This window comes from Astatotilapia calliptera, chromosome 7 (assembly GCF_900246225.1).
Source record: "Astatotilapia calliptera chromosome 7, fAstCal1.2, whole genome shotgun sequence".
Classification (NCBI taxonomy): domain Eukaryota; kingdom Metazoa; phylum Chordata; class Actinopteri; order Cichliformes; family Cichlidae; genus Astatotilapia; species Astatotilapia calliptera.
The window spans coordinates 14065437-14136647 of NC_039308.1; the positions used below are offsets into that span (position 1 = coordinate 14065437).

Consider the following 71211-nt stretch of genomic DNA (forward strand, 5'->3'; position numbering starts at 1 on the left):
ACATACAAGATCTGGGCTATCAACACCTACGCCCTGCCCGTGATCAGGTACCCTGCTGGGATAATAATCTGGCCAAAGGAGGAGATAGAAGCCACTGACATCAAGACAATGAACCTCCTGACCATCCATGGAGGGTTTCACTCCAAATCCAGCACCCTGGGGCTGTACGCTAAGGAAGGAGACCGGGGACTGGTGAGCGTCAGTACCACAGTCCAGAATGAGACAACAAACATCAACAAATATGTCAGGAAGATGGCCCCAACATGTGTTCAGTGAATACCTCACACAGCAGAAACCCAAGAAAGAGGAGGAAGAGGACGAACCATCATGGAAGGACAGGCCCCTGCACATTTTGTACCTCCGGCAGATAAGAGGAGGTGGCTGATATCCAGAAACCCTACCAGTGGCTGGACAAAGCTGGACTGAATGACAGAGCACAGAGGCACTAATCATGGCAGCACAGGAACAAGCTCTGAGCAGAAGATCCATAGAGGCTGGGGTCTATTACACGAGGCAAGACACCAGCTGCAGGCTTTGTAAAGATGCCCCTGAGACAATCCAGCACATAACAGCAGCGTGCAAGATGTTAGCAGGCAGAGCATACATGGAACGTCTTAACCAAGTGGCCGTCATAGTATACAGGAACGTCTCTACTGAGTATGGCCTGGAAGTCTCGAAGTCAAAGATCGAGCTAAGATCCTGTAGGATTTCCAGATACAGACGGACAGAATGGTGGTGGCTAACCAACTGGACATAGTAGTGGTAGACAAGCAGAAGAAGACGGTCGTAGCGATAAACCATACCATAACCATAACCATACCAACTGAGAGCAACATCAGAAAGAAGGAACACGAGAAGCTGGAGAAGTACCAAGGGCTCATAGAAGAGCTCGATAAGATGTGTAGGGTTAAGGTAACAGTGGTCCCAGTGGTAATCAGAGCACTAGGTGCAGTGATTCCCAAGCTAGGCAAGTGGCTCCAGCAGATCCCAGGAAAGTGCACCACGCAGCAAAAAACAATTTTTTAACTCAAGTTAGTCTCATTATTTTATTTGTTCTTGTGTTCTAAGCGGTCGATTCATTCAGAATTCAAGGCAGCACTTTACCTCGGCTTCAAGATCCTTTTGCACCAGCATGTGGTAATTTCAGAGTTGCAAGAGTTGTTTTTCTTGCAATACAATGACTCAACACTGGTTGACGCGATCAATTCCCCTGACAAAAATCCCCAAGCATTCCTTCCGCGCTAGCCAGATCTGGACAAGATCGAGACAAGAGGCAATAAGGTGTTGTACTATGTGAAAGGTGATAGAGACACGTTTTTCACTGATACAGTTTCATAAAAGAAAACAAAAGAAAAAATGGGTGCTCTGCTTACAGAAGGTAAATAGGTTGTCGCAAAGACAAGTGAAAGAAAAATCTATGATATGCCAGATTACATGGAAGCTATTTTAAGAAGACATGAACAAAGGTGTTCTGTGCTGGCTTGCCTTTTTAATGTTCCTCGGGCACAAAGTTTAAAATCACAACTTGACTGAATTAAGATTCAGCAACAGTGGAGCGCATTTCGATAGCAATGGCATAGATTTTGTGTGTGTAAAATAGCAAAAAGCATAAAAGGTACCACCTAGCCTTTTAATTTCTTTTTTTTTTAAAGGTATGGAGGTGATTAATTACCTGATTTCTTCTTTTCTTTCGGTGACAAATAAACTTTTCTGAAACACTGATTAGAGAACAAATTGTTTACAAACACATCTGAATCTGCTTAAGGACATTACCCATTTTATAGCAAGGAGGAAACGTTGCTTAATCAGTCATGGAGTGTATGGCAAGTGAAGAAGAAATACTCCACCTTAGCACAAATCTAAAATCTTCCTTATGTCAGTTTTGAACATCTCTGCAGTCTTATGATTGTGCAATAAGAAACCTTATAAGGTTCAGTTCCCACAGAGGGAACAAACTCAGGTTTGACCTGCTTGTAAGTGGAGCCTGAATTTGCTCGCTTTGCTGGTTTCTGTTTGTCAGTCTGTGTTAACTGAAGAGAGACTCAGCTTTTTTCTATAGTTTCTTATTACACAAGCAAGGTAACTGGTTTATCTAGATCAATTCTAGATATCCAAATATCCTTGGGCAAGATACTAACCCCATGTTTGCCTACTGGTGGTGGTCAGAGGGCCCGGTGGCGCCAGTGTCCGGCAGCCTCGCCTCTGTCAGTGCGCCCCAGGGCAGCTGTGGCTACAATGTAGCTCGCCATCGCCAGTGTGTGAATGTGTGTGTGAATGGGTGAATGACTGAATGTAGTGTGAAGCACTTTGGGGTCCTTAGGGACTAGAAAAGCGCTATACAAATGCAGGCCATTTACCAATTCTGTATCCTGTACTGCAAAGTAAATTCAGTATATTCAGGAAACCTAGGGTTAGCTGGCTTCCCTTATCATGACTTCTTCAGTCTCAAGCATCACTGAGTGACAATGGGCCATGAGGTCAGTTTCATGATCATTAATATGCAAATTATCATTACCACTGATCAATGATCATGAGTACCAAAGCTGGTAGTTTAATAGTAGTCCCATCTACTTCTGTCCTGCAAGAAGTTATTAACTTAAACCAGTGGTTCTCAAAGTGGGTGGCGCAGCCCACTGGTGGGGTAAAGAGTTCTGACAGGTGGGGCGCAAGTTACCTGGCAGAAAGGTCATGCGGAACTAATGTTTAAAATCGGAATCACTTTTATGGTGGAAAAAAGAAATTTGTGGCAGTTACGTTAATAATATGCTTTGTGTGTAAGTCGACAGCCGTAATAAAGAAGTGTACTGAAAAGTGAAAACATGTGGTCGGGTCTGTCACGCATCATTTACAGTGGTGCAGAAACCTAGGATTGGGGCACTAAAGACCCGCCCACATGTTCGGACTTTTCAGTACACTTCTTTATTGCAGCTGTCGACTTACACACGCGGTTGCACCTTTGCGGCTACAGCCTAAACGCATCATCAACAACAACAACAGGACCTAGTTTATTCTATTTTAAACTCTCACTAAATTAAATATATTTTTTAAATCTCTGTTCATGAGTTTCTAGATTTCTTTTTTTTTTTATAAGACTAAAACTTACTTTATTTTTCCATGTCTGGCAATGTTCACATTCTGTTTAACTTGTTCAGTTTTTGCAGAAGTGGTGCAGTCTAATGAAGCAGTCTAGTGACAAAAGTTACAAATAGTTGTTTGAAAGATGTTTGTTTAAAACAAAAATTACTGAAGGATTCATTGTGAATGAATGTATCTAAATAAAGTTGCAGCCAGGCTTTTCTGTCATTATTTTGTTTAGATGGGGCGTGAAAATATTTCTTCGTGCCATGTGGGGAATGATGTAAAAAGTTTGAGAACCACTGACTTAAACAGTGTGTGTACTTTTTTTTTCCAGAATTGGCTGCAGCAACTGTAGTACTTTTAAATTGTTGATATTTATTGGCTCTTCTTGTGGAGAAATGCAGGCTTAGATCTGTTGATTGTAACTGGTTATGTGTCGCCAACAACGCCTATTACTCACGGGTGTGGTAGCATGTAGATTAGTGGTTCTGGTTTTGTTTCATTATGCAAATATACTTTTCATGAGGTTGGGGAAACCTGCAGTGAGAAGAATCTGAAAAAGTCACTTGGATGAGTGAAATGTGAAATGTTTCTCGCACTGAAAATACTACATTCAAATGAAGAGAATCAGCTTTCCTTGCCTGGATGACTTAGCATGCATGATGAGGCTAAAACAGTTTTACACATCATAAGGAAACATTTAAGCAACACTTTCATTTAATAGTATCTGATCTATTTCTATTCTAATAGGAGAACCTATTAACTTACACAGTGCATGTTCTTTTTTCTAGAATTGGCTATAGCAAATGTAGTACTTTTATATTGCTAATTTATTGGCTATTGTGGAGAAATGCATGCCTGGACCTGTACATGTTTGCAATTGGTCATGTGTCGCCAACAGCTCCTATTACATACGTGTGCACACCTCCTACTTTATTAGAGCAAGCCTAAATTCCAGTTGAGTTACCAGCTAACCAACATCTTACTCACTGTTGTGTCCGTATTAACTGCATTTACAGTTGAACGATTGTTCTGTGGAATCATTCTTTTAGATCTGCCAGATAATGATCTCTGGAGTATCTCCAACTGACCTTCTTTTTCTTTTACCTATCTTGACATGCCCTGGCAAAAAAATTAAAAAATGAATTTACAGGTTGTGTTTTTAAGGGAAGCCACTGTTAATTAAATTAATGGTGTAATCATAATCTACTGTTCTTGCTGGAACAAGACAATATGAATATGTCCGCAGAATCATGCAGCTGAAGCAATATCTCTTGAAAAAATGCCAGTTGTTGGCTTTAAAGATAAATGTCATCTTTTTTTCTTGAATTCTTGTCCAATTTGTCTTTTTATAAACAAGTTCTAATAGCTGTCAGACACCAAGGACCTTATACAACGGAGGAGATGTGAGACATCTAATATTTAAGGCTCTTTCTGTCATGGTCCCTGTGCCTCCCAGGCCAGCCCAGTGTGGCCACAAGTGTTTGTTGTTTTACTCTCTCTCTGCTCCCCTCGCCTTGCTCTCTCTCTCTCTCTCTCTCCTACCTGTCTGCCTGGGCGGAGCTCTGATTGGGCCCCCGCCCTTGGCCCACGCAGTGTTGCCAACTTAGCGACTTTGTCGCTATATTTAGCGAGTTTTCAGACTCCTTAGTAACTTTTTCTCTAAAAAAAGTTGCTAAAAAAAGACGTGAAAGCGCATATCGCTTTTACTCTCAACAAGCAGCGGGTGCTGCAACGCAGTCAGTTCTTCTTTTACTCTTTCACTCTTATGCTGTTTTGTGGATCACAAGGTTTAAAACTACTTATAAACACACACACACAAAGTAACTCCACCAGAGTGCCTATTTCGGGTCACTTGTGCCGGTCCAAGCCCGGGTAAAGGAGGCTTGGCTTTTTGTGACATTGTGACATTAAAAAAAAAAAAATTGCTAAAAGAAATTTAATTTGTAGTTCTAAATAAACTCTAAATGCATTTAGGACGTTTTTTACTCACTTTATGTCTCTTCCACGATGTTATTTCTCTCTCCAACAACATAGGTTACAATTAGATTAGCATGACCAATTATGCAAATTAGGCGATGACGTCATTTAGCAACTTCTAGCGACTTTTAGGACAACCAATAGCGATTTTCCTTACTGAGGAGTTGGCAACACTGGGCCCACGCACCTGCAGCTGATCTCCGGTGATTTGCAGCTCTTCTTAAGGCAGGGGCCCTGGTGTCCCCCCCCCCCCTTCACGTGTACATATCGCACCAGTGTGATTAATAAAGTATTGTTGAACCGTGCTTTCTCAGTCTGCGCCTGAGTCCGTTCCACCACCGTGACACTTTCAAGATAGAGTCGGACATTAATTGCTTGAAACTGAAATAAAAAGTAGCAGACAAAATAATCCACAGAAATTAATGTACATAAAAGGTTTATTAATCTCTTTGGGATAGGCATAATAAGGCTGCTGCAATTATAGCAAGGATTATGGCCCAGACTGGATTCACAGCAGCACCACCTACATGACTAAAAAGAAAAGCAAGCCTTGCTATGTCATCACCATCTTGAAATACCTCCAGGCCCTCATTTGCAAAGCTATTTTGAATGTGTTAGAATGTTAACTTTAATTTCAGTGGTCAATGAGGCATAAAAACAACATGTATGGAGTCTATACAATTAAAATATTGTGGCGGGGTGTGGTTTACGGTGCTGCTGCAGGGGAGATGGACGCACCTGCACGTGTTCTGCAATCTCACCTCGCTGGATAGCTGCAACCACGAATTGTGTGTAAAGCAAGCGAGTGTAAAATAAAGATGCTGAAAAGCATGCAAACATTGTCAGATCTGCTGTAGTATTGTTACAAATATATATATATATATATATATATATATATATATATATATATATATATATATATATTTAATATATAGATAGATAGATAGATAGATAGATAGATAGATAGATAGATAGATAGATAGATAGATAGATAGATAGATAGATAGATAAAGGACCTCAGATGTACACAAACTCCTACATACATGCATACACCTGCAATTTGCCTGTTTTGTGTGAGTACACTGTTGAGTACACTGTTGACAAATCCCTAGTCTGTGAAGCACAATTTCAACAAATAATATTCTGAAGAGGAACTCAAGAGGATTAAAACTTTCACCCATATTCCTTCTTCCAGTATTGCATCGTTATTTCATTTATGCTTTGTGAAAGTGCAGTGTTTTGATAAGGGCAGTCACCACACCCCAACGCTGAACAACACACAAAGACTGAGAGGCGTCATTGCAGACAGATGATATAATGCTGCATTCCTCTGCGCAAATTCTGAGAAGACATTCGTTATACCTTGTGGTATTCATGCTACATACTTGATTTTAAAGCTCCACCCTTGAGTCCAATGGTCAATATCCATATTTTACATTCACCTACATCTTTAGTTTCTTTAGGACTTTTTTTTTTTTTGTTACATCTTTAGGACTTTTTTTTAAAATCATTTGGTAAGTTTCAATACCTGTCAGCTTTGAACTGAGAATGAAATAACTGTCCCCGAATTGAAACAAATGCTTTTTTCTATTTCAAATAAGATTCATTTAAAAAAAAAAAAAATCTCGTAAATACTTCGTACTTTGAAAATATTTATGTGAAACATATTCTGAATCATATCCAACACCTGCTATTGATCAATTTATCATGTTCGCACTTACTTTAATACTCCCACAGAGTAAATCGAAGCCCGAGGGAATTTCTTTTTTTTTGTCAACTCAACCGGTTTAGACTACTTCTCCAAATTTCACAACACCAAATATAAAATGATGTGTTGAAATAGTATTTGGAAACCCTCCAGGAGTGTCTGATGTTCACTTATGTAGGCATACTGAAAAAAAAAAAGGAAAGGGCACTTTTTAAATTTCAGGACAGCATTGAGTCAGTTCTAGTGATGTGTCGGTCGCGAACGAAATGGCTCTTAGAGCCGGATCTTTGACGTGAACGACGTGAGCTGACTCCTTATCGCAAGCCGTGGGGTTTTTTTTCTCTCGCACTGTTTTTCGCTTCACTCCGCATGCGAGCCTTGTGTTTTGCGCTGGGAAGAGGGGGGAGAGCCAGGGACAACAACGTCACATTAGAAAGGTATAGTAATCATCCACAACTATTTTCAGTTGCAGATGATAAAGGATTCAGAAAGTTTAGTCATGCAGGCCCATATGACAGAGAATATGCATCATCTTTTAGTTTTCATATTTTAATTTATATTTAATTGTGTTGTGGTTTGCAGTGTTTTGTGTTGTTTCACTTTAAATTTGTTTAAAAGGAAAAAGCTGAACATTTATAAATAAAAGTATATTTACTGTGCCCCCTAGAGACAAAGCACATACAAACACGTATGAACTCCGAAGGACGTACAAACTCCGAAGCACGTACAAACTCTAAAACACGTAAAAACTCAGAAGCACATAAAAACTCAAAACACGTACAAAACACAACAGAAGTGCTCCACGATGCTAGGGGCAGTGTTGAGCTTTTGTTACCTGGTGGCTACTAGTGATGGGATTTCCGGCTCTTTTTAGAGATCCGGCTCTTTCGGTTCGGCTCACTAAAAAGAGCCGGCTCTTTCGGCTCCGAACCGGCTCTTCAGGTTGTTTTGTTGCTTTAATTAATTTATTATTAACAATAATATAAAATTATGCACAAAAGGAATTACTAACGTAAAAACAAGTGGTTTTATTTATATATGTTTATATATAAATATATGCGGTGGCCCCTAGAGACAAAACACGTACAAACTCCAAAACACATTTCTAGCATGAACTGAACTTCCAAAGCAGAGCTACTAGATCACTTAAATTACACAATTGAAAGCATGTGTGTATTGTTTGTGTATTTATACACAGGCACTCATATATATATTCAAATAATTTAAAAAAAAGTTCATTTACCTGTTATTACCACACACCAAATCCGGTCGTTGGTACTTGCTGGCTTGTGTAGCCACAAGATAACAAAGGCTCAACACTGCGCCCAGCATCCTGGAGCACTTCTGTTGTCTTTTGTACGTGTTTTGAGTTTTTATGTGCTTCTGAGTTTTTATATGCTTCTGAGTTTTTACGTGTTTTTGGAGTTTGTACGTGTTTTGGAGTTTTTACGTGTTTTTACGTGTTTTGGAGTTTGTACATGCTTCAGAGTTCGTACGTGATTTGAAGTTTGTATGTGCTTTGTCTCTAGGGGCCACCGTAAATATACTTTTATTTATTCACTCCACATAAAATGTAATAAATAAATCATATAATACAAAAATCAACTATTCACATTTCAACTTTTAACTATTTAAATTTTCAGCTTTTTCCTTTCACAAATTTAAAGTGAAAAGAACACAAAACACTGCAAACCACAACACAATTAAATATAAATTATAATATGAAAACTAAAAGAACATGCATATTCTCTGTCATATGGACCTGCATGAATAAACTTTCTCAATCCTTTATCATCTGCAACCGAAAATAGTTGTGGATGATTACTATACCTTTCTAATGTTGTTGTCCCTGCCTCTCTTTCTCTCTCTCTGGCTCTGTTCCTGTGCTACTGAGTGTAACTACCGCCCCTCCCCCCTCTGCCCAGCATAAAGCACAAGGCTCGCGTGCAGAGTGAAGCGGAAAAAAAGTGCGAGAGAGAGGCTGAGAGAAAGAAAAAAAAAAAAAAAACCCCACGTGACGGCTCGCGATAAGGAGCCGGCTCGCGTCGTTCACGTCAAAGAGCCGGCTCTAAGAGCCATTTCGTTCGCGAACGACCCATCACTAGTGGCTACACAAGCCAGCAAGTACCAGCAACCGGATTTGGTGTGTGGTAGTAACAGGTAAATTAACTTTTTTTTTTTAAATTATTTGAATATATATGAGTGCTTGTGTATAAATACACAAACAATACACATGCTTTCAACTGTGTAATTTAAGTGATCTAGTAGCTCTGTTTTGGAAGTTCAGTTCATGCTAGAAATGTGTTTTGGAGTTTGTACGTGCTTTGTCTCTAGGGGCCACTGCATATATTTATATATAAACATATATAAATAAAACCACTTTTTTTTACATTATTAGTTGCTTTTGTGCATAATTTTATATTATTGTTAATAATAAATAAATTAAAGCAACAAAACAACCTGAAGAGCCGGTTCGGAGCCGAAAGAGCCGGCTCTTTTTAGTGAGCCAAGCCGAAAGAGCCGGTTCAACTTCTGAAACACTGATCTGGCCAGTTAAGTAATAGAGGGGTTGTTAATCAGTTTCAGTTGCTTTGGTGTTAATGAAATTCACAACAGGTGCGCTAGAGGGGCAACAATGTGACAGTTATGTGAGAGAATGATCTGTTAAATTCAAATGTAATACTATGGAAAAAATATATAAAATGATCGAAAATTAATGAGAATAATCAATAATTAAAGGAGTATTTGAATTATAATTTTGCTGAAAATTTCATGTCATCTAGGTCTGATTCAATAATTCAGAGGTAACAAGTGAAAATATAATTAATAGGAATAAAAAATAAAAAAAACCCATATAAAACATTGCACGGCTAATTATATATATTTTAAAAAATAAAAAAAATAAATGTAGAGGTAGGAATTGCAATTAATATTAATCTCAAAGTGTTCACAACATTCCTGAACAGAAATAGGCCTCTGCACCTGGGGTGAGGGTGTGGCCATGAAAACAATGTGACATGTCATTGGATGTTGGTACACATAATAACATGACGCTAAGCATCGGCCAATGAATGTGAACTATAACAACCACAAGGTCGCGGGTATGGCTGTACTGTAGGAAAAAATCCTAATGTAAAAGTATTTTACTGTGAATTTTACAGTTTTGTTCTGTTCTTCTAGAATATCATCAAGTTACGTAAATAGACTGTGATTTCACATTTCAAATGTAAATTAACGTTAAATCACTGTAATGTAAAAAAACATAATTTTCATGATTATTAAATGTTTCTGTCTGTACATATGCATATTTAGATACAGATTCACAAATGTATCACGATTTCACAAATATCTGTCCATTATTTGAAAGATTGAACTGTTGAATTCAAATGTAATGCCATGGAAAAGTATATAACATGATTCCTATAAGCTTGTGTTACATCACATAAGTACAGTGGGGCAAAAAAGTATTTAGTCAGCCACCGATTGTGCAAGTTCCCCCACTTAAAATGATGACAGAGGTCAGTAATTTGCACCAGAGGTACACATCAACTGTGAGAGACAGAATGTGAAAAAAAAAATCCATGAATCCACATGGTAGGATTTGTAAAGAATTTATTCGTAAATTAGGGTGGAAAATAAGTATTTGGTCAATAACAAAAATGCAACTCAATACTTTGTAACATAACCTTTGTTGGCAATAACAGAGGTCAAACGTTTACTATAGGTCTTTACCAGGTTTGCACACACAGTAGCTGGTATTTTGGCCCATTCCTCCATGCAGATCTTCTCGAGAGCAGTGATGTTTTGGGGCTGTCGCCGAGCAACACGGACTTTCAACTCCCGCCACAGATTTTCTATGGGGTTGAGGTCTGGAGACTGGCTAGGCCACTCCAGGACTTTCAAATGCTTCTTACGGAGCCACTCCTTTGTTGCCCGGGCGGTGTGTTTTGGATCATTGTCATGTTGGAAGACCCAGCCTCGTTTCATCTTCAAAGTTCTCACTGATGGAAGGAGGTTTTGGCTCAAAATCTCACGATACATGGCCCCATTCATTCTGTCCTTAACACGGATCAGTCGTCCTGTCCCCTTGGCAGAAAAACAGCCCCATAGCATGATGTTTCCACCCCCATGCTTCACAGTAGGTATGGTGTTCTTGGGATGCAACTCAGTATTCTTCTTCCTCCAAACACGACGAGTTGAGTTTATACCAAAAAGTTCTACTTTGGTTTCATCTGACCACATGACATTCTCCCAATCCTCTGCTGTATCATCCATGTGCTCTCTGGCAAACTTCAGACGGGCCTGGACATGCACTGGCTTCAGCAGCGGAACACGTCTGGCACTGCGGGATTTGATTCCCTGCCGTTGTAGTGTGTTACTGATGGTGACCTTTGTTACTTTGGTCCCAGCTGTCTGCAGGTCATTCACCAGGTCCCCCCGTGTGGTTCTGGGATCTTTGCTCACCGTTCTCATGATCATTTTGACCCCACGGGATGAGATCTTGCGTGGAGCCCCAGATCGAGGGAGATTATCAGTGGTCTTGTATGTCTTCCATTTTCTGATGATTGCTCCCACAGTTGATTTTTTCACACCAAGCTGCTTGCCTATTGTAGATTCACTTTTCCCAGTCTGGTGCAGGTCTACAATACTTTTCCTGGTGTCCTTCGAAAGCTCTTTGGTCTTGGCCATGGCGGAGTTTGGAGTCTGACTGTTTGCGGCTGTGGACAGGTGTCTTTTATACAGATGATGAGTTCAAACAGGTGCCATTCATACAGGTAACGAGTGGGGGACAGAAAAGCTTCTTACAGAAGACGTTACAGGTCTGTGAGAGCCAGAGATTTTCCTTGTTTGAGGTGACCAAATACTTATTTTCCACCCTAATTTACAAATAAATTCTTTACAAATCCTACCATGTGAATTCATGGATTTTTTTTTCACATTCTGTCTCTCACAGTTGAAGTGTACCTCTGGTGCAAATTACTGACCTCTGTCATCATTTTAAGTGGGGGAACTTGCACAATCGGTGGCTGACTAAATACTTTTTTGCCCCACTCTATTATTATCATTGCTATTTAGGGCGATCGTGGCTCAAGAGTTGGCAGTTCGCCTTGTGATCAGAAGGTTGCCAGTTCGAGGCCCGGCTCGGACACTCTCGGTATTGTGTCCGTGGTCAAGACTCTTCGCCTACTGGTGATGGCCAGAGGGGCCAATGGTGCGATATGGCAGCCTCGCCTCTGTCAGTCTGTCCCAGGGCATGCAATCCATTATTATTTAAACCAACTGTTAACTGTATATTTCTGTACATTTACATATTATGATTCATATTGCCACATTCATTGACATTGTTTTTAGGTTATTTTTATTGTTTGGTCACGTTAAAATGTTCCTAATTTAATGCCTAAAAGCACTTGGAAAAGGCAGAATCCCATGTAAAATTAGCGCAACAAACTGTATTGTCATTACTGGAAATAACCGTATTTTTATGAGAAAGTTATTTTCTGTGATTTTACAGTAGTATTTTGGCGACCCAGCTCCCGGAATATTACCGTTTTTTTTAAGATATTTTTTTTAACAGTGTAGCATGAAGCGATGCCTGGACCCTACAGAGGTTGCAGAGGTAGTCCAACTCCTCCAAGATGCCACATCAATATGTTGTATTACAGGGTTTGTAAGAGAGCTGGACAAGGACTGTAGAGGGTACTTAACCCATCTGCTCCTTTGTGCAAGAGGGAACAGGATGAGCTCTGTCAGAGCAAAAAAAAAAATATCTGATGAGCAGAACGGTGGGGTGAATCTCTCTGACAAAACAATCAAAAAGAGTCTTCATGAGGGTGGCCTGGGAGCCCATTTCTTCTGCCGGGCACTGTGCTCACTGCTGGGCACCATGAAGTCTAGCTGGCATTTACCACAGAATACCAGAATTGGCAGGTTCACCACTGGTGCCCTGTAGTGGTGTGCGGTTCGATTCTTCCGATACCAGCAATTTATGTTCTAGAATCGATTCTCATATTATAATATCGATATTTTAGTACTCTGGAGTAAATTTGTAGTTTTTCCATTAAAATGAACGCAGTGGAAAGAAACTATATCATTCGGATCGTCTAATTTGGAAGGAACTACTTCCTCTTACGCCTTTCATAGTCATATGCGAAATACAGCTGTATAAATGTGTCACAGCCCCTGGCGTGCACACTTACAACAATGGCTGAGCGCAAACAAAGTCATGTTTTGCCTCCACAAACAGCCAAGACGCAGTTTGTGATATATGTGGCAAGACAGTGAGGTGTTGTGGCAACACCACTGACCTCGTCAAACACCTCGGAGTAAATCATATCACAGAATATGATGAGCTTATGTTGAGGCGAACTGAAGAGGATGAGAAGGGCAGGTGCTGCTAGGGCGAGACAGACGTCTCTCACGGAGTTCATAGTGCTGCAGGCTGGCAACATGTTCAAATAGCTCACAACTTCAGGTTTTTTTTTTATTTCTATATGATTATTCTGCATTATTAAGCAATAAAAACAAGTTGTCTGATGTCCTCTAATCATTATGAAGCAATATGGTTATGTTATTATTACAATTACATAATACAATTATATATTGTATTATGTAATATAATGAAACATTAAGTTTTTGTACAGAGTATCGGTATCGGATCAGTATCGCCGATACCACCCTGAATTTTACTTGGTATCGGATCGGAAAGGAAATCAGTGTATCGCACATCACTAGTGCCCTGTGCTTTTCACAGATGAGTGCAGGTTCTCCCTGAGCACATGTGACAGACCTGAAAGGGTCTGGTGAAGTCATGGAGAACGTTATGCTGTCTGTAACATTGTTCAGGATGACCGGGTTGGTGGTGTGATCTGTGATTGTCTAGAGATTGTTTGGCTTTGTAAGCATTTTTTATTTGGAGATTATGTCTCCATTATGGGCATAACGCACAGAGCTGATTTCAAGTTGAAATCCTTGAAGCCATTGTCAGTCTTTTCGTTGGGGCAGTGGGTGCTTTAAATTTACACCACTAATGAGCCCCCACACTCATCTGGCCTATATCCAACACATCTGGGACACTATGTTTCGGTCCATCTGATGTTGCACCTCAGATTGTCCAGGACCTCAGTGATGTCCTGGACAGACCTGGGAGGAGATCCCATGGGACACCATCATCGTCTCATTAGGAGCATGCACAAACACTATCAAACATGCATACAAGGCACGTGGGGGCTAGAAAAACTACTGAGTACTATTTTGAGTTGCTGCAGTGATATTTTTGCAAAACAGACTAGCCTGCTGCATCCTTTTTTTTTTTGGTTTTTTACTTTAAATTATTAATTTAATTTCTTTACATTTTTTTGAGCAGTGTGTTATTGTTCAGGGACCTTTTTATAATTTCCAATAATTTCCACTGGTTTCCTCATTATTCTACCAATCTGTGAGGCATTTGACAGGAGTACACGGTTTTCGGGCGCATGCTGAAGAGCAAGTTGAACTGGTTTGACGATAGAAATCTCAGCACAAAGACGTTAGAGTAAACACCCTCACTCCTAGTTTCTCACATTGTCACACAGGCACTGGAGATAAGTTCATGACTGACACGACAACAGACTAGCAGCAGCGATCTTTGTTTGTTTCAAATCATCTGGAGAGAGTACAAACCACTATAATCGAGTAGTAGCAGACAGCTTTTTCTCTGGTGTATTTGGCCAATGAAATAATCTTACCTATCCTTGTTCTCTTAATGGAAACACAGGTGAGTAACAATATTTCTGATAGAATCCTACAAATAGTCACCCTATAACTGCATTTAAAAAATCGTTTTAAAAAGTATTCATCATTTAGTATTTTTCAGTCTCTAGTCACCTTTGTGGTAGAGCCGTTGTGTATTTGTCAGAGAAAACAAGCAATGCGACGATATAGTAGGAGAGCACTGGCAACCCTTTAGATCGCATATTAATGGGACAAAAATAGCAAATCTGAGGGGACGAGTTTTATTTTACTGAGTTAAGTGCAAACATAATTAACCTCTGATATATAATCAGAAATTGGAATGTATTTGGGGATCATTAGTCCTGATGATTCGGCATTGTCACTCAGGAACCTCACATAGAGGTGTTTATCATATTTCACATAAATAACACACAAATATAAAAAGTTCACAGCATAAAATATTTTCTCCTGTTAACTGCATTTCCAGGAACAAGTGAACATGGCACACAATGAATTCAAAGAGGAGCAAACCAAAGAACTGGTGGAGGAGATCACAGAGGAACACTTTCTCAAAAATCTCTACCTTTTTATGAAGAAGAGAGAAACACCAATAGAAAGGATCCCACATCTGGGCTTCAAACAAAGTAAATATTATCTATTACAGCACATTTGGATTCACAGCTCAAGAATGTGTTAATTCACTGTTGTTTAATGTGAGAAAAAATAATGTATAAACACTTTAGAAAGTATGTTATATTCTCATTAGAAATATTTTTAATATTTCAAAAAGGAAATGTGTCTGTACAACATGTTTTGATAGAGAACCTACCAATAAATCAGTAGTAGCGACAAGAGTAAAGGAAACATCTGTAAAACTATGCTTGATTTGCAATTTGCTTCTCTTTCCTAATGTTTGTAGATGTAACTTTGGGTTAAATTTTGAGCTAGTAATCAAGATATAAATATTTGTTAAATTATTCATCAGGTCATTGAACAAAGATGAATTATTACAATTATCGAATCCAGTTTCTTTAAAATTCATCCATCATAAATGCCTTTTCTTTAAATGCTATGAAGATGCCATGAAGAACATGTTCTTCTTGCTACAGTTTCTTCATTCTGTTTTAAAAACAAGTGCTAAAGCAAACCACTGCTATTAGCTTCAGCTCCGAGAAACTGTGATATTTAGTTCTCAGTTATTAAATGTTTTGTGAAAGTAATTTTTTTTTAAAGGGTTTCTAGTGAAATTAATATTCCTAAATTTGCAACTGTGTCAATTTTATTTTAACATGTATGTCTCTCCTTTTTTCAGTTGATTTATTTGTGATGTTCAAAACTGTCAATGACTTGGGCGGCTACCACCAGGTAATAATCGAATAATCTCGTTATTATGAGAATAATTTTGATGATCATGTTGGCTATTATTATTATCATTAATAATAATAATAATAATAATAATAATAATAGTAATATTGTCATTGTAATAGTAAGTTAGTATTATAGTATAGTAATATTATATTAAAGGTATTTTCAATTAAGCTTGCAGTAAAAATAATATTGCTAAGATGTCAAAACTCACAGTCACACTTTTGTATTACTCTAGGTGACTGCTCAGCAATTGTGGAAACAGGTTTACAATACACTTGGTGGAAACCCTCGAAGTACAAGCGCAGCCACCTGCACCCGCAGACACTACGAGAAGTAAGTTCAAATTATGCCTGTCCGTCCATCTGGCTGTGAATGGGTGTTATATTGTCTTTATCTGATCCTTTTTTTTTATTTGTGTAGGCTGCTGCTGCCCTATGAATGCCACGTGAAAGGCATTTCCATCAGGTCCATGATGCCTCATCATCAGCTAAAGCCATTCCACTTTGTTGCCGGCTACAGTAAAGAAGAAGACGACGGTGTCCAGAGACCAGCGAAACGCAGGCTGGTATCCATACCAGTGTATCAGGTTGGTATTGGTTTTTACTGACATACACACACAAAAAATTATAACAAAATTGATTTATTGCTTTGCATTGATTAAAATTATAGAAATATTATTTATTATATTAAATGAAAAAGTATTCCATATTGAACAATTTACTCTTGTTGCTATTTAGAAAACCTTTCATTGTTAGTTAAATATTTTATCTTTAAAACACAATAAATAAATCATTACATTGAAGGAAATTTATGGGGGTTTTGTTTTGTTTTTTTGAAGAATGGGTTACATAGGAAGTTAAGAACCTCATGGATTGTACTGAAAATATGTAACAGGTGCCAAAGCCTTGTTAAAGTGAAGGCATAAAGAAAATAATGAACAACTATCAGGCTAACAGCAACACTGTGTAATTTTTATCAAGCAGGAATGAGAGTGGAATTACTTTCTTATGTAGCTCCATAACTACTCTTCAAACACCTGATGAACTGTTGTGTTTTTCTCCAGCAGAACCCTCATAACCTCCAGACAGACCAACACGGAAATCTCTTCCCTCTATCTGTCCACTACCCTCCCTACTATCAGTCAAGCCCCACAGTTCTGCCTCCCTACATCCCTATGCCCCCCTCAATATTGGCCACACAACACCCACCTGCTCCCAAGCCCCAATTCCCTTACAGTCAACCTTGTGTAAACTCAACAGAGAGGGTGAAGGAACCATTAGAGCACTTGCGTTACCTGGCTGAGCGGTACAAGACCTCATCCGGACTGGCTGAGCCCCTGAACCTCAGCGTTAAATCATCAGGCCGGGACATCAGCAACAACCCTGTTTCATCATTTGCTCCACCTTCAGCCAGCAAGAACCCAAAGTTTTTGAACAAACCATCCACACTATATGCCCATCATCATACTGGGGCTCTGACAAATGAAGGCTCTGAGACACAAGATGGGGAGTCAAGTGATGGAGTTGCACCCTCTCCTTATACCATGAAAGCACAGGAGGAACAAGTTATTGATGTCGATATTACGGCACCCTCAAGCAGCCCCATACATGACTCTGCTCTGCCACTGGGAACAGAGGCTGCTGCAGTGGCACAAAAACCCTGTTCTCCAAACACAGACCTTGCAGTCACGCCAAAAGAAGAGACAAAAGTGATTCCAGAAGTGATGGGGCTCAATCTTAGCCAAATACTGTCCAGTCTCCCTCAAGAGAAGGATGGCAAAATGGAAATTGAGTTACCCCTGTCAGTGTTTCATAAATTGCTCAAGATGTGCAAGTCCTCAGCAATGATGCATGAAAGTAAGGTTCCTCAGCCTACTCAGGAAGGACACCCTGCAGAAAGGAATTGGCCTAACGCAAACACTTTCCCTACCAAACTGACATTTCACACAAATCCCCAACGCCAGAGTTCTGCTGACGATCTAACATTCAGAAATGTGCCAAACCTCAGTCACAACAATAAAATCCAAAACCAATTCATGAGTTACAAGCCTTTGCCTTCAGGTGCCATTTTGAAAAATGCAGTAAACCAGGATGTCTTGTCAGAAGATCAGCAGGATATTAATAAGTCATACAACTCCAAGTCACCCAATTTCTGGGGTGCCCATAAGAGAGAGACCCAGTCATCCATTGAAGTGGAGAGCGACCCTAGTCCCCCCAGGACTCACCAAGACTTTTCTTATAAATTCTACGCAGGTGTCCAGGGAGGGAAGCAGCAGGCGGAGACGGAGCCTTCAGCTATGCTCATGGTCAATTCCAGCTCTGCTCCTCTCTTTCAGCTCACCACTGAAGAAGTCATGAAGCTGAAAAAAATCATCTCAAACTCATTGTAGAGACCAGTTAAGACAATACCACAAACACACCAACACCATGTTAAAGCTGGCTCATGCTCATATTATAGCTCTATATTTTGAATATACTTCAGGTTAATTTCCAATCAATTTGTATCAGCTGAACACAAAAAAGGAATACAAGCAACCATTCAAATCTGCTTGATTTAAAGATAATCTGCACTATTTTTGTGTTCTGCACTGAAATGTTGATTGCATTTAACACTTCAGTCTCATTGTTGTGCAATCTTGTTTAAAGCACATGAAGTAGATTATTTTTTCTATTTGTTAATAGAGGCTTTGTTTTACACCAGTTATATTGTGAAATTAATCTGTTGAAACAATAAATTCTTTTTGTAAACCTTTCCCATCTGGAGACAGTTTTATTTTTGAAAGATGTGTAAGCTATAACTGCAACGCTCTACACATTTACATGTAGTGAACACTATTTTATCCTTTCATTTTGTGAATCATTTCTCTTAATCCTCTTTTTTCACTTGTTTTTAAAGCATGATGCTATATCTGAACTTCACTATCCAAATGTGACATTTACTTGTTCCTTTTATTTAACATTTTCATAGTTGCAGTAGAATAAAAGACGTGTTTTCACTTTAGTGAAAAGAAGATACGTCAGTTGTCCTTTAGTGAGCATTGTTTTTATTTGTCATGCCTGAATGATACATAGGCAGCTCAGTATCTCTTTTAATTTTTATTTATGTAATTACTACTCTTTGATTGAAAGCGTGGAATTTTAAGGTTTGACAACCACATTGAGAAAGAAGCGACACTCCCACTGCAGTAAACTTAGACGTTAATTTATTACGTGCAAATTGCTAATTAACATCACAAAAGTGCTGCGAAATCTATTATGATTAAATTTTATTTTATTTTATTATTTTTTTTGAACAGTGCTTAACAGTGGGAACAATACTGAGTAGATCAAAGTTGATCCTAATGTTTCCTGGGTTTGTTTTGTTTTTTTCTTTTTATTTCCCCTAAATGCATTTTTGACATTTCAAAATGCTTGAAAAAAGAAAAAACCCAACGGTGCCTGAGAGACATGTGACATGTTCAGACAGGAATTTGACTGTCACTACACAGCACAGTATTGCTTAACCCAGGCCTTTGTATGGGTTAAAATAATCATATAATACTCGTATGTTGTCTATCCATTTATCCATTTTCTTCCAATTACCCAGGGTCAGAGACTAGCCCAGCTGTCATAGGCCAAGAGGCAGAGTACACCCTGGACAGGTTGATCAAAAATAGCTTTTTTCTTATGTAAAAGCTGTTGACAGGAGTACTAGCCCAGGAAACCCTCGAGCCAAATGTAATTTAGTGCTTCCGTGTTACACATATTCTATTTAAAGAGTGGAACGCACTGTGCTTCACATCCTCAAACGTGTGCACTGGCATCAAGAACAAACTAAGTTATCTCAAAAGTTCACTTTCAGATTCATAATTTATAAGGAAATTTGTATTAATTCAAATAAAGCACACAGTGTATTTTTAGCTTTACATTTACAAATTGTTTAAAAGTCCTTTATGATAACGTACAGAGCTCAACAAATTTATTAGACCACCATCCAGTGTAAGGTTCATGTCACAATTGCCATAAATAAACATTACCAAAATAATGTGTATGTATGCTCAAGCTCTGTAATCAAAATTATATTTTTTAATAATGAAATGTAATTGTTTTTGTCATCCATGAATTTTCAAGTTTCTTTTTTCACAAAGCAAGACGAAAACAAAATACTAAAACACAATACTTAACATAAGATAAGATTTTAGCAATTCCTGATCATGACGTGAGGCCTCGAAGGATTCTGTGCATCCTTGGCATCTCCAGATAACAGATTAGATTAGCGCTAATCGCTTATTGCATTCTCACACGTCCTCTTTAGCATTAAGGCACACCCAGTGACAAACTTCTGAGAAACCCTTCTCTGATTCCTACCTGCTTTCTCCACGAATACTAATTACCTTTTTCTCGTTCCACAGGATGTTGACTGGAAGTGTAGAGTTTTATATGCTTCCAAGAGGTGTGGCCAAAACAAGCATAACATCAGTGAAAAATATTTGTAGACAATGCAAGGTGTGCTCTTGATTTACAGTAAAAAGATTTTCCTCCTAGAGTATTTGCCTTATGACTCAGTAGAAATATGCCAGACTACTTCTGCTATTTTCTATAATAGCAGAATGCTATTGTTAATCCACATTAGTACAACTAAAATTTAACGCATGTCTTCCTGTGTAACAATAAAACCAGGTGAAAATATAAATGCACATGTTGCTGCACATGATACTCAAATTAGTGAGACATGATTTTATCCCAGTGGGTGCCTAATAAATGGATATTTTCATGTTTATCACAGTAACTAAAGATAAGGGGCCAAGGTAAATGGAATCAAAATTAGAGTGGAGGATGTGCGGAAGTGCTTCAGGAAGGTGAACGCACGCAAAGCTACAGGTCCGGACGGGATTCCCGGCCGCGTCCTCAGGTCATGCGCGGCTCAGCTGGCTGGAGTGTTCACCCACATCTTCAACCTTTCCCTCTCTCTGTCTGTAGTCCCAGCCTGCTTCAAAATGGCCACCATCGTCCCTGTACCCAAATCCTCCACCATCTCCTCATTGAACGACTGGCGACCTGTAGCCCTGACCCCCATCGTAAGCAAATGCTTCGAGAAGCTGGTCAGGGACCTCATCTGCTCTGCACTACCCGACTCACTGGACCCTCTACAGTTCGCATACCGCCACAACAGGTCCACTGATGATGCAATAGCCCTGACACTACACACTGCCCTGTCACACCTGGAGAAGAGAGACACGTATGTGAGAATGCTGTTTGTAGATTACAGCTCAGCATTCAATACCATCGTTCCCTCGAAGCTGGACAGGAAACTGCAGGATCTAGGACTGAGCAGCTCCCTCTGCAGCTGGATCCTTAGCTTCCTGTCTGACAGACACCAGGTGGTCAGACTGGGCAGCATCACCTCATCCCCCATCACACTGAACACTGGTGCTCCACAGGGGTGTGTACTGAGCCCTCTCCTGTACTCACTCTACACCTACGACTGCACAGCCACTAACAGCTCCAACATCATTGTGAAGTTTGCGGACGACACTACAGTGGTGGGTCTTATCACCAACGGTGATGAGACGGCTTACAGGGAGGAGGTCAGCGCCCTGACCCACTGGTGTCAAGACAACCATCTCACCCTCAACGTCGCAAAGACAAAGGAGTTGATAGTGGACTTCCGGAGGTGCAGAGAAGTACACACCCCCATCACCATCAACGGCGCTGCTGTGGAGAGAGTGAGCAGCTTCCGGTTCCTTGGCGTACACCTGGCTGAGGATCTTACGTGGTCAGTACACACAAACAAAACAGTGAAGAAGGCGCAGCAGCGCCTCTTCTTTCTCAGGAGACTGAAAAGATTCGGCATGAGCCCCCGCATCCTCAGGACCTTCTATCGCTGTGCCATTGAGAGCATCCTCACTGGATGCATCACCACCTGGTATGGCAACAGCACCGCCTACAACTGCAAAGCTCTCCAGCGAGTAGTGCGGTGCTCTGAACGGATAATTGGAGGTGAGCTTCCCTCCCTCCAAGACATCTACAGGAAGCGGTGCCTGAGGAAAGCGGGGAGGATCATCAAGGACTCCAGTCACCCCAGCCATAAACTGTTCAGACTGCTTCCATCAGGAAGGAGGTTCTGCAGCATCCGGTCCCATACCAGCAGACTGAGAGACAGCTTCTTCCACCAGGCCATCAGACTGCTGAACACGTCATAGACACCTCAGCTTCACTACTGGAACTTCAACATTATGCACTCCACACTGTATATAAATGCCACTTGTTTTGCACATATTCAACTCTGTATATTTTATATATTTTATTATTATTATTATTATTATTATTATTATTATTATTATTATTATTATTATTATTTTATTTTATTTTTTTACTATTTAATTTGTAAAAATGTGTATACACACACACACACACACACACACGTAGAAAAATATTTAGTATACACATCCAGAAATGCATACACTATTATATATTGTACATATATTTATTAGTTTCAGGTTGGCCATTCTTGTATTTTGCTCGTTTGTGTTGTTGTGTTTGCACATCTCTGTTGCTTGTGGGGCTCGCACACAAGAATTTCACTCGCATGTGCTGTGCCAGTGTGCCTGCACATGTGATGTGACAATAAAAAGTGATTTGATTTGATTTGATTTGGAATCTCATTATATCACTTTGACTCCAAAGATTGCTAGCTATTGTTGTTGGATAAACAGTTTGGATTCATTCAGGAGTAGCATGAAAAAGTAAGCACAGTTGAGTAATTCTGGTGACCTTCCAAATCATGAAAGACCACCAATTATCATGTCCTTCTCCAACTCCTTGACCGGGCAAGGTAACCAGAATTGGGCTGCTGAGAAGTGTGTTTCGCTCTTTCCCAGTGTACTTGGCAGGGTGATCAATAACTGTAAAAAATGGGACAACACAAAAAAAAGAATCAATCAAAGAAAACAAAACAGTTGCCATCTAATGCACCTTATCTCTGTTGGGTAATATAGGTGTCTGGATGATAAATTGACATGAAAAATCATCCTCCCTCTCCCTCACCCATTAATATTTCCATTATGTACCAAAGCATCACACCCTCTTGGCAGCTGAAGTGATTTCAACAAATGGGTCTTGAAACCACAACTCCAACTGCAAGTTTCTTATCAGATGATCTGCTGGTATGAGGATATGGTTGCTTCACTTACAAGAATAAGCGCAGGTTATTTGCTAGATTACTGTCACAAGGATGTCAGTTTGTCTTGTTTTCCAAGTAAGTCCAAGTGGTTTTTTTTTGTGGTTTTTTTTGTGTGTGTGTGTTTGTCTGTTACATTTTTGGTATAGTTTGTGTGCATGTCATTCTGTTTGTAAGAACGACAGCTCAAAAAGATTTGAACGAATTCTGATCAAACTGATCAAACTTTAAAGGGGTGCAGCGTGGGGTCCGGTTAACAAGCCATTAAAATTTCTACTACATCCACCGAGTTCTTTTAGGTTAACTTGTTGTGTATTTTCAACGCAATGCACAAATTTGCACACAAATCACTAAAGTTGTATATTTGTATTATTGTGATCGTAATGCAGTACAGGTCTCTAAAGTTGTACATTTTGATGAAAAATGACAATAACTTTTCATATTAAAAAGAACATGTTGCCATGGGGTACTTTTTGAGTATAGTTGAAAATTTTTTAATTTTTATGTACATTGCAGTAACAGGTTATAACCACTTAAAAACGTAGCAATTTGAGGGCATGTGCAGTGTTCCTGAATATCTATTTTTCGGGAAAACAAAAATAAACTTATGTTCAAATGTTTCTCATTTAATATGTATTACAAAAATCCAAATTAATTCTTTTAAACAATGACATGAATGTTACATATTTACGATACGCCACAAAATAAGTTAAAGAAATAATAATTCTGCTCAAGTATATTAAAATGGGTTTCAGTGGTGCAAATAAAAAATGCCTGCACTTTGCACATGTTTATACTTTATATAAAGTATCTTTGAAAGAACAAAGAAGAATAGATTAATATATAGAAAATACCATTCTTTTTTGTGTTTTGTTATTTTAAAAAGATACATCTACCTTATACGTCTATTACCTAACTGATTAAATTGTTATGCAACCTCATTAGGTGCAGAATATTTCAGAATTGCAGAATTTGTCTTTGGCCATTTAAAGGCCTCGAGTCCAAAATTGTATTATTTTTTGAGATGTGAGTTTATTTCATAACCTCTCTGCCAAGCATCTTTCTCTTAATGCAAAGTTGGAAATCTGTCAGGTAGTTTTATATTCTCTATCCCACAGCTATGCATGCAGTGTAACAGTCTGACTCACTATGGAATTCTGTTAAAAGAAACACAGTTGAACCACAAACACAAAGTATCTGAAAACTAAACAAAGCCAGCACTGTGAAAGCCTGTCTAGTTGTCTTCTCCGGTTGTTACCTCGCATATATCAACTATCAAACTGTAAAACCTGTTCTCTGAGACATCTTTTGACTGATCTCTGGCCTTAGCTCTGTACACAAATCACCACACTCCTGAACACAGTATGTTCCTTTTGACAAGGTCTATTATGTGCACACTTGAACTTGTAAGTTTTGTTTGCTAAGAAGTTAAATTATCAGCTAGTGTTTGAAAAACAGTCCAGATTACAAAAGACAATGCTTGTATAACTTTAAGAGGTAATCATCTTGCTTAAGCCTGACCTGCATTTCTGTGTTAATTCCTGTCCCTGCTGACGTCGACGAGCGCACGAAAGACCCAATTGTGACCTGTATGCCACTGAATTTTTGCACGCTTTGTCTATGTGCATGTTTGCTGTAAGCTTCAGTACAGTATGAAAATCACACCTTTCATTTTAATTATTCTTACAGTAATATATTATTCCCAACTCGAAGAGTTCAAGAAATCCAAGACAGTTGCCAATCTTCCCAGGAGCAGACATCCCAGCAAATTCACCGCAAGGTCAGACTGTGCAATGCTCAGAACACAAGAGCTACATCTCAGGCTCTACAGGCCTCAGTTAGCATGTTAAATGTTTACGTTAATGACAGTAAAGTGAGACAAAGACTTGTTTGGAAACTTTCTTCTCGTGCATTGCATTTAACCAAAGCGCAGTACAGCTGGAACAATGTCCTTTAGAAAGATGACAGAGAAAGACACAATTGTGGCCTGCTATACACAACTTTGTGCATGCTTTTTATATGACAGAGAATAAACTTGACACTCAAATAGGTTTAATGTGCAACTTGTGACTGTAAGTTTCCACTTACAGTTAGGTATATTGTTAGCTATATTGTAGCCACATCTGCCCCACAAAATATACCTAAGTCCTGGGCCTTGCCTACGGAAAACTTACCACGGTCATAACAAATATTAATTGCAAAGTGTAATGTTTCATTGCTGGTTTCATTGTAGTTACGAGGTAAGCTGTGCTGGAATGTCATAATACAACAAGTGATTATGCGTGTGGTGGTGAGCATTAGGAGTGGATTTACTATTTAATATGACTGAAGAGAAAGCAAATCCTGCTGGCAAATACATACAGGTGTATTTGGCAGGCTTTAAAAAGACTGCACGCACAGAGGTGTAGAAAACCTACCTTTCCTTGTAGTATGTAGAGAGCAAAGAGCTGATATCAGTAGATAAATCTGGAACCTCAGTTTGCTTTCTGGGCGAGGAGGGTGTCGCTGAAAATATTGAAGAAAGAAAAAAAATGGAAGGAACAAAGGAAACAATCATTTGAAATTTTTCAGTTGTAAAACTCTTGGCTGATTATCTTAACTCAATTTCTTACTGGAGATGTTTCAAACTGATAAGTAGTCAACTAGAAGGAATTAAAAGACTGAACAGCATTTTCTTTTTCCTTTTAGAGACATTTTCTTTCTGTGTGACTTGTTTTAGTGATAGGGACGTAGTTTCGAAGAGAATATTTTGTTATTTAAACACACCCGTATTTAAGGTGCTTCATTTATAACATGTTGTCATTTGGTCTGACTGACATGTTTGTCAGCAGGTGTCTGAGATAATGCAGCTATTCACGTCAACAGTATCTGGTTTGTTCTTTTGTGTCATTGTTCCGTAGTATTATTTGTCTTTTACATCCTGCTATTTACTCAAACTCGTTTGTCAAGGTGTTTCTCCAGCTTTTTACAGATGAAGACTGTCTGAATTCCTGTTATGGAGAGACAGACAAAAAAAACTGTTCCCTAGTGCGTACTCTACAGCACATCTCCCTTCTGATTGAGGAAAATAGTGTTTCCCTGGTAATTCGACATGATCTGTAAATCACTTAAAAAAATCACTGGGTTTACACAGGTTGCGTAGTCTCATCGGTCCTTATACCCTTTTAAATCGATCACACTTCTTCTATTTTAGGCAGCCATGTGATCCACCTAATTATGTGTCTGTATATAAAAGATAGAAGTAATCTCACAGTCTGTAAAATGAAGTCAAAGTCTCTTAAACGTGCATGCTTTCTAATTACCAGCACAGGGCGACTTCTCTGGTTGCAAAAAAGAGATGAATGAATAGATTTCTATGTGTAAATGATTCTCTTCTTACTTGATTTAAATCCATTAACACCTTTTATAGTCACAGTCTTATTCAATATAGTATGATCATTTTGTAAATCCCAAAAGGTTGATTAGTTCATCTGGAGAAAGTGTTTTCAGTGGGAGAAACGTATTGTCACTCATCCAAGTGACCAAACTTATAAAGAGTACATTGCACAATGACTGAAACTAGCACCACCGAATGAACAATGTGCTGGGAGGTCAGTTCCTTGATGCAAATTCCTATGACCATTGATTAACAACTACTGATCGAAGTCCATTGATCAAAGACCATTGATCAATGGCCATGAGTACCATTCACAGAGACATTGCTACTAGGAGTGGGTTTCAATAATCTATTTATTGATTAAAATTGATTTTAGCTTTAATAAAGCGATATTGATTCATTAAAATCCTGCATCGATTTTTAAATATACATGTATTTTGCCATAAACAGAAGAATCTCAGGTTAAAGCTCAGAAAACTATTTCAAACACCATCAAACAGCTAAAACAGCAAAACAGAACAGGTAAATGGATTCTGCAAAAAGAGGTAGACACAAAGCGCGGACCCGCCGACGCATCAGAATCAGTGAGATGTCAGCTTTCTCACCCTATGTGCCTTCAAGTGAAATGGACGCGGACACACGCCGTCGGGTCTGAAAGCCGACAGCTCACAGCATTTAGTTGTTTAAGAAGAGGGGAAGTTTTAGGAGTGACAGCGGTGTTTTGAGAAGTGAGAGATTTGCAACGTTTAGTGCAAATCTTGTGTAGTTAGTGTGTAGTATAGTCAATAGTTTTGTTGTGTGTGTGTCAGGGTTTTCGGGAAGAGCCGTGCTGCTCTCTGGCAAGAAGCACCATGCCCTCCCTTTGTTTTAAATGCACTTTACAACAACACGCAGCAACACTACATATGAGTGGGCGGGGCCTCCCTGCTACTGCAGATAAGGAGGTGGTCTGCTTTCCTCCACCCCAGAGAGAAGGGTTGCATCTCCTGGATCCGGGTACGGTTTGCCCCTCTGGGGGCAGGGGTACCCGGAGGACCCCAAAGCGCTTTACACTATATTCAGTCATTCACCCATTCACACACTGATGATGGCAAGCTACATTGTAGCCACAGCTGCCCTGGGGCGCACTTAAAGGTGAAATGTAGCGGGAAAATCAAAAGTAATCAAAAATGGACAATTATACCCTGGACCCCAGAGGGTTAAACTTTTTTTTTAGTAACGCAATAGTTACTTTTCTAGTAATTAATTACTTTTAGAATCTAGTAACTCAGTTACTAACTCAGTTACTTTTTTTGAAGAAGTAACTAGTAACTATAATAAATTACTTTTTCAAAGTAACTTGCCCAACACTGCTTATTACCCACCAGTCTACTGTTGTGTACAGTGCTGTTGGCCGCTGGTTTTTTAAATGACTTCAGACATGAAAGCCTAAGAAATGTAAACTTTTTAAAATTACCACAAATCTATGGAGCCCCACAAGGGACTCCATAGATTGCGTGGTACCAATAGGGTACCACGCATGCGCAAATCTTACGTCACTTTCTCTCTTTGCCACCATTACATCAGTTAGAGAAAGGAACTTTTAATGCTTCACCATACCAAGACATTTGGAAAACTTCATGCTCCCAACTTTATGGGAGCAGTTTGGGGATGGCTCCTTCTTGTTCCAACATGACTGCGCACCAGTGCACAAAGAAAGGTTATAGCTGGAAAAGGGTGGACTGATATTATAATAAACCCTATGGATTAAGAATCATATTCATATGCGTGTAATGACAGACAAGTGAATACTTTTGACAATATAGTGTAGGTGTTATATGCCAGTGGCATTTGGCTTGGGCTGAGCTACTAAGCTTATTTGTTTTGCATCACTCTTATGCAACATCATTGTTTTTTAACCTCAAACAACCCTCTGAATATGCTCTTCACAAATAGTAGCGAACCAAAGTCAGAAATAGATCAGATTGGAGTGGATCCTCAACTCTAGCCAGTCGCAACAAAAATATCAACGCTAGCGATATTAGAGACAAATATTTCACCTGTAAGTTGGCAACAAACCAAACACTGGTAAGGAACAGTGCATACTTAATTCATACATCAGGGTGTAGAAATATAAGTCTAAATGCTTATGGAGTTCAGCATCTGAGGATGTGCAACCAGGTAATACCAGATCAGGCTACTGCTAAATTCCTCTTATGCCATGTGGTCAAACAGATTCAGTAAATGTAGCTTCAATCTGTTTTTGATATTAAGTCAAAGTGAAAAAGTCTGTTTTAAAGTCCATCCATCCATCCATCCATCCATCCATCCATCCATCCATCCATCTTCATCCGCTTTATCCGAGCCTGGGTTGCGGGGGCAGCAGCCTAAGCAAAGAGGCCCAGACCTCCCTCTCCCCAGCCACCTCCTCCAGCTTATCCGGGGGAACACCCAGGCGTTCCCAGGCCAGTCAAGAGATATAATCTCTCCAACGTGTCCTGGGTCTGCCCCGGGGCCTCCTCCCGGTGGGACATGCCTGGAACACCTCACCCAGGAGGCGCCCAGGGGGCATCCTTGTCAGATTCCCGAACCACCTCAGCTGGCTCCTTTCGATGTGGAGCAGCAGCGGCTCTACTCTGAGCCCCTCCCGGATGGCCGAACTTCTCACCCTATCTCTAAGGGAGAGGCCAGCCACCCTTTGGAGGAAGCTCATTTCTGCCGCTTGTATCTGCGATCTCGTTCTTTCGGTCACTACCCACAGCTCGTGGCCATAGGTGAGGGTAGGGACGTAGATCGACCGGTAAGTTGAGAGCTTCGCTTTTACACTCAGCTCCCTCTTCACCACAACGGACCGGTGCAGCGTCCGCATTACTGCAGCTGCAGCCCCAATCCGTCTGTCGATCTCCGGCTCCCTTCTCCCATCACTCGCGAACAAGACCCCGAGATACTTGAACTCCTCCACTTGGGGCAGGAACTCATCCCCGACCCGGAGTGGGCACTCCACCCTTTTCCGGCTGAGAACCATGGCCTCAGATTTGGAGGTGCTGATCCTCATTCCCGCTGCTTCACACTCGGCTGCGAACCGTTCCAGTCCGAGCTGGAGGCCCTCACCCGATGAAGCCAACAGAACCACATCATCCGCAAAAATCAGAGATGAGATTCTGAGGCCACCAAAGCGAAAGCCCTCCGCCACTTGGCTGCGCCTAGAAATCCTGTCCATAAAAATTATGAACAGAACTGGAGACAAAGGGCAGCCCTGGCGGAGACCATCACCCACCGGGAACAAGTCCGACCTATTGCTGTATTGCTGGCAATGCGAACCAAGCTCTTGCAATGGTTGTATAGCGATCGAATGGCCCGTAGCAATGGGCCAGACACCCCATACTCCCGCAACACCTCCCACAGGACAACCCGAGGGACACGGTCGAATGCCTTCTCCAAGTCCACAAAACACATGTAGACTGGTTAGGCAAACTCCCATGCACCCTCAAGTATCCTCGAGAGGATAAAGAGCTGGTCCAGTGTTCCGCGACCAGGACGAAAACCGCATTGTTCCTCCTGTATCCGAGGTTCGTCTAGCGGATGAACTCTCCTTTCCAGAACCCTGGCATAGACTTTCCCAGGGAGGCTGAAGAGTGTGATCCCCCTGTAGTTGGAACACACCCTCCGGTCCCCCTTCTTAAAGATGGGGACCACCACCCCGGTCTGCCAGTCCACAGGTACTGCCCTTGATCTCCAAGCAACATTGCAGAGGCATGTCAACCAGGACAGCCCTACAACGTCCAGAGCCTTCAGGAACTCAGGCGGACCTCATCAACACCAGGGGCTCTGCCACCAAGGAGTTGTTTAACTGCCTCAGTGACCTCACCCCCAGAAATTGGCAGGTCATTCCCCTCATCCCCAGACTCTGCTTCCTCCTCAGAAGACGTGTCAGTGGGATTAAGGAGGTCCTCGAAGTATTCCTTCCACCGCCTGACAATTTTCTCAGTCGACGTCAGCAGCGCTCCGCCAGCACTATACACAGTGCAGGTAGAGCACCGCTTTCCCCTCCTGAGACGCCTGACGGTTTGCCAGAATCTCTTCGAGGCAGTCCGAAAGTCTGTTTCCATGGCCTCTCCGAACTCCTCCCACACCCGAGTTTTTGCTTCAGCCACTGCCCGAGCCGCATTCCTCTTGGCCTGTCGATACCTGTCGGCTGCCTCCGGAGTCCCACAGGCTAACCAAGCCCGATAGGGCTCCTTCTTCATCCTGGTGGCTCCCTTCACCTCTGGTGTCCACCATTTGGTTCGGGGATTACCACCACGGCAGGCACCAACCACCTTGCGGCCGCAGCTCAATGCAGCAACTTCGGCAATGGAGATGCTGAACATGGTCCATTCGGACTCAATGTCCCCAGTCTCCCTCGGAATACTGTTGAAGCTCTGCCGAAGTTGTCGCGGACTGGGGCGTCTGCTAGACGTTCCCAGCACACCCTCACTACGTGTTTAGGTGCACCAGGTCTGTCCAGCGTCCTCCCCCGCCACCTGATCCAACTCACCACCAGGTGGTGATCAGTTGACAGCTCAACCCCTCTCTTTACCCGAGTGTCCAGAACATATGGTCGCAGGTCTGGTGATACGATTACAAAATCGTTCATCGACCTACGGCCTAGAGCGTCCTGGTGCCACGTGCACTTATGGACACGCTTATGTTCGAACAGGGTGTTCGTTATGGCCAAACTGTGATTAGCACAGAAGTCCAATAACAAAGCACCGCTCAGGTTCAGATCAGGGAGGCCGTTCCTCCCAATCACGCCCCTCCAGGTCTCGCTGTCGTTACCCACGTGAGCATTGAAGTCTCCCAGCAGGACAACAGAGTCTCCAGGTGGAGCACCTTCCAGCACCCCCCCCCCCCCCGGGACTCTAAGAAGGCTGGGTACTCCGAACTGCCACTCAGCGCATAAGCGCAGATGACTGTCGGGACCCGTTCCCCGACCCTAAGGCACAGGGAACAAACCCTCTCATCCACCGAGAAAAACCCCAACGTACCGGCAGCAAGCCGAGGGGATATTAGAATACCCACCCCAGCCCGCCGCCTCTCACCAGGGGCAACTCCAGACTGAAACAGAGTCCAGCCCCTCTCCAGGAGACTGATTCCAGAGCCCAAGCCATGCGTAGAGGTGAGCCCGACTATATCTAGCCGGTACCTCTCAACCTCACGCACTAACTCAGGCTCCTTCCCCACCAGAGAGGTGACATTCGATGTCCCTATTGCCAGTCTTGGCAGCCGGGGGTCAGTCCGCCAGGGCCTCCGCTCCTGGCCGCCACCCGGCACACAATGCACCCGACCCCTATGGCGCCTCCTGCGGGTGGTGGGCCTGCGGGAGGATGCGCCCATGTCTCCTCTTCGGGTTGTTTTAAAGTCAATTTAAAATAAACATCCAATGATAAAAAATTAAAGCTGTCAGATGTAGAAATTAAAATCAGTTACTTTTTTGTTGTTGTTGTTTAACCAGGAAGTGAAACACTTGAGAATGAGACTGTCCTTGGCCAAGTCAGGCAAACCAAATGACTGGTAAGATAGTTTAAGATTTTAGTTGAACACCATCTCTGGGGCTGTGGCATAAGCTGGCATCACTCAGTCATTGCGCATGTTACTCTACCTATTTCATGGTATAGAGATCCCTGCTTCGTCATTACTGATTTCCTGGAGCTCGGCATTTGTATCTTCATGAGGTTGTCACAGCACTGTTTCCAATGGCCTGCAAAAATAATAATACAAATATTATACAATTATGTAGCAGATGAATAGAAAAGAATTCAATCCAAAATTGACATCAGCAATTATCTTGTCAAATTATTTTGAAATTAGCTGGCAAGCATGTTTGTTATTGCCCTGAATGGGTGTTTAAAAGCATATCAGTAGTATAATTGTTTGCATTGGCTAAAAAGCAATATTTCAGTATTGACCAATATTAAACCAGATTTACATTGTACAGTAATTTCAGTATTCTTGAGCATTGAAAGACATTCTCATCTGATGACACGGTCTTGATTTACCTGCTGGACAAGAGGCAGCGCAGACTGAAGCCACTAAAAAAACAAAAACTCTTAAAACTGCAAGGCATCATCAATCAAGCTTATCTAGACAAAGAGGCCTTTTTTTCATGACGGTGTTGCACTCAGATTTGGCTTGTGTGCACACTGTCTGTGTGCAATTCGAATTAAATAAGCTTATGCTTATTTTCCCTATTTAACATTATTTATTATGTTCATGATTGTTTAACATAATAATATGTAATTTAATCACAATTACATATTAGATGTACAAGGTGCTCTGTCATTGCATCTTTTTTTTGCACGTTGCAGCCCACATGATGGTTCTCTGAATACTTTCTTTCAAAACTCGATAAAATTTATAAATAAATCCACACTGACAGATCACTGACAAACAAGAACTCCCTTGTTCACATCAACAAGTGACGTAATGTCACATTCTCCTACTCACAATATCATTGCAGCAACATGTTCTGCAGTTGCCTTATTAAAAGAAGATTACAATGAAGATTAACAGTAATAGCCCTGAGGTATGCAGAATGTATTTTTATTTAGAAACACACCTTTTTTAATGATCATGATTTCTACATGCATGACCTTTCCAAAGAAAGACAGACAGGACTCTCCCTGTGTATGTGGGATTAGTCAAATAAATGTGCTGATGACCCTCCCTGCTTGGTTAATCTGTGAACAAGGCCACATGGACACCTCTAGAAAGAACCCGGGTGACTCCAGGCCTCGTCATTTAATCCAATTAAGCCCTAGACACATCTCATGGAAAATCACCTGATCGCGTGTGGAGTTCAATGTTGCATCTCTGTTTTGGCTTCTAATTATATGCAGAAGAATTTAGTTGTCTTTTAAGTTTAAATATAGGTTATTGAGTGTACACTGATGGCAGTCTAAAATGAAATAATACAACAAAGTATGTGAACTGTTTGATGCTTCCTCTGTCTACTGATGTGTGAAGAGTCACATACCAAACGGTGTCTATAAACTCAGATAGCGCACTCACTTTGCACGTGAACAAAACCCTTTCAGTTTGACACCAGGAAGAGAGACAAGATAAATCAGAGGGTTATGTCAAGAAGGGCATTTGGTGTAAAATCTATCCCGATTCACCGTGGGCACCCGTTTGGGAAATACCAGCGTAAAGCGTTAAACATCTCACGATGTACAATATTACAAATACACGTCAGCTGGTCTCTTGACTTTCTATAATGTCACTTGCAGCATTGTGGATACAGGTGGAACGATATGTTGATGCAGTAGATAACCCTTACACTCGTCCCCATGTATAGATAAATATGTTATTGCATTTTTTCCCTTTTTTTCCAGATAAGAAACAAACTGAAACACCTTATCAGATTTCAGTTCAACATAAGAGAGATTTTTTCTCCATAACACAAAGTACAAAAAATGTCACGCAAATATATCTGATTCTATGAACAGCATTAATAAATGCAGGTAGGTAGCAGGTATCAGCATGTTATATAGAATAATGCTATGTACAGTCGGGTCCATAAATATTGGGACATCGACACAATTCTAACATTTTTGGCTCTATACACCACCACAATGGATTTCAAATGAAACGAACAAGATGTGCTTTAACTGCAGACTGTCAGCTTTTATTTGAGGGTATTTACATCCAAATAAGGTGTAGGAATTACAACAGTTTGCATATGTGCCTCCCACTTGTTAAGGGACCAAAAGTAATGGGACAAAATATGAACCATAAATCAAACTTTCACTTTTTAATACTTGGTTGCAAATCCTTTGCAGTCAATTAAAGCCTGAAGTCTGGAACACATAGGCATCACCAGACACTGCGTTTCATCCCTGGTGATCTCTGCCAGGTCTCTACTGCAACCGTCTTCTGTTCCTGCTTGTTCTTGAGGCATTTTCCCTTCAGTTTTGTCTTCAGCAAGTGAAATGGATGCTCAATCGGATTCAGGTCAGGCAATTGACTTGGCCATTACAAAACAGTCCACTTCTTTTTCTTCAAAAACGTTGGTTGCTTTTGCAGTATGCTTTAAGTCATTGTCCATCTGCACTGTGAAGCGCCGTACAATGAGTTCTGAAGCATTTGGCTGAATATGAGCAGATTTTATTGCCTGAAACACTTCAGAATTCATCGTGCTGCTTTTGTCAACAGTCACATCATCTATAAATACAAAAGAACCAGTTCTACTGGCAGCCATACACGCCCATGCCATGACACTTACACCACCATGCTTCACTGATGAGGTGGTATGCTTAGGATCGTGAGCAGTTCCTTTCGTTCTCCATACTCTTGTCTTCCCATCACTCTGGTACAAGTTGATCTTGGTCTCATCTGTCCATAGGATGTTGTTCCAGAACTGCGAAGACTTTTTTAGATGTCGTTTGGCAAACTCTAATCTAGCCTTCCTGTTTTTGGGGCTCACCAAAGGTTTACATCGTGTGGTGAACCCTCCGTATTCACAATGGTGGAGTCTTCTCTTGATTGTTGACGTTGACGTTGACACACATGCACCTACCTCCTGGAGAATGCTCTTGATCTGGCCAACTGTTGTGAAGGGTGTTTTCTTCACCAGGGAAAGGATTCTTCGGTCATCCACTGCAGTTGTTTCCTGGTCTTTTGGTGTTGCTGAGCTCACCAGTGCGTTCCTTCTTTTTGAGAATGTTCCAAACAGTTGTTTTGGCCATTCCTAATGTTTATGCTATCTTTCTGATGGGTTTGTTTTGTTTTTTCAGCATAATCATGGCTTGCTTCACTAATAGTGACAGCTCTTTGGATCTCATCTTGACAGTTGACAGCAACAGATTCCAAAAGCAAATAGCTCACTTGAAATGAACTCTGGACCTTTTATCTGCTCATTGTAATTGGGATAATGAGGGAATAACACACACCTGGCCAAGGAACAGCTGAGAAGCCAATTGTCCCATTACTGTTGGTCCCTTAACAAGTGGGAGGCACATATGCAAACTGTTGTAATTCCTACACCTTATTTGGATGTAAATACCCTCAAATAAAAGCTGACAATCCGCAGTTAAAGCACATCTTGTTCGTTTCATTTGAAATCCATTGTGGTGGTGTATAGAGCCCAAAATGTTAGAATTGTGTCGATGTCCCAATATTTATGGACCCGACTGTAAACCTGATATGTAGCCTCCACCCATTCATAAGAATGGAGACTGAGTTTGATTCAATTTCACTTTGTTTGTCTAGCTCTATTGTATTAAAACACAGGTGTGACTGCAACTATGTTAATCTGTATTTTCTTTGTCAGTCATGCAAAGAAATATGAGGAGGTGGCATACTGTATGTGTTGCATATTTACTGTATGAATCTGCACCCACTGATACAGCAAACCTTGTAATGTGTTAGTTAACCACCAGCTTAAATGCAGAGGCCTGGCTTTGCCTTGAAGCAGCCATTTAGTCTTTCTCCCAGCTTTCCTGCCTTCTCACCATTGTCCTATCAAAATAAAAGCTAAAAAGCATCGCCCAAAAATAAGAATGAAGTTAGAATGAAGCTAATTATGAGTTACTTGATTTCCACGCTGCTACTTTCTGATTTGATTTTCTTTTTGTGCTCCTGGAACCTTATCAAAAACAAGATTGTGCATCTTAGAATAATACTTTTACGTTTTGGCAAAGCCCTGCTATAACTTAGCACTAGGCATGAAAACCTACAACATTCTCAGTAATCAGGCCTCAACACGATACTGCAAGCAACTATCAACTATCTTATGTATGCAGACTGAAAAAAAAAGTGGGGAAAACAACTACCGTGGCTCCGCCCAAAGACGATAAAAGTTAATGAAATCATATCGTCACTTTTTCCGTACATCCAATTGAAACCAGAAGTTCTTACAGCCGAGATACACGTGAATACTAATAAACAGATTGTGATATGAGGTTATTTCACCTACCGGTTGCACCTTCTTTGTTTAATGAAGATATAAATGCTGTCTTTTTTGTTTTTAAACTCCTTATGTTTCAAAAAAGCATCATAAAAAATCCAAAGTTGCAACAGAACAACAAATCGTGTGATCAGTTTCAGATGTCTATGGGCTTGTGAACTGTGCTGCACATGTGCTTTTTGGTGCATGCACACCTCCAAAACATTTCATTACAATCATCCTGCAAGTTTGATATCGTATTTTGGGGGATTATGCAAGCTTGGCAGAAGTGTGAACTTTCTTTGTTCAAAGAGTGTTCACACTTGTTGGTTTAGTTTGGTGCACACCCTGTTCTTGTATAAACGTACTCATAATTTCGTTGAAGTAAAAACAGGACAGACCAAACATCCCTGTAACGTCTCCCTTGCAAATCCAGCGTCACTCTGTGTAAAGATTGTGTAAGAAGTTCTGCTGGTAGGTCATGCCAGGGATTTGAATGTCTGTGCTTGTAAAGCCCAAAGAACTTAAAAAAACAAAAAAACAAGCAAAAGAAACAAAGAGTTCATTCAGGCCTCACTCATGCTATAGATGTGCTGACAGAGGGCCTTCCTCCAGTGCTGTGTGTCTTCAAGTGTGTATGTGGTAAGCACATAAGTTATGTCCTCCCCTTGACGTTGTGTATTGATGTATATTTTCTGGCAATTGGCAGGATCTCTGTCAGACATACAGACAACGGTATCCTGGGAGGAAAAACAAAGAATAAGCTGAGACACTGCAGGTAGCCTCAACGCTACAGCTGATCTACTGAAATACCTTTTGTATTACCTAAATGGCTTCATCACAGGCAATAAACTGCTCATCACTGCATTCCATACTGCATTAAAAAGGCTGAATGGTCATTGTTAACTAATAGAGAGAAATTCCATGGTATGTTTCCATGATGCTCACCTGCAAAAGCTGCCAAGCTTCGTGTTGTGGGTATGCTGCTCTGAGCATACCCACAACACAAAGTCACCATTTAATTGTATCACATGTTAAAATTGAGCTTCTCAAAAACAAGGCTCCCTGAAAATCTCACACGTAAAGAGAAAATCTATACTCAAGTGTTTGCAGTTCAGATTTTCTTCAGTTGAACCTAGTCTGTCTTGTGGTGAGTCTATCCTTGCAACAGTGGTGATTCTGATACACCAACATCTTTTTAAAAAGAGCTCGTAATCTCAGTGTTGTTCCCTGCCGAAACAGAAAATTATTTTTAGTTTTAAAAGGGTAGAAATAAGAGGGGATTCAAGGAGATGCTATCTTTTTTTTTTTTATCTCTAGCTTTGAACATACATGACTGATTTTAATTAGAGCTATCTATATAATTTTAAAAAAGCTGTTTTGAACTGTGCAAAATATTTCAGTCTCCTCACCCTTACAACACTTTTCCTCTCCACTAAATAATTCGTCAGTGCACTCTAGTGGCCTTGGTGTGTAATTATAATCAACACTGGCAAAATGCTAAATGAATCACTGCCTTTATTCATCAGACTTTGCTTGTTTAGAACCAACCTTTGTGATTGGAATCTCAAGCAAGGGATTGTCCTCAGACTCCAGGCCTTCTTGACTTTGATAACAGAGAAGGGCTTGCCTCTTGAGGACACCATAGACAGTTTCAGAATAATTACAGTCCTCTTCTGAGCTGAGCTGAGCAAGAGCAGTGAGAAAAGTCATAATGTGAATAATAATGATAAATGAATAACAATATTGAACAATTAAAAAAAAAAAATTCTGTCACCTTGATTTTGATTTGGCCACTTATCACTGGCTGAATCATGCACAGAGGCTGAGCAACTAAGCAACAACACATACTTCCGTACAAAGGCAACCAGAATGGATTATCCTCTGGCAAAACATTTAAAAGGATTAGGAATTTTAAAAAGATTCATTATTTATGTATATTTAGATTTTAAGGAGGAGAGAGGAGAGGAAATGACAGGACAGGAGACTCACCTGTCGCTGAAAGTGATAAATCGTGCGTTTTGAAACCTTCCCGGACATGCTCAATTCTCAGGGTTGTGTGAGCCAAAAGGTTGTACTTAGGTCCCCTTGAGAAAGAAAGAACTTTGCACAATCATTCTTTTTTTTGTTGTTGCTTTTTTTTTCCAAGCGACACCATAAAATGTTTCCTTATAGTGTCATACTCACAGTGCCAACAGGTCAGGTGATAATGTTGGTGGCACGCTTCCGGATCTTACATCTCCACTGGAAATGGATCCGCAAACAGCTGCAGACTCGAATGCAGCACGGATCTTTTTCCCAGAGGAGCATCCCAAAGAGCCCCCCAGACGTCTCACTCTCCAGGATCCTATGGCCCCAGGGGAGAATTCATCGACCACGCAACTGCTGTACAGCTCAACGCGAAGCTGAAACCCTGGACTTACCTCGTTGCTGCTCACACAGAGAAAATGCATTTACTTTTTTTTTTTCAACAAAAGCTTGCGAATGTGTTTTTAAGGAGGATGAGAAAGCAGAAACTTAGCTTTCAAACTGAAATAAAAAACACTTGACTCACAATATTATAGTGTCTTCAAAACAGATGTCAGTTAGTGTCCTGTCTACCATCACCAGGTCAGTGTCATGGATCTCTGTGCCACACTGGATCAGGCAAAATACGGCACAGCGATGTAGTTCTGAAAGTAAGAACTTTAGGTAAACACTTGTTATATATTGGGAATGAAGAATATTTTGTGTGTTTAGCCAGTACATAGGGATTTAGTGCACATAGTGTAAACCAAAAAATGCACCAGATGCTATCACATGCTCTTTTTCATTTTGACTTACCTCCTTTGTTTTTGAAGTACTCTGAGTCTTTCCACATGAGGGGGATTCGCAGGTCTAGAGAGTGCACATCATGGTGTTAGAAATGTAAAAGGCTAGTTGAAGTACTTTTAGAAATCTTTTAAAACACACCTGAAAGTGCTACTTTTCCTGTACATGGCACCAGATCGTCAGATGGCCTGCAGTAAATCACGTAGTATGTCAATCAACCACACAGAATAAGGTTAGGTTTGGGGTTGGGGTCCATTTAAACAGTCAGCTTAGCTGAACTCTAATTGCTAGCTAGAGGCATGGATTTTTGCAGAAACATGATTTGTTTCTATTCTATGATACAAGTGTATATTTACATCATCCTCAGTATATAGTTCAATTATCTGACCTGCATCCCACACTTTGTAGGATTTGTACTTTCCTCATCCTCTGTAGTTGGCTGAGCAAGGCCAGAATGCGGGTATTGCAGGTTAGGAGGCTCTTGGAGGCCTCCAGGGCCTGCTCTCTTTGGGAACATGCTGCCAGTAGCTTGCAAGCTCCTTCACGCATGCGTACCTCCCTCTCAATGTGCTGAAGCACTGCAGTATCCTGCCACAGATTTGTGTAAAAGAAAAGACAATGATATCAGAATTCAAAGGGCTACATCTTACATCATTTTAGAACTATGATCTTATGTACATTGTCGAAGATTTTGTGCTATTGACTTTAATTACCAGCTGTTACATAAGAGCTCAGAAGATGTTGGTGCATCACTTTAATCCTTGGATATATAAGCAGTGCCAAGGTTCTTGTTAAAGGTTTGTGTTAACAAGGATGTTTTTGAGAAGTATAAATATAGTAGTGTGTTTCAAGCACAAAGTGCATGTGCAGCAGATTGAATTCCTTCAAGGAATTCTTTATGCACCATCCACTTAGAAGCACATTTCCTAATGAGCTTTTCTCTGTTTGAGAGTACTGGTTTATTACTCCACAATGTGGGCATTACAACATAAAGATCTAAAGTGCACGTGAGTAGACACACATCAGGAAGCATGACTATCAATAGTAAATTTCCAATCATTATGTACTTACTGCTGTTAACTATCAGACCTGTTTGACAAAGAACTCTTATTCACACTCCTCTGAAGTGATTAACAAGTCATCATTTGAGGTGAAGTACAGCTTTAATGATCAGAGGACTGTTGCATAATTCAGTCATGTTTTCTGAGTCTAAGCCTTGTTGGTATGTGTAATTCACTATGAACAGAGCTCAAATAATTAAACAAACTCTAGTTTTAGAGTTGTTTTTCTCCCAGATCTAGAAATATGTTTTAGTAATTTAATTTTTCTTTCACATATAGTACAGTGGCAAATGTGTGCATGGAAAATGGGAAATAGGTTAAGCAATTAATTGAAACTTGCAAACATTAATTGAAATATATTATAAAGGCAAAATCATAGTTTGTGTTATTTTATTGAGCTTGAAAGCCAGTATTCGGTATGACCACTTTTATCCTTGATCACAGCCTCGGTTCTCTTAGACAAGCGTTCTTGTAACGTCTTTGTCTTCAGGAATAGATCTCCGGGCTTCTTGAAGAACAATCAAAGCTTTTCTTTGGATGTGGGCTGCTTTTTGTTCTGTATCAAGATGATCCCACACTGCTTCAAGGATCTTGAAGTCTGGGTTCAGAGGAGGCCAATCCATGACTGACAGCATATCATTATTTGTTTTTGTAAACTAAACTAACTAAAAATGTCAATGTCACAGGCCAGTTTTTGCATTGTTTGGCATAGCTACGGCTTTTCTTCCTGTATTCTCTTCCTTAAGAATTGGTGATTCTTACTCTTTATTTCTGATTAAGTTTCAGTGAGCAGTAGATGGATCATCTGAAGGGCCACCTGCATGTCTCAGGTCCTGTGTCAAGTCTTTGCTTTATTTTATTCCCCCTTTCTTAATGAATGCTGTTTTCTGCTGTAGATAGTTTTTAGGCCTGCAACATCTTCTTTTATGCTCAGCTGGTCCAGTTTCCTCAATTTCTTTGAGGTCACACTTCACACCATGCTAGCTAAATAGTTTTGGCATTCTGATGAGTTTTTGCAACAAGGTGCTAAAAATACCATTTAAAATTGTTTTGGTTTTTTTGATAGGCTGTCTGTTATGCATGGACATCATTCCTTGTTCAGATATTTATAGATCTATGAAGTTAACAATTAAGGTTACATTTTACACCTAGATTTTTAGATATCATCAAAAGTAATGTATCAAATCACTATTTACATTAATCTAAAAGTCAGTCAATATAAAAATAATATGGTTTTACTAACCTGCGTATTATTATTCATCTTCCTTGTGTGCAGGACGTAAGAGGACTGTTCCACCACCGCTGAGTCAGGAAGTACACTGAGCGAACTGATAATCTCATAGCTGAGTGAAACGGCGTTAAGAGTGGACCTGCAGACGGAGCAGTCAGTTGCTCAACAGAGAGATCAAAACAGTCTTAAGCCTCCCTACAAGAGGTTGCAGCATGAGGGATTAAAGTCTCAAACGTTTTAGTCTTTTAGCCATCAGCTCCAGCATAAGTACCACAAACACCTAAATATAGAGCAATTCAAACACGGGCAAACCATAAAATATAAGAGAACTATTTTTGTTCAGAACAATGATACCGTTGGGGAACAACAATAAACAAGGGAACATTGTAAATATGCATCCAGTATCCAAAACTACATGACATATTTGCCAACCTGTTATAGATTATCATGAAATTAATGGCGACACTCAAAATAAACCAGGGCTTGTCAATTAAACACATTTTCGGCTACCTTTGTGGCAAACTAGGGAGAATTACTGCATAGCAATGAGGTGATCCTGAAGTAGTGTGCAGGGCTTCACTCTTGTTAAAATTTACAAAGAACTGGTAAGTAATGGTGAAGTGGTACTTGAGTAATGAGAACTAATCAGCAGCACATGTTGGGGTAACATATAATAGATGATTAGCAGTTTTAATGCCACAAATTATGATTACTTGGGTTTAGCAACTTGTCATTATCTAGTTAGTACAAGGTGCCTGGATCAGCAGTTGTAAGGGAAGTGATGCTCAACATGTTAGCTTACAGTTAGGTCCTAACTCATTCTTAAGCATCTTTGTTATCATTTGCTTTTTTGTTTCATCAGCAGGCTGTAAACCCATTTTCAACAGCAAACTAGCATGCATGTACATTAAGACAAGACAAATCTAGGTGTAATACTTTTTATTCAGATCTTACAGAATTACATCTTTCACTTTCAGTGAGCCAATGTAACCCTTAGGGTAGAAAACACAATGTGTTTTTATGAAACAAGAAGTCAAACGGTGCATAACTGTGTGGTACAGTCACTATTTCAACACTATATATAAACATATTAACATACAGCAGAAACTCTTTGATAGTTTGATTATTCTGTTTTGAATGGGTTCCTTTTTTTTTTTTTTAAACAGAATTTCTGTCTTTATTTTCCACATATGTTACATTTCTAAAGTACACAGAAGAGACATTAAAAAAGGCTTTACACTGAAATGTACAACTGTACATGGTCTTAATCTACCGAACTGTGTTTTTCTTCCTGAGGTCAAAGTCATCTGAAAATTAATCAAGAACGGACAAAAAATATATATATATATAAAAAAAAGAAGTTGCTACCATGTACAGTATTTACAAATTCACAGTTGTATCAAAAGGAAGAAAAAAAAATAGGTAAGACATCTGAGGTTTGAAGTATTTTTTATGAAAAATTCAGCAAAAGCTGCCACCACTTCAGTCAAACTATGAGTCACAAATGTTGTTATCCATTTGTACAGTGCTTTAATATTTAAACTAACGGAGGTTTAAAATGTTGTTTCAACAAGCTGATACTCTAGTAAATGTTTGCAAATGTGAAACTGCATTCATCAGTATGGTGAAGAAAGAATTAAAACTAAAAGCAAAAACAACAACAACAACTTTTCAGTTATAAATTATTATTTACAGAAATAAAAATTTGAAAATTCATGCATGCTAGTTTGCTGTTGAAAATGGGTTTACAGCCTGCTGATGAACAAATTCCACTTCTTAATCCAACTACGTAGGTGGCTTTTACCCCTCATCCACTTCTGTGAAAATGTTGGTTAAGAAGTACTGAGACACACTGGTGGGCTCCTCTTCAAGAGCACAGCTGTCCACACAGTCATCCTGCTAAGAAGGAACAAAACAGAGCACATCTCCATGTGAGCGTGTATGAATTACACTGAATGGAAAAACAGCTTCAATCCACCTGTAGCTTTCTTACCTCTGTGCACTGTGAAGTGCTAGGATCTGGGCTCCTGGGACTTTGATCACAGGTCTCTCTGATGTTCACTGCTGTTTGTGTTAGCAGTGTAATCGATGCTGGACGGGTTTCTTTTAGTGTCTGTGTCAAGCTTTGTGTGGAAGGGACATCATGTGATGTGGAGGCTACAGGCTCTAGCAAAGACTGTTGTCCTTCAGTCAGTGGCGTTTTAAGCTTAGATCGCTTGGAAACTGGTTTGCTAGGTGGAAGATTTTGTGGAAGGCTGGTTTTCTTTGTTACAGAAAGCGAGGAAAGAGAACCTTTGGGTTTTCTGTTAGATATTAGGAAAAATTAAACGTTTCTCAATAATTGATAGAAGCCAATGTGAATTTTTTCAAAATGAAACCGTTCTTCACCCACCTCACACGCCTCTGTGAAGTTTGAGCTTCTAAGCTGCTGGTAGTGCCTTTTCCATCTGTCACAATCTCCTCATCACGGCTGCAGCTTCCCCTTTGTGCTTCCATGACAGCATCACTGGCTTTTGGCTCCTGGGTGGTGTTTGTTTGGGTAGGCGCTGACTCCGCTGCTTTCATTGACTTGGTCTTGCTGGTTTGTTTTCTCCTCGCTGCATTAGGTTTAACTTGCAGTTTGGCTGGTTGAAAGATTCATACAGGGTGAAAAAGCAACATTTAATGTTCACATTAGAAAAATGTTCACACATTTTTTAAAGTGCATTTGGTGAGTATGTATTTATCCTCTGCATACCTCTTCTTCCAATACTTGTTTGTCTCTGCTTGTTAAGTGCTGCTTCGGGCTCATTATTGTCCACGGCATCTGGAAACTTTGGTGGATTGTCTGTAGTATGTTCTGCTCAATTAAAGCACAAAATTAAAGTTACACAGCATGAATCAGCATGACAATCAGTAGCTTGAAAGTGACAGAATAATGCAGTCACTCTACCCTGTGGATCCACTGTTTTCTGAATGTTATGATCCTGATGGATGGAAAAACACAGCATGTGAAAAAGATTTAAAAAAATAAAAAAATCACATTCTGACCGCCAACAGTTCTTCTTTAGAGCTTTACTTACAATCAGTGTAGATGGGTTCAGCACAGTCTCTTCCACACTGATGAGGCCTGTCACACTCTTTATCTCTTTGAACATGGGCATGGGGACATTAGACAGAGACCCCTCTCCTGCCGCTGCCACACTCTCTCCAGAAACACCACTAAAGGATGAAGAAAGGCACAGAATTAGACACCAAACTAAACAGACTACATGCTTGCTCACACAGCTAATTGATTAAAAGCAGACAAACCTTGGTTGAGGTATTGATGACTCTGCTACAGAAAGACAAGAGGGGTTCTCAGTTGCACTGTTCACCACCTCCCCTGATGAGGACAGCGGGATCTCAGTCAGAGAGAGGATGAAAAATGGTTCGTCGGGATCTGAAGGCACCTTCTCTGGCAGCACTGAAATTTAAAAAAAGAAAAAAACCAATAAATAAATAATCAAATTAAGAAGAACATTATATAAAGTTTACACAAAACTTAAGTGATATGACTGGAACATAATATATGATTGACTTACTCTCTTGAAATATTGGAAAACTTTGGATGTCGTTTGTACTTAATGTTGATGTATTCTAGGATTAGGAGAATTAGAGAAACATTTAAGGAAACTCAAGAGAGACTTTTTCACTTTAAAACTACTGACTACCGGAGAATACCTCTAACTACCCCTGTTAGAATTGGATATATAATATTAACTTGTATTAATTAGCAAGTCTTGACACAACATTAACAGATTTGATTGCAAAGCTTGTAAAAGGATTAAAGACCAGACAAAACAGAGTCATTATTGAGCTTACCTGGGTAGAAGACACTTGGTTCACAGGAACCAGAGGGACTTCAGAATTACTTGAATGATGGTCATGTTCACTTTGTTGTTCATTAACTTGTGCCAAACATCCAAGAGGAGAGCTGGGATCATTTGGATGGGGATCCTTACTGTCTAAGGTGCCCAGTTCTTTCTCCGAGTCTACAGGTTGAGATGTTACTGAACAGACTTCTACATTTATTGAACAATGTCCTGATGTTAGGTTTTTCTCTGGCAATTTCACAGATTTCTGTGCATCATTATTGTCCCCAGGGTCTTGTGCTGGTGCTATATTTGAGATTGTATCAACATGTTCTGCAGATTTACTGATATCAGCTGGCTGTAGTTTTGTCTGTGTAATTCTAGAGGATGATCCCAAATTGGGTTTCGGTTTGACCTTGGGAAACCGCCGCAATCTTTGTGGGATATTTTGTTCCAAGCTCACTGCGCTTGACATTGGGCCACATACAGCATCTGTCTTTTCCCTCTCTGATGAAGATATTTCCTCTCGGCATTTATTAGAAGAGCCAGATTCCAGTGATGGTTCAGAAACTGAATAAGCATCAGGACTTTTAAATTCATTTGATTTTTCTGGAGAGGTAGGACTGCAAGATGGCTGGGCTTCTGCATCTTTCATTCTGTAGTCACTTGATTCAGACACACAAGTCTGGCTACAGGGTTTTTCCACAACCTGCGTGTGTATAACAGGGTCTTTTGTGGATTTTAAGTTTGACTGCATAGTTCTTGGTGTTTGTGGCAGGTTTGGTTTGGGTTTGATTTTTTGCAATCGACGACTCCTCAACTGAGAAGCAGCTTCACTCTTTTCTTGATTAAGCGGTGACTCTTGAACAGGTGCAACAAGAACAGCCTGGTGGACGCTGCTCTCTTGGGGTGAGGCTGATTCTGCATCACCTGCTTCCCCAGCTTGTGAGACTGTGACTGCTGAGTCAGGTGCTACCACATTTTTACAACTACTCACAGATGTGGTAATACAAGGCATATTTTTTTCTGGATCAGATGCTGACTTTGTCTCGCTGCTGACCTGATCCCTGCTGGGTTCAAATTGTGATGCAGAGAGGTTCACGTTTTCTGAGGCACTCTGATCTGAAGTTGCTGCACCCAAGTCTAGTCTAACATTTGTTAAACTAGACTCCTCATTTGTTGATAGCTCCTCCGAGAGTGTAGGTGTAGAAACTATATTTATTGATGGTTTTAAAACTGAAGCAGGGTCAGCGTTTTCACTCAGTTTTTCGGAGGACAGGGTGCATACTAGTTGTGGTTCCACCTTTGCTGTTGTTTTTTCAGGTGATCTCATGTTTGAAGTTGGGCTTAAGTCCTTCTCTAAAACCGATTTTACAGTTTGAGGTTTAAACCTTGAAATTCTTGAGGACTGTGCTAAATTTGGTTTAGGTTTGACCTTTTGCATTCGACTCCTTCTAGATGGTGAAGGAGTTGTGTCTTTGTTCACTTCTTTTTGCCTGACAGGTAAATCTTCTGGATGTGAAACACATGAAGGAGGTTTCTCGGCGCTCTCTTGACCTGGTTCTGATTCTATGCATGGCTCCTGTTCAACTTTTGAGATCGCCAAGTCTGATGTTGCTGAATTATTGAAAACACTCTTGGCTGTTTCAACACAGGACTGAACTTTTTCCTCTGTGGGCTCAGATGACGACTTTGTGTCATTAGTGACTTGATTCCCTTTGAGATCAAACTCAGATTCCAAGTTCTGGCATTGTGAGGGACCGCAATCCGTTATTACTGCACCTAAGTCCGGTCTACCATCTGTGGTTGTTGGTAAAAGAGTATCTACACTTTCTACATGTTTTTCAGGAGAAGCAGAGCATGATGATCGTGGTTGTTCATCCTCTGTGGTTAAGCATCTTGATTGTTTGCGAGATTTGGGGTCTTGCGTTGGGATGGGGTCTCTCTCTTCAGGCTGCTTTGTGGTTTGGGATTTAGATCTTGCAGTTCTTGATGTCTGTAGCAGATTTGGCTTGGGTTTGAATTTTGGTAATCGACTCCTTCTAGATTGGCAAGTATTAGAGACTTCACTTTCTCCTTTTTCAGTGACAGATAATTCTCCTGCGTGTGTTTCACCCGTAGGTTTATCACTGCTCTCCTTGGCTGGGGACACAATTGAACATAACTCCTCTTCAACCTCTGTGATGAGTGAGTCAGAGTTTGGCGGATCCTTAAAACCAGTCTCAAAAGGTTCAACATGGGAAGCAAGTTTTTCATCTGTGGGCTCAGATAATGACTTTGTCTCTCTCGTGGCCTGATCCCTATGTGGTTCAAATGTAGATTCAGAAAAGCTGTGACTCTGGAACTGGATTTCTGCAACTGATTCAACCCCAACAATATCTGGTTGACTCTCAGATGGCTTTGCTGTTAGTTTAACTTCAGTAGAGGAAATGTCAGCTTTTAGCAATGCTGGAGAACAGTCTTTAATGTTAGCAGATTCTCTGTGGCTTTCTTCAGCTGTCCTTGCTGCAGATATATCTGGTTGGGATTTGGATTGTACAGTCCTGGAGACTCGGCTAAGGTTAGGTTTAGGTTTTATTTTGGAAAAGTGACCTCTCTTAGTTTGTAGAGTATTTTTGTTTGAACTCTCTGGATGTGGCTCATCACTGGTTTTAACTGCCATTTCATCACTGACTGTTTTGCTAACTTGTTGTTCCACAGTGGCCACAGTCGCCGATGTCTGTGTGACATCATGATCAAATGCAGACACGGAAGGAGTGGCACTTTCTTCCTGTACAGCAGCATCGGAAACAAGCCCTTTTTCTAGGTGGGTGGTTTCATTCACATCAGCTGATGCCGTCCCTGCAGTTAAATATAATGGCACATTTTACATTGACTGTTGCTCAGTCTAACAACAAATGAAACTGTCCATTATAAGGACTCTTTTCTGTCTTTCTAACCTGTTACATGATCTCGTATGTCTACTTGATTCTGTTCCGACTGAGAGACGTGACTCAGGTTTCCGATGGTCAGCAGGGTTTGAGCAGCCTCGTTGTAGCTCTGATCTTCAGATACTGAAATAAAAAGACAAACAAAAAATATGAACTTTAAATCTAAAACTATATATAAAATTCATAAGCAAATAATCATAAAACATCTTCAACATACCTTCTGCATGTTCTGAAGAAATAAATTCTATAACATCCTGCAAAGCAAACACACATATCATAAATAACACCAAAAGCTCTCCTTTCTATTCACAAAAGCTGTTTTACAAAAACATGAAGTACAGTACACTGCTTCATTTACAATATCTTTTCTACATCTGTACACATCTGTACAGATATGTACATCTACAGTTGACTGTATAGCAAATAAAGATGACATTTTAGGCACCTTTCTAATCTTATTGATCACTGAACTGGTTTACTACAAACCACATTGTTATTTATGCATGTTATAATTTTCATCGATCAGGCATAACATTATAACCACAGGCCTAATATTGTGTTAATCCTGCTTTTGCTGCTAAAACAGCCCTGGTCTGTCGAGGCTTGGACTCCAATAGAACGTCTCTAGCTGTACTGTGGTATCTGGCACCAAGATATTAGCAACTTTTAAGTCCTATAAGTTGCAAATTTGGGCTGTCCATGGATCAGACTTGTTTGTCCAGTACATTCCACAGCTGCTTAATTGGACTGCAGTCTGGGGAATCTGGGAGTCAGTCAACACCTCAAACTCCTTGTTGTGCTCCTTGAACCATTCCTGAACCATTTTAGTTTTGTGGCGGGGCGCATTATCATTCCAAATGAGGCCAAATGAAGGTGGTCTGAAACAGTGCTTAGGGAGGTGGTGCATGACAAAGTGACATCCATATGGTTGGCAGGACGCAAGGTTTCCCAGCAGAGTATTGCTCAAAACATCACACTGCCACTGGCGGCTTGCCTTCCCCCCATAGCACATCCTGGTGTTCCCTAAGTAAGAGGCGCAAATGCACCCAACCACGTGACATTAAAAAAAATGTGATTATTTGGACCAGGCCACCTTCTTCTATCAATGGTCTAGTTCTGATGCTCAAGTGGCACTTTCGGTGAAGGACAGGGGTCAGTATGTGAACCCTGGCTTGTCTGTGGTATGCACCTCCATACACTGTGATGCACTGTTTGTTCTGACACCTTTCAATTAGAACCAGCATTAAATTGTTGATATGACATACTCTAGCTCATCTGTTGGATCGGACCACACAAGCCAGCCTTGGTCATTGGTGGCCAAGGCTCACTGATGCACGTTCCCCACATGCAGCAGTGAGCCTATCAGGACCCTATCGCTGGTTCACCATTCTTCCTTCATTGACTAATACTGCAGACCGAGAAAGTCCCAAAAGAGTCTTGTCAAACTCAAATCCTTTTACATTTTGCCCTCAATTTTTTTTTTAACTTTGAGGACAAAATGTTCACTAACCCACCCAGTAACAGGTGCAATGATGAGATAATGAATGTTATTTATTTCACCTGTCTGTGGCCATAATGTTTTGCCTGATTGCTGTGTAAGTAATTCAACCACATACTGAATACATGTATTCAAAACAAAAATGGAAAGACACTGCAGAAAAAAATAAAAGGTTGAACTTACTCAGTTTTGAGCCTTTAATAATAGATAAAATTGTGTTTTCAAGATTAGTGCTCTGGAATGATAATCATTAACCCCAGATCTGTTATTGGGGTTAATGATTTAATTAACTTGGTACTACTTCTTAAGCATAGGTCACTTACAATCAACAGGTCCAACTGATGTTCACATGGTTCAGCTGACCCTGTCTCATGTTGTGCCTGCTCACAAGCAGAATCGGGGCAAAGTGCATCTTGGGAAATGCCCAAAACATCAGGCATAGTGGCCAAGATATCAAGCTACAGGTGGCATAGGAGGAGTCAGAGGAAGATTGGAATGTAAAACCATGCGCAAATAAAAAGTAAAGCAAAACATAAAAATGTTTGTCATGGGAATTATTTCAAAATAAAAAGAATGATTGGTGTTTTAGTGAGGCATGTGATGGAGAAAATGTTTATCATACCTCAGCAATTGTCTCATCCACTTCTTTAATCTCAGGACGAGGAGTGTGCAGGCCGGCAGGCACAAACGCAGGTGCACTGCTGTCTTTACTGGGGCTACCTGCGAGTTCCACCTCCTCCACTTCTTCATCCTGCCATTGATGACTGTCCTCGTCACTAAATTCTGTCTGAGAAGCTGTGAGAGTGACAAGTTTACACTTTTTGGATTTTGGGGCCAAATCATGCTGTGGTAGGATTCTCTTCTTGGCTGCCTGTTGGGATTTTGGTTTAGCAGCAGATGCAGTGGACCCAGCTGCTGAGGCTGGTGTAGTTTCAGATGCAGAGGAGTGTACTTCATCTTTGGCTGGATAAGTCAAGGGCTTGATGGGTTTAGGCACTCTACCACATCTACAAAACAAAATGAAACACTAATAAAAACACTTTATTCATGATCAATAGGAATATTGTTCTTAAATCTATCAGCCCACCAGACAATGTTAGATGACAAGAAACCCTGTATTAACAGTATTGATAATTACAAAAAACATTTTCATATGTTTCTGTAATGGTGAATCCATCAGTGTGTCTAAACTCTTTAATCAAAGTCATTTTTTTAAATGCCAAGGAATAATTTTTATTGTAATTCATCAATTTTCAAATTTACCATCTTTACAAAAATGCTGAAAAAAATAGTAAAGCACATTATTATTTTTTTATTAAGATGTCAAATTACAGCTATTTGCTTGCTTTGTGAACAGAAACATTTGTTTGATTGAATTAATTGATTAACTGTTTTGATTAATTGCTAATTTCTCAAAAAAAAGTCTAGTGTGCCGGCTGAAATCTGGGAATACAAACATGAATTCAGTTTGAAATCCTTCACTCCTGGACAAATATGCTGAACAAATATTTAATTTTTAGTTTTAAAAAAGTTTATGAGAGATTTCTAAAATATTTGTGTTTTCTTATTTTTATGAAAGGTGGTCTAACAAATTTGTTAAGCGCTGGATACAGTGGATACACGGTCAGAATGGGAGTTTTTCAGTAAATTACATTCATGTACCTGGTAGGTCTTGGAGGTTTAACTATGGCATCCTCCTCCTCCCCTTCTGAGGAAATATCATCACCGACTGGCTCCCTGCTGGCTTGGCTTAAAGATGATGCATCTTTATTTACCTACAGTAAGTTTCAGTAAAGCAAAGCCAGTATTCATAAAAAGGTTTCAAGGCTTATAAACAGAAAGTGAAATAACCTTATTACAAGTTCAACCACTTACACTCTCATCTTCTTCATCCAATGAAGTACTTTTAGCTGTTGTACAAGGTGAAGGCTTTTTACTCCATTTGCGGCCTAAAGGCAGTAGTGGTTTTGATGCTCTGCCTCGTGAGAGTTTAGCTGGCTTGATTGCAGTGTCCTTAGCTGTATTTGCATTTTGAGTTTTCTCTGACCTAAACATTTGAAAGAAACTGATTTTAATCGCAGAGATATGTACAAAAAAAATAATATTCACAGCAATATGATTTTAGTGTCATTACGTGTCTGAGTCTTTGTGGTTGTCAGGAAGCTCTGCCTCAGGATCTTCGCATACGCCGTCCTCATCTGAGAATTTAAAAGCAAAATAAAAATGGCGTGGCACTTTAACAAAAGCCAAGAAAACATGGGGAAACGAGTACTGATTTGGGGGGGGGGAAGTTATTACCCTTAATTTTCAGGAAATATTTAAAAAAACAAACAAACAGTTAGACAAAAGGTAGCTACCACGAAATCACCACATACCTACATGTTTTGTAACAACAAAACCGCTCACAGTCCCTGTACCTTGCTCAGTGCTCACTCGTTTGGTTCTCTTGTCATTTGGTTCCTCATCCAGAGCAACTTGTCTGTTCTTTCTTTTGCCTCTTTTTGTCTTAGCGTCAGAAACAGGAATTTCTCCATCATTACAGAGATCCTCATTCTCTTTCTCCCCTTCCTCTTCCTCCTCTTCCAACCCCAGGATCTCTTTCCCATCCTCATCCTCCTCATCTTCCTCCTCCACATCACTCAGTTTCCTTCCCGATTTTTTGGCTGTAGAAGGAATAAGAGCACATAGACTTTTGAATTGGGAAAAGCTAAAGGAGAATTCCCAAATATTCACATACAGCCTACAATGATCACACGAGAAAAGAAATCCCGTTGACGTACAGTATCTTACCTTTTGTCTTTCTCTTGCCCTTTTGGGACGATTTCTTCTCAGCCACTGATCTCAGTTTCTTCTTACTTCTCTGATATTCCAAAATCTTTTCTAACAGCTTAGAGAAGTACTCTATGTCCAGTTTGCGCCTCTCTCCTACAAAACAATCATCAGCCAACTTAAATTAAATTTAAGAATGTACACATAGAACGTTAATCATTCAGTTTGGCAACTGTGTAAAATGTGAAGGGAAAAAAGGGAAAAACATACAATACTGTGAACACTTGGGATTCTATAATTAACTAAACAAAAACACAGAACTTTGTGCGCGTGTGTATTTCCCACTATGCTGCATAATCTCCTCTCTCTCTAGTTATGTTACTAATTAATATTATATTCGTTCTTTTTTTGAAATTTGATATATTGTCTTTTTACCATTTTCAATTAAATATAACCTTTAAATGACATACGTGAATAATTACATTTGAAGATTATTACTAAATACTTACTGATAGCTTTGTCAATCCTCCAAACATTCTCTCGTTCTTCTTTCTTGAATTTGTTCTGAAAGATCAAATTCAAAATTGCAGTTCTGTGTATTTAGTTCAACTTTAAACTCTTTTTTCTTACCATGCATACTTGTATTTATCGCTGACCTTTATCTCTGATCGAGCTCTGTGTGGAAACAGTTGGCAAATCATAGAAAAATCTGTCCCCACCATGCTAACTGCCAGGAAGAACATGTCTGTCTCTGATGAAAACAAATTTAAGAAGAAAAGTCACAAAAAAGGCATCAAAACAAAATAATAAAAACACTTAATATGTTACCATATATGTGGCTTATCTTACCTGATAAGCCACTGTATTATAACCATTCACATGTGAAGTGCACAGCATCGACTGTGTGGTTATAATTTTCTGCATTCAATTAGACACATGCCACACTCTTAACTATTACTGCGGACTGTATATAAAAGATGGCTTCAGGACCTGAAAAGACGAGTCAGTGCAGACAAGCCTTTACCTGCAATAGGTAAAGGCTTCAAAAAAGGACTTTGCTAATCACCAAATTATATACAGTATCTATGTTGCAACAGTCCCTGACAGCAATAGCCTCCTCAGAAGAACAATGCTGCCTGCAACACAACAAAAACTGCTCAAGCAGGACTCAAGGAAAATAAAAAAGAACACAAGGAATTGATCCAACCTAAGAACTCCTCAGATCCCAATCTGATAAAGTCTCCGTGGGACGGGGAAACAAGACCCATCACACAACTAGAGCTGGGCGATATAAGATTTTTTCATATCACGATACGTTTTTTTCATTTCAGGCGATAACGATATCTATCACGATATAAGCCAAATAACTATATTTGTAAGATTTAAATGTGCCGTTGCTCACAAGTAAAATGTGAAATAATCAGCAGCTTGTTTTTATTTAAATATTTATTTCCCATAATAAGTTCAACAGGGTAGATGTACTTAAGGAACATGAGACTTTTTCAGATAAATAAAGGCAAATATTGCAAACTACACAAAAGGCAGCCGCTAAAGCGTTTAAGTTTCAAAATAGAACAAACGAAACAGACTAAATTGTCAATTCCACTTAGAAACAAAATATTAATTCTAAAAATAAATCTTAGTTTGTTTTACAGAAGAACAGACAAAACTGACTAACTTTTGTCAATATCAAATAAACTGAGAACTAAAAGGAAATTCTCAATCTCTCCTTGTTGTATAGCTTAGCTTTTCAAACAGTTTTAACAGTTACTTTAGTCTGACAAAAGCCGAATGACGGATTAGCGCTTCCAGTCAGAGACTGAGGCTACGTCCACACGTACACGGGTATTTTTGAAAACGGAGATTTTCCGTTTTCGTTTTAAAAAATAATCCCGTCCACACATAAAGGGAGAAATGAAGGAAAACGCTGCTATGAACATGCCAAAGCAGCAGGTGGCACTAGATTCCTAACCGTGCAGAAATGTTGGCCAATCAGAAGTCTAGAAGCCTCGGTGGGAAAAAGTAAACAAAGCTGGGGCATAGAAGCAGAACCGAGTCGTACGTGTGGAGGGACAGTAACTGTGTGTATATGTAAGCATTTAAACACTGCAGAGAGTAGAATTAACAGTATTGTAGAAATTCATTTCACCGAAACAATAACGTGGCGCACAGTGTGACGTCAAAAAATGCGCACACCTTTGACGCTGCGTTTTCTCAGTTTTTCTAGTCCACACGTAAATGCAAGTTTACGAGTTTTTAAAAATCTTCGTTTTCAGTGACCAAAAACGCCGTTTACGTGTGGACGAAAGGTGCAAACGCATAGAAAAATCTGCGTTTTCAAAAATACCCGGGTACGTGTGGACGTAGCGCATGCACCAGTTTATTGTATTTCCAGAGTTGCTTTCGGCACAATTTACAGTGCACACTACTCTGTTTTTTGTCAGACTTGAAATAGCCGAAATACCTTCACACTACGGAACTTCTATGGCTCTTCCGTTCGACAATCTCTCCGGCATTGGAACCATCATCTGTTTTCTCTTCGGTAACCTTCGGTCACGCTCGGTTGATTTTTCTAGTCGGCACACTCATTTCCTCCATTACCCGGGCGGTACGGTGGCTGGCTGCTTCCCAAACAAATACACATGTGCGGCTTGGCACTTGTGCTGTACGTAACAAGTCACGTGACGTGACGCTGCAGCTGTGATTGGTTCGGCTACTTAATTTGGATTGGCTGACCTTTTTTTTTTTTTTTTAAAGAGGACAAGAGCGGCGAGGTCTATCACGATAGTTGAATTTTTCTATCGAGAAAAAGTTATATCGCGATACATATCGTTATCGTTCTATCGCCCAGCTCTACATACAACTCACGTATTTGTTTCCAATGTCTCGTGCTTTTGCTCTGCAAAGCCAGTGCTGCTTTGCATAAGGTTCCTTTAATATTGTGGCTGTCTCACCTTCGCTGGTCCAGCGTTTTGCATGGTTAAGTTTCCTGAAACTTGAGTAAGTTGTAGTGGAGCCTCGTTCAAAGATGGGGTCTCGATTCTCTGCTGGGTTTGGCCCTTTGGCTCGCTGGACTTCCACAGTTAAGCTGAGAGATAAGATGAAAGGGTTTTAAAAAGCCTATAAATGGTTTGAACGTTCTACAATATCACAATAGGAAAGCAATTATTTTATATGGATGGGGCAAAATAATAATAAAATAATAATAATAATAATAATGCATACTTTATTAATCCCCTGTAGGCCGATTACTCTCTGCATTTAACCCATTGACTCAGTGAAGCAGTGAGCAGCCACCAATCCATCACAACGGTACTTTGCTCAGGGGTACCTCAGAGTAACAGTTCAGTGGATTCGAACCACCGACCTTCCAATCATGGCGCGACCACTTTACCTAATGAGCTATCCCTGCCTGGGGATACAGATCAAATGGTCTACAAATCTCTACTAACCTCTCTTCGTCAATAATCAGTGAGCCATCTTCTGCAACTTTGACTTGAGGAACCATAAGTGCTTCTTCCTGCTCTTCCTCTGCCTCCTCTGCTTCTTCCTCTGTGTTGCCCATGGTATTAGGGGGGATTTCAGGTTCCTGTGCCTGCTCTGGAGACCTTCAAACATTAAAAAAGAAGAAGAAAGAAAATAAAGAAAAATCAATTTATTATAAGCAACTGGTATACAAACTTTCTACACATTCTGAAACGTGCAGCAAGCCACAGCTTTTGAAAGACAAACTGTTTAAAATGCACTGCTGCCTCCACATTTAAGTACGCCAAAAAGTTAAAACACTTAAACCAAGTTCTCTGTTGTATCAGATGTGCAGTCACTTTTCAGTGATTCAAACAGACTGAATTAACACGTTAAAAGAATAATGTTTGGCTGGGACAAACTCAATTCTAGTGTTCAACTTTGTTTTGTTTCATTCATATTTTTTTTCATAATACTTTTTGTGATGAAAAACTGTGTTTATGACTCTTTCTTTGAGGAACAACAGATGATCAGCAATTGCACACAGTGAGAACATGGTTCATGTGTGTCCTTCTGCAGCATTAAAAAAAACATAACTTTTTAAACTTAAATATTATAAGAAAATGTGACAAAAAAAGCATGTCAAACATTGAAGTAATTTCCATTTGAATTACAGGCTTAACATAGACAAACCATTTAAAAAAAAACATGATTTAAAGAACAGGACAAACATACGCTTCTCTTCCTGGTGAAGGTGGGAGCACAGTCTCATTCTCTTGGGTCAATTCTTCTACACCAGATCTGGAAGAATTTCAAAATTCAGTTTTCTCAAGTAAAATCAGTGTTCGTCAATATAAAACATCATAAGTGAAATATATGGTACATGGACTGGACTGTTCTACAGGAGCGTACTTTATGCAACATATCTCATTCACCCATTTACACACACATTCATAAAAGCACATTTTTGCATCTAAGTGCTTTCTACCTAACATTAACACCGATGAACACATCGGAAGCAACTTGTAGCTGCTTGTCAAGGATACTTTAGCGTGCACAACGGAGCAGTCGAGCATCAAACCACCAACCTTCTGAATAGTAGACAACGTGCCTCCTGCCTGCCTCCTGAACAATGGCCTCCCCCATACTTTAACATCACATAATTACATGAATTTCACAACTTTGCAAGATACTCACGTCATTGGGTTAGACGTTGGAAGATAATGGATAAGGTCCCGCATGGTCATTTTGGCAGGATCTAAATTAAATACCTTCGAAACAGCCTTAGCTTTCTTAAGTTTCTGCAGAATCAAATGACATCACACCTTTCAGTTAACAAATCATGATAAAGCTAACAGTTTATATCTGATGAATACATTATTTAACTCAGACACCTGTGAAAAGATGGCTAAAAATGCTTAGTTAATGACAAGGACTCACTTTTTCTTTGCGTCTCTCCTCTCTGAGCAAATCTCTGAGCTTCTGAGCCTTCACAAGCCTTTGTACGTCTGATGGGTCATTTAGAAGTCTACTCAGGGAGAGTGCCGATGGTGTCAGTGAAGGCACAGTCTTTGATGATGCAAGTGTTTTGGCTTTCTCCGATAGTTCAGTAGATTCTTTGTCTGGTATGGAGGGTCTATCTGGTGGTCTGGGAGGAGCTTCCTTAACTTGTCTGTCTGAAATGTTCTCTGATTGTTTGCTACTGTCTGCTGGAAGATGGGTTTGTTCTACTGACTGTACAGCTGAGGAAACAGCTGAAGATTCTGAAGCGTCCAAAGAAATGGAGGTGGGTTTAGGTTGAATTTTAGGCAGCTTGCCGTCTTCTGAAGGCCTGCGTCGCCTTGGAGACTGGAGTCCCTTCGGAGTTGCTGTTGTTCCCGTTTGACTGGATGCTTTTGCCTTGTCAAGGCCCGCACCAGAGCAATCAACAGATGTTTGAGAGACTGCTTTGATGGGAGACTTTGGTGTCCGAGAGAGAGCAGAGGGGCGGCCAGGGGCCACTTTAGGCTTAACAGAAAATCGTTTCCTTCTTTGGACAGCCACTGAAGAGCTGGTACCATCCACATTTTGCTCACTGCCATCCCTAAACGGTAGTAAGAAAAGTTATTGTTGTCAAACATAACAAATAGTCTTAAGGCTTCTAAAATAATTCAAAGACACTTTACTTTAAACTCACACTGAAGCTGCAGCTTTTTCTGACAGGGTAATGTCGGACTTATCCGTCAGAGCACTAGCATTGTTGCTGTCCCCAACCTCCCTCTGGGCCTCACTGGCCTCCTGATTTGCTGGAGTTGCTTCCGGAGGTGCTGATCGCCCTGCTGTACTTACATTGGGACGCACACTAAATCTTGACCGACGGAACATTTTGACCTGAAAGCAAAGCTGCATCAGTACTGAACAAATAGCCATGACATCAATCTGCAAATGAAATACTGCTAAACTCCATCTAACGCCCTAATACGCCATCAAAATGTATTCAGGTATTGTAAAGGTGCTCTGGAAATCAACCAAGAAAAGATGCCCTTACAGAACAGCAGTCACAGGTGGGGATCTTTTTCTGCACCAAATCTCGTCTTTACATATAGCTTTTCAAGAAATTATTTGCTAAATAGAAATGAACACATAAACATCTCTCCATGGATGGAGTTCGACACTAATATGCATTTGCTTCGTCTCAGTGTTGACAAAAAGCAGCTTACTCTACTGCAGCTTAGGCATATTTCGCCTACAAAGTAATAAACTTCGCCTGCACAAAAAGTATTTAAATGATCTCTTCTTTTACTTAAAAATGCAAAACTCAGCTACTTTGTTTACAGGGCTGGTGACGTCGACAGTCGAGAGGCCGTTAAGTTTGATGGCAAACGCTTTAAAATCACTCGGAAACACCGCCAGACGTGGAATAAGCCAACAAACACAATTTAAACCAGTGAAAATTACGCAAAATGCAATCTTAATGGTGGAGAAAGACTGGGAAAGTGCACAAGCTGGACTCAAACTCGGGTAAAAACAGGTTTAAGCGTGACGCTCTGCATGCGTTGGGTCGCCCGTTTCATGACGTTTTGAAGCTAAGACCGCTTCACTGATATTTTTATCGCGTCCACATCTTTTACTTTACTTGTATTAACGTACCTGACTAAGAATATGTCGTTGTGTGGAAGAAATAAGCCTTCATTTACCGACGAGAAGTGGTAAGTAGCGGACCCAAAGGACACGTTAATCCACCATGTTTTAGTGACGTAATATTTTCCTGAGTGAAGGGGGTTATGGGAAATGTAGTTGGGTTCAAAGAGTTGGATGAGGTAAGACCGCGATCTCTGTAAGCAATCCTGTCTGCGCTTTACTAATAATAGTAATAACAACAACAACAAAGAAAAAGTAAAAAAGCTTTAGTGTAAAGTATAAAATATGTCTGTATGAAATGTAAGTATAAGAAAATATGTGATTTTAAATTGTGCCTGCCTTCCCTCCACCATGTTTTATCTCCTGAAAATAACCCATTTCTTTTAATTTCTTTGAGAAACAAACTAATATACATATTTAAGTAGCACGGAAATATTTGATTTTTTATGGTGGTTTATCAGGTTATGTTTACATGTAAATGTAGTCTTTAAAAAAAGAAACCAAGATTCCAGAGTACTAACTATTATATAACTATAACTATTAACTGGTTTAGCGCTACCCATTACTATAAACTGATTAAACCGATAGAATAATAACTGGTCAGCCCCATGACTGACTCTAAATCTGTGTAGGATTTATCTGTTTGGTTTAGGTAAACAGGACCTCATACACCGTGCCCAGCAATTTCTATCAAAAGAATTAATCCTTATATCAAAAATATATTGATTCTCATTCAGTTTCCTCTAATTAATCTGATTTAGCTCACTGTTTTCAGAAAGATCTTCTTTTGGTGACTCCGATTATGACAGATTATCCACCTCCACCTTTCCCTAGCATCCTCTTCTGCCACACTAACCTTCTGCGTGTCCCCCTTCACTGCATTCATCAATCTTCTCTTTGTTCTTCCTCTTTTCCTCCTGAGTGCTAGCTCCATAATCAACATCTCTTGTTATTCCTCCTCTACACATGTCCAAACCACTTCAATCTTGTCTCTTAAACAGCTCAACCTAAGCTGTCCCTCTGATGTTCTCCTTTCTAATGGTGTCCACTAGGGCTGCCACGATTAGTCAACTAGTCACGATTACGTCGACTGTCAAAATCGTCGACGACTAATTTAATAGTCGACACGTCGTTTGAAGCTTTGTAAGATCCCAAAAGACGCAGGACTAAGTAGTAGGATTTAAGAGTGTAATAACGGACTGAAACAGAAGATGGCAGCACTGCATGTACAAGGATGCCAACTGCCGTTAAACGCCGAAGAAGAAGAAACTGTCCCAGAATTCATAGCGCCCTGCTCAGTTTCCAACAATGGTGGCACCTAGTTAGTTTTAATATTACTCTTATTATTCTTTCTGGGTCACAAAATAAACGTTTAACATATTTTCAGACGAGAATGTAGCTGTGTAAACCTCAAATATCTGCTCAGTTTATCAAGACACCACATATTTTCAAAAGCGCTCCGACGTTTTCGGAGAGGTCTGTTACCCACTAGCTCGTTAGCTAGCCGGGGTTACAGGCTCACTAGAGCCGGTGAGAACACCGGACTCCCGGCAAATCGTTTTCAAACCCACCGATGTCGTTCGCTACTCAGGTTAAACATGATATATGAGTCACTTAGATAACTTAAAAATGTTATTGTTTGGCTTTTTTCAGTATTTTATTAGTTCCTGAGTAAATCAGTTTGGCTGAGATTAAAGTTATAGTTTTTACACAGCTGAATAAACGTTAAGCAGACAACTGATTATCAGAAGTGTGAGATGCTCGAGAATATACTCCAGTGTCCTGTTATATTTTAGATAGCAAGGAGCAGACGGCTGAGTTTATTAAACTCCACCAAAACAATCTGCAAACTTCATTAAAATTTAATAAACTATCATCTTGTCTTTATTTTTAGTTAGCACATACCTTAAACACTTAAAGCTATAAGCTAATGATAGTTATATAAGAGCAGATGCATGCTGGTGCAATAAGCTGTACGTTTTACATTCAATGGATGCATGATCTGATTAGTCGACTAATCGCAAAAATAATTGGTGACTAGTCGACTATCAAAATAATCGTTTGTAGCTGGTGCCCTAGTGTCCACTCATGTCACTCCCAGTGAAAATCTTTAGATCTTCAGCTCTGTCGCCTTTTTTTTTTTAGTACCACTGTGTCCAAACCATACATCCAGTGGCGGTACTGGCCTGTTTGGCGCCCTGGGCGAACACTCCCCCCCCCCCCATACACACACACATATGAAGAGAGAGAGAGTATGCATAGTATGAAAATGGCTAATAAACAGCCATCATAATTCGTCATACAATGAGAATAGGACAAATCAACAACTGACAATGACTAATTAATATTAAAATCTGTAACATAATGTATTGTTTGGAGTTTGGAGTAGTCTGTTACTGTTACTATTTTTACCAATTCTTCTTGGAGCAACTGTAACCCACATAATTTCCTTAGGGAATAATAAAGTATTCTGATTCGGATTGTTTCAGGATGACCTGCCATTATCCAATGTCCTGTATCTTTCGTTTCTCCTCCTCTTCTTTTCTCTTTTTTTGTAAACTGAGCACCTGATGGCTTTGAACTGTTCTTGTCCATCTTGGTTTTAATTTTGCATTTCAGTATGAACACCCATCCCCCAACTCGAGGATCACCACAACATAACCTAATAGACCTACACCTTAGTTCACAGATTCACTTTGTCTAGAGTTTATTTCTGGGATTTCACACAACCCAGTATTCAAATCATGAATACATAATGGGCTTGGATTTACAGCATTATGAATGAAATGTGCTCTATTTGGAAGCAGCCCCCTCTCGATGTGTTGTGTGTGAGACTTTAAATCGTTATTGATCCCTTTACCCCTGGTCCTAAAGTGTATATTTATTTTCTTACATATATTGTTTGTTTACTTGCACTGCTGTAACTGGAGCCTCGTCGTCTCGTCTCTCTGTATACTGGACTGTATGTAGCGGAGATTACAATAAAGTTTACTTTGACATCAGCAGCGAGCAGGCGCACCGAGGGCTCTCGCGCTCACTTTTCACGTATAGAATTTCGAAAAAACATCGGTGCAAATTATAAGTCTGTATAATGATGTCTGGTGTTTTCGTGTTTGTTGGTTTGTTTTTATTCTATTTTATTTTGGGGGTGGGTTAGACGCTGCTCCAGCCAGCGAGAGAATCCCCCGCCGCCCCGCCCTCTCCTCCTTGTGCCGCAAGCAGCAGGCGCACCTCGCAAACGGAGGGCGCCCTTACTCCCAGCAAATGGGCGATAGAAAACCGATCGGTGCCTATGCCATTCACAATATGTGCTGGCATGACGTCGGGGCAGCATGAGTACAAGCAATTTTTATTTATTTTTTGCTTTGCATGCTTGACCCTAAGTATTTAAACTCATCTACCTTCACTACCTCCCCTCCTTGGAGCTTCACCTTCTGACTTTCATTCTATACCTCCACCCAGGAAGGTTAAATTAAAGTGGAAAGAAAATAGAAGGAGTGACATAATTAGGAGGGGAGAGCTTCAGAAATTCAGGTAAAGCATGGCTACTTTGACCATGAGTCATTGCTTAGTGCTAATAGCTAAAGTGTAGCTTTAGCTTTAGCCACATGGACCAAAAATGTCAGGGCCATTTTTTTTTGTCCCAGTCCAGCCCTGCCTCCATCTCTCCCTTCCACCTGCTCTCAATATAGAGCACAATGTCGTCTGCAAACATTATAATCCACAAACACCTGCCTGAACTCATCTGTCAGCCTGTCCATCACCACTGCAAACAAAAAGGGGCTCAGAGTGGATCCCTAATTTAATCCCCCCAACTTTGAATGCATCTGTCACTCCAGCTGCACACCTCACCTCTGTCCTCATACATCTCCTGCACCAACTTCCCTTCACTTCCTTATGTAGAAGTGAAACACCACAGTGCTTTCTCTAGACCTACAAGGACACAGTGCAACATCTTCTGACCTTCACTATCAACACTCTGAAAGCTGTAACTCTCTTTCTCGGCATGATGGCATACCACTGCTTGCTGATTGTCAACTCTCTTTTTAACAATTCTTTTCCAAAGCTTTATTTTATGACCTATTAACATTACCTTCTGTAGATGCTACAGCTCTGCACATCACACTTTTTCAAAAGTTAAAACTTGTACCAGTACACTTCCTCTCACTCTTCAGGATTGTGTAAAACAATTTATTCAATGAGTCCACAGTTCTCTCAAATTGGCATCTCTATACTTCCACAGGTAGGTCATCTGGGCCACCTGCCTTTCAAATCTTCATCCACTTCATAGCTGCCCTCACGTACTCCCCACTAATCTTCTGTACTTCCTGTCTTCCTCCCATTTTCTTTATCTGTGCCTCAAAGTACTCTTCTAAATCTTCTCTCGTTACTGGTTAGTACATTTCCATTGCTACCCTAATCCCCCTAACCCGCTGCAAATCCTCTCCAGCTCAACCTCTGCCTAGCCAGTCAATTCAAGTCCTTTCACTCCTTTGTAAGTGTCCAACCTTACATACAAGTCATTATGAATATTTCTACTCCTTTCTTTGCTGTACACCTAGTACAGGAGTACCTAGTCCGAATACCCTTGTCTACTTTCTTCATCTACCTGACTCCCTTTTTCTTTGTCAACCTCTTCTTTTGAATACTTTCCTGTACTTCCCCACTCCACCACTAAGTTTTCTTGTTCTCTTTCCAGAGAATACATCAAACACAGTTTGAATCCACCTCTAATACTCCTGGCTTTGCCTTCCATCTTGGTGTTTCCTAACACACCCTCTCTCATCTTCCAGCCAACAGTAGCACAGTTTCCACTAACACACAGCTGGCTAACAGTACCAGATTGAGTCACTGTTAACCCAGGCCATTACTGATCTAGTATGAAGATCTCCTTCCTGATGTTTGCTTTGGCAATGACTTCATGCTCGATTCCCTAACTGATGCAGCCCTCACCAATTATCTGGGCTTGGGACTGGGACACTGGCACTAAGAGTACACTGGCTTGTGGCCCCCTTGTGGCTGGGAGAGAAGCAAAAACCAGAGCCAGAAGAAAAGAAAATACATACTTTATTTTGCTATAGTCACCAGATGATAGTGAGCAGTGCAACTTTCATCCTCATTTAGGATTTCTATGACTGCAGTAAAATTTTAACTGAATGCACCTTAAGCAGACCTTTGACTGGCGATAGGATCAGTGGATTCTGGATCTAAAATGCAAAACAACTGCACAGCTCTGCCTGATGAATGTAGATGTTCCCCTATACAGGAAATATGCCTTGCAAAACAGGAAATACCAGCAAGTAGCAGAAATGTATCAAAGTTACCTATAGATATAATTTCAGTTTGTTAAAAAGGATGTTTTAAAAACCATTATCAGAACCAAAGGAAAAAAATTAATACATTAGTCAAATACCTTGCAACTTGATGAATAATTCATTTTATTTCCTTAACAAAGACAGCATCAGCAATGAACCACTTTGGACATCCTCTCTCACACAGCACATCTCTTTCTTCAGCAGATTTTGACATAACATTTACTTTGTAGATCAGTGGTCTTCAAAAATGAGGGAACTACTGATTGGAAAAGGGAGGACCCCCCCCCCCAGAAAACAAAACACCATCAGAGGTGAGATCTAATAGAAGGGTGGGTCTGGGATAATAGTTCATTTCCGGATTGTCGTGCACTGAGCAGCTTCTCCCAAACATCATGACGGTAGTGGAAATCTTCATTTGTTCCATTTACTCCAACTATGAGGACAAATGAGAAAAACTGTGACAAATGTCTTCACTCTAAATGAAATCAGAGGAGCATCATAAAAACATGAACTTACTTATGGACAAAGTTGTGGTCAAGCAAAAGGATTTCCAAAAGGATCCTCAAAGGCAGCTGTTGAACCAGAGCTCTGACCGACAGATGTATTCTGTTAAAAAAAATAAATAAATAAATAAATAATTGAGGAAAAAAAAAAAAAAAAAAACTCAAGTATAACAATATCCTTGTTATCAAAAGGATCATTGGGATTAGGATGATAAAGTAAAAGGTGGTCACAAATAAAACTCTGTACCATAGCTACAGGTGGCACTCCAAATGGACTGGAGTCAGGCGCTCCAAATGCTTTGTCAAACATGTCCTGACCAAGTTCTGATCCCTGGGGTGGTGCTGAACTGTTTTGGATGGGAGCAGAGGAGAAGGCAACATCCAAGAGCCCTGGAACTGGAGCAGCAGCTGGTTTAGAGGCATCTAAATTTGCACATTACAAACACAGGACACAGTTACCAACAGGTCACAGTCATCAGATTATGACATAAGCCATTTCAGCTAGTTTAGCATTACCAATTGACGGCATCTTATTGATTTCAAAGTCATCGTGATCTGCAGCATCCTGCACGAGGCCCACTTTAGTGGAGAAGTATTGATCAAATGCCCCCGGTTGTTTGCCACTGGAAGCTGGATCTGACCCTGCTGCAAGCTCTACTTTCCTGGCTGGGATGGCAGGAGGCTTGGCGAGCTGGAAGTCCTTGAACATGTCTTTCCCAGTCTTCTTCTCTTTCTCTCCGAGGGGATCCAAAGCTGTGAAGGCACTGTTCTCTACTTTCGGAGGGACCTGTTTAGCAGGTGCTCTTGGAGGGGGGCGTGACGGACCCTGTGGATCACCCATACCTGGGAATGCATTAGGCTGGAAAGGATTGGTAGAAGCAGGCTGGCCCCAAGAAAGGTGGGGTGGAGAGAGAGGAGCGGCAGCAAACTGTGGTGGCATCTGCTGACCCCAACCTGTTGGTGGTATGGGTAGACCAAAGGCAGATGGCTGTGGGAAGGCGGGCCTGGGCCCTGGAACTGTCCCTCCTGGCATGGGGAACATGTTGGGTGCAGCACTGGAGGCTCCCCACATGGTTACAGCAGGGACACTTGTGGTAGCTGGTGGACCCAACTGGAGATTCCCTAAATATATCAAAAAGAAGAAAAAAAGGTTTACAGACACAAAACAGGTTTTAAAAAAAAAAACAAAAAAAAAAACAAAGAGATGTGTGAAATACAAATTCCCCCTCCTGTGTATTACCCAGAGCAGCTATGGCAGAGGGAGCAGAGTTTGCCGGTGTACTGTTGAAGAGGTCTGGAGCAGATGACCCCTCAGACTGACTGGAAGCAGCGAACAGTTCTGCTCCAAACAGATCACTTGATGTAGACTAGTCACAAAACAAATAAATAATAAAATGAATAATGCAACACATTTTGTTAGCAAGTCACAACTATGTGGCAGTTAAGATTTAACAAATGCTTAAGAGAAACTAATAATTAACTATAGTTAAGCATACGATTGCATGCTTTGCCACTTACCCCTGCTCTTTTCACTGAAGCGTGAACATTAGGAAAATAGATTATGAGCAGCTGATTGTTAAAGTCATTCAAGCCAGTTCGAGAAGCATGCGAACACCAGTGCATGCATAAAGAAAAGAAGTTATCCAAACAACAAGACCATGACCAGAGTTCCAAAATTAAAGTCCCTAACCCAGTGCATTCTCAGTGCCTTATCCTGTCGAACACCAATGCATAACCCAAAAGCTCAAGGGAGATGTTAGCTCCAAATGTGTTGTAAACCTTTTTTATTAAAACGCATAACACATGCAAGCCTACTACCATTGGCATAGCCGTGTTATTTCACCTTTGCGCTCCTTCGACCTCGTCCAGACTTAGAGTTGTGCGGAGGCGGGCTTATGAGAACTGAATCCTTGCTATGAGTCACTGGCAGCTCTGGGCGATGGGTCATTTCATTAGAGACAGGGGAAGTTTTCAAAGAGTCAAAAAATGGATTTTTGTTTGAGAGAACTTGTCCAGATTCATTTCCATCCATCATGGTAGTCGTGTTTCCCTGAGTTATTTTCCCCCCCAGCGGCCACTGTCCGTTACTGAGCGCGAGGATCATGGTTTCCCTGGATAACCCATTTATTTGCTGACTGAGATGTTCAGAGTCTCCATTTACACCACCATTAATAATTGTCTTACTAGTGCTGCCAACAGTGCCGTTTAGGTGATTGGTGGTGGTGTTGACGGGAATCTGTGCATTATCAGCTGCCAATAGAGTGGGTGATTTAGAAAGGGGGTCATCTCTGAAAGGGTCACTGTCTGGGGTTGGGAAATAGCCAAAAGTTGAGGAAAATGGATTCTCTGTCTGGGGATATGCCCTATAGTCAGGGGCACAGGAAGTTACAAAGGAATTTCCCTTTATGCAATTTTGATTGCTGTCAACTTCAGCAGAAAAGTCCAGTAAGAGAATGTCATTAGAGTCCTGGTTAACACGAGAGGGGACAGTGAGAAAAAGAGAAAAGGATAAATCATTTCTGCAGAAGGGAGGTAATGATGTGTTAACAAGATGAACAATGAATCACATGGTGTGAAAAAGAAATGCCTTTTTAAAACTGCTACTTGCAGATTATGAAGAGTCGCTGTCAATTTAATGCTGACAACTTTAAGGTCTAGGGTCCACTTCTAACTCACTTACTGTAATCCTACTTGCTCTGAACAACAAGTTGGACTACAAGTCAAAGCCGGCGCTTGGTACTTACCCATAAATTCAGGTTAATGAGACATTTCAGCAGCACCGACGTAAAAGATTTGCCACAACTCTAAGTCTAACAGATTCTACTTGTAGCAGTTTTAAAGTTAACAACAACAACAACAACAACAACAACAACGAGACTAGTAAAACACAAAGCATAAACTCAATTCCTAAAAGACTCTTCATAGATTCTTAAAATGAACAGAATCTGATGACTTCACAAGTCTTTTCAGAATGGAGTTCGCAGAGGGCGTTGAGATTTTACTATAGAGTCATTTCTTACAAATACGTTCATTACATAAGAGTGATAATAATTAGCAGGTACATAATTGTGTAAATACAGTAATAATACACTTCACCAATTACAATCCCCATATTAAAAGAAATATTTACCATCATGGTGTGATACTTACATTTGGAGCCTGAATGTCTGGAGGGGTTGACATATCTCCAAAGAGGTCATGTTGCTCTACTGGCTGGATGTGAAAATGAAACAGAAACATGCCATTTAAGAAAATAAAGCACTCCAACATTTCATTCACTGTTAAGATGGACACATTACAATAACTCTTACTTGAGCTGATTTTACGTCATTGCCCATAGATAGCAAGGCATTTCCATTCTAGAGACAGAAAGTAAAAATGTACAAAAATAAATTTTAAAAAAAGTCAGTAACTGCTTTAAGGAAAAAAAACAAAAACAAAAAAACTTAATTGCTTACCTCCACTACATCACTGCCATTTTCAACCTGTAAACAGAGGCATACTGTTAACGAACAGACTTTCCATTGAAATGACGCATTCATCACTAAAATGAAAAATGGCTGAGGATGTGATTCACTGAAAGAACACAGAGAGGCAGTGTTGACTTTCAAGCGGTACATACAGTGTGTACCCTGTCAGCACTCCCAGAGGACCACATGAAAGTGTTTTTCTTTCACAAAGAAAATGCTGCCATTCACTTGGAGAAAATTTTCTCCAGTCTGAAGTTAAATGCTTCTGCTTCCATTACCTTCTGTGTGCCCTCGGCCTCTTTCTTCCTCAGGTTGAAGATGACTTGGAATAGATCCTTCAAATCGATTACCAGTGGCTCTGCCTGTATGGAAACAAAGACCAAAAATCTTAGGAAATTGGAGTCAGTTTGTCTTTGGTGCCTGTGGCAGTACCACTTCTAGCAGTTATCAAAAGAAGGTAGGCTCAAATGTTAAAATCTCCAGCTTCTCAGTTAAATTAAAAAAAAAAAAAAAAAAAAAAAAAAAGAAATTTTATTTATATATATATATATATATATATATATATATATATATATATATATATATATATATATATATATATATATATATATATATATACATACACACACTTTTTTTTTTTAAAAACAACCACATACAAAAAGAAAAAAGTTACTTAAGTAAACCTTTTACCTTCATGACAACCATAAAGGGGTGAACTGCCGTTTTATGACATCAAGTTATACATTATTAGACACATGGCTGGTTGACAGTTACATCCCAACTAGGTAGCGAGCTGTTAAGCTTTCCCCTGAGCAAATTTGAGTCATCAACTTGACCTCTCAACCATGCTTTAAGGTTGTCTAAAACAACATGACGTGTATACTGACCAAAATTTATGCTTTAGTTTACGCAAGTAAAATTCTATTTTATTTGTTTGCTAGCATTAGCTAGCAAACAAATATATTTGGATGAATAAGCACTCATTCATACAAACATGGCCGCTTCTGTCTATAATGTTAAAACTCAGGTTTGACAGACAAAGTTCACAAGCCAGTAGGTGGCACTATAGTGCCTAGGCTTCTTATTAAAATGGAGAGTCTATGGCAGGGATGGCATTTTATATCATGAGCCACATAACAGCAACCTTTAATTTTAAGTGATACGGACCAGTGAAATTCCCCTTTCTGTCAGTGTACAGAAGTTTAACTACACATTTAATCCCTCATATCTTAGTGTAAGAAAAAATGAAGTGCAATTATAACAAATTTATGGTGTTTGACACGATAAGGAAATGCTACTGTAGTAAATGATAGAAATCCATCAGGATGATTCTTTGGGCCCAAATTGTAACAAATTAATGTGTAAAATTACAGAAAGTGTTCTGGTAGCTCATTGCCTTGACTGTCCTACAATCATAAAAAAAAAAAAAAAAAAAAAAAAAAAAAAAAAAAAAAAAAACAGTGTGTGTTAATTTGCAGAAAATGTACTATTTTTTCCTCTATGGTTGATCCGCTTTAAAAAGCAAAAACAATTCTTTAGTTAGAATTAGAAAAACAGGAACTTTCCCGTCATTTAATTGTTTATCTAGTACCCAATTACTTTGGCTTGGTATGAATGGATGTGTGTGTGGTCATTATCTGTAAGGAGAAAAAAAAAAAAGAAAAGTAAAACTTATGAAAAACAAAGTCTATGCTCTACTTCACATTTTCCAACCTGTCCAATGGACCAGATTGACACACTTTGTCTATGGCAGTTCTGTGTGTTACCTGTTGTGCAGTCTTTATGGCAAAGAACTGATGCTGTCCTTCAGCTCCACACACATATCCAAAAGCCCTGTTATCCGTTACATCTCTGGCAATGAAGGAGATCTTATTCACCACATGCTCATGTTCGATCACCTGAGAAATGTGGACAAGGATTTTCGGTTTTGTTTGCTTTTTTTTTTTTTTTTTAAAGCACTGCAAATACATTCTGTGAAGTCCAGATTATATTGCAATAGTAATCAGAACTCACGCCCGATTTCTCATCAATGATCTTGATGCCTGACATGGAAATGTTGACCCAGATCCTCTGCTTGTGCTTGCCTTGCGACCGAGCAGCTGCTGCCATACCCTGGAGAGAAAAAACAAAAACACTACTCTATTGAAGGCAAACAGATGTATATACACCAAAGCTCAACTTAACAGCTTTAAGAAACAGTTTTGATATTTTCTTCATGAAAATCAGCGATAGAAGAAAAGAGCTTCTGATCCCAAGTTGTACCTTAAGTTTCATCATGGAATCTTGGCACATCTTGTCTCCACGAGCCTCTGGAACATCATCAATGCCGATCAGTTTGGCCTTGTACCTGACACCATCCCCTTGAAACCTGCCCAGCAGGTATTCATCCGTCTTCTCTGTTACTGGATTAAAAAGACAAAGAAAGTAGTAAAATTATAATCTCTGCCACATCTTAATAGCTGATGAAAGGAGTATCGGCACCATTTTCTCCTCCACTCACCTTTCTTTTTCTCTTTCCTGAATGGGACTTTGGATGCCTGTGTTATAGGAGAGTTGGGAGGGGTGTTGGAGGTTGAGACTGTAGAGGTGAGGCTGGGATCGGCAGAAGATGCGTGCGCTCTGTCTACCTCTGCAGACATGGTGTGGTGTCAGTCTGTGGACAAGTGGGCAATCAGAGGTAAAGCAGCTCCGTATTCAGGGGCAATGAGGTCGTCCAAGCATATGACTTAACACCCACACATGCTTCTCTTGGCGTTGCTCTGAGGCAGAAAAAGTGAAGTTGGACACCAAGTGTGTGTTGAGAAAGGGAAAGAAAGATGATGATAAGTTAAATAAAGCACACTACAGTCTTTTCTGGTAAACCCGTTTGTTTAGGGGGAAAAAAAAAAAACACCAAAAAAAAAAAAAAACAAGTGGGTGGGGG

At 40.2% G+C, this 71211-nt stretch overlaps 3 protein-coding genes across 14 annotated transcripts in view; 1 reads left to right on the forward strand and 2 right to left on the reverse strand.

Annotated features, from left to right (window-relative positions):
* The first annotated feature begins 8899 nt into the window (after positions 1-8899).
* Positions 8900-19935, forward strand: arid6 (AT-rich interaction domain 6). 3 transcript variants are annotated; one of them, XM_026173242.1, is made up of 6 exons: positions 8900-8926; positions 14964-15120; positions 15789-15841; positions 16080-16177; positions 16265-16430; positions 16908-19935. In XM_026173242.1, the coding sequence occupies exons 2-6, from the start codon at positions 14976-14978 to the stop codon at positions 18231-18233; spliced, it is 1788 nt and encodes a 595-aa protein (XP_026029027.1). In that variant the 5' UTR covers positions 8900-8926; positions 14964-14975; the 3' UTR covers positions 18234-19935. The 3 variants fall into 3 exon arrangements, with proteins under 3 accessions (XP_026029027.1, XP_026029025.1, XP_026029026.1); XM_026173240.1 differs by lacking the exon at positions 8900-8926 and adding an exon at positions 13549-14519; XM_026173241.1 differs by lacking the exon at positions 8900-8926 and adding an exon at positions 13549-14519 and having other exon boundaries at positions 16911-19935.
* A 2494-nt stretch (positions 19936-22429) lies between these two features.
* Positions 22430-59137, reverse strand: LOC113025474 (transcription factor TFIIIB component B'' homolog). 6 transcript variants are annotated; one of them, XM_026173246.1, is made up of 40 exons: positions 59010-59137; positions 58057-58250; positions 57321-57963; positions 57078-57181; positions 56616-56681; positions 55868-56023; positions 55370-55503; positions 53072-53166; positions 52925-52979; positions 52437-52571; positions 52064-52309; positions 51781-51844; positions 51522-51693; positions 51309-51421; positions 50269-50653; positions 49970-50104; positions 48366-48402; positions 48158-48271; positions 45229-48059; positions 44949-45003; positions 44677-44830; positions 44448-44586; positions 44318-44351; positions 44123-44224; positions 43778-44009; positions 43379-43688; positions 43190-43281; positions 41398-41524; positions 39482-39681; positions 39235-39281; positions 39106-39159; positions 38837-38954; positions 38470-38712; positions 38275-38369; positions 38060-38166; positions 37834-37968; positions 36860-37022; positions 31999-32097; positions 25420-25507; positions 22430-22727 (listed from the first exon to the last, which is right to left on the reverse strand). In XM_026173246.1, the coding sequence occupies exons 2-40, from the start codon at positions 58242-58244 to the stop codon at positions 22721-22723; spliced, it is 8274 nt and encodes a 2757-aa protein (XP_026029031.1). In that variant the 5' UTR covers positions 58245-58250; positions 59010-59137; the 3' UTR covers positions 22430-22720. The 6 variants fall into 6 exon arrangements, with proteins under 6 accessions (XP_026029031.1, XP_026029028.1, XP_026029029.1 ...); XM_026173243.1 differs by having other exon boundaries at positions 43190-43284; XM_026173244.1 differs by having other exon boundaries at positions 43190-43284; positions 59057-59132.
* A 5273-nt stretch (positions 59138-64410) lies between these two features.
* LOC113025475 (DAB adaptor protein 2) overlaps positions 64411-71211 on the reverse strand; it is a 9476-nt gene continuing 2675 nt past the window's right edge. For 3 of the 5 annotated variants that reach the window (XM_026173250.1, XM_026173252.1, XM_026173251.1), the window contains 14 exons: positions 70789-71047; positions 70551-70690; positions 70302-70400; positions 70055-70186; positions 68567-68650; positions 68277-68303; positions 68130-68177; positions 67969-68031; positions 66662-67285; positions 66059-66185; positions 65335-65940; positions 65066-65241; positions 64832-64921; positions 64411-64748 (listed from right to left, as the gene is read on the reverse strand). In XM_026173250.1, coding sequence (XP_026029035.1) covers positions 64850-64921; positions 65066-65241; positions 65335-65940; positions 66059-66185; positions 66662-67285; positions 67969-68031; positions 68130-68177; positions 68277-68303; positions 68567-68650; positions 70055-70186; positions 70302-70400; positions 70551-70690; positions 70789-70927 — 2337 coding nt within the window. In that variant the 5' untranslated portion in view covers positions 70928-71047 and the 3' untranslated portion in view covers positions 64411-64748; positions 64832-64849. The remainder of the gene's footprint in view (positions 64749-64831; positions 64922-65065; positions 65242-65334; positions 65941-66058; positions 66186-66661; positions 67286-67968; positions 68032-68129; positions 68178-68276; positions 68304-68566; positions 68651-70054; positions 70187-70301; positions 70401-70550; positions 70691-70788; positions 71048-71211) is intronic. The other 2 variants (XM_026173254.1, XM_026173253.1) reach the window with 1 other exon arrangement.

Coding starts and splice junctions, on each gene's coding strand:
- arid6 (XM_026173240.1), top strand. Junction 15,121..15,788: donor ACATCTGGGCTTCAAACAAA/GTAAATATTATC, acceptor TCCTTTTTTCAG/TTGATTTATTTGTGATGTTC. Junction 15,842..16,079: donor ACTTGGGCGGCTACCACCAG/GTAATAATCGAA, acceptor GTATTACTCTAG/GTGACTGCTCAGCAATTGTG.
- LOC113025474 (XM_026173243.1), bottom strand. CDS start 58,244: ATGTTCCGTCGGTCAAGATTTAGTGTGCGTCCCAATGTAAGTACAGCA. Junction 52,572..52,924: donor GAGGATTGACAAAGCTATCA/GTAAGTATTTAG, acceptor ATTGTTTTGTAG/GAGAGAGGCGCAAACTGGAC. Junction 44,587..44,676: donor TCATCAATACCTCAACCAAG/GTTTGTCTGCTT, acceptor TTCATCCTTTAG/TGGTGTTTCTGGAGAGAGTG.